The 72089-nt window shown below is 37.1% G+C and overlaps 3 protein-coding genes across 5 annotated transcripts in view; 1 reads left to right on the forward strand and 2 right to left on the reverse strand.

Annotated features, from left to right (window-relative positions):
* Window positions 1-4313: 4313 nt before the first annotated feature.
* Window positions 4314-43394, forward strand: LOC149837879 (ubiquitin-conjugating enzyme E2 variant 1D-like). Its single transcript, XM_090006248.1, has 4 exons — window positions 4314-4595; window positions 30121-30260; window positions 31104-31229; window positions 43054-43394. The coding sequence occupies exons 1-4, from the start codon at window positions 4562-4564 to the stop codon at window positions 43192-43194; spliced, it is 441 nt and encodes a 146-aa protein (XP_089862374.1). The 5' UTR covers window positions 4314-4561; the 3' UTR covers window positions 43195-43394.
* A 4208-nt stretch (window positions 43395-47602) lies between these two features.
* Window positions 47603-48622, reverse strand: LOC149837880 (putative CCR4-associated factor 1 homolog 9). Its single transcript, XM_090006247.1, has one exon. The coding sequence runs from the start codon at window positions 48450-48452 to the stop codon at window positions 47655-47657; it is 798 nt and encodes a 265-aa protein (XP_089862373.1). The 5' UTR covers window positions 48453-48622; the 3' UTR covers window positions 47603-47654.
* A 13491-nt stretch (window positions 48623-62113) lies between these two features.
* Window positions 62114-72089, reverse strand: part of LOC149837881 (mitochondrial-processing peptidase subunit alpha-like) — an 18430-nt gene continuing 8454 nt past the window's right edge. For all 3 annotated transcript variants that reach the window (XM_090007523.1, XM_090007522.1, XM_090007521.1), the window contains exons 8-13: window positions 71444-71541; window positions 65789-65861; window positions 65620-65690; window positions 65492-65541; window positions 63499-63611; window positions 62114-62347 (exon numbers count right to left, since the gene is read on the reverse strand). In XM_090007523.1, the coding sequence (XP_089863649.1) occupies window positions 62301-62347; window positions 63499-63611; window positions 65492-65541; window positions 65620-65690; window positions 65789-65861; window positions 71444-71541 (452 nt within the window). In that variant the 3' untranslated portion in view covers window positions 62114-62300. The remainder of the gene's footprint in view (window positions 62348-63498; window positions 63612-65491; window positions 65542-65619; window positions 65691-65788; window positions 65862-71443; window positions 71542-72089) is intronic.

Below are 72089 nucleotides of genomic sequence, written 5' to 3' on the forward strand. Positions count from 1 at the left end.
TGAAGTACTTTATCACAGTAATCCTATCATAGTTTGCCCTCATACAAAATGCATGTAATCTGATTCACCTGCCATTATTCACAAGAGCATCCCCTCTTCCCAAGATGTGAACACCTCAAATTTTTCAAAATATTGTAAATATTCCATTTTTGCCCCTGACCCCATCTTCTGAGAAAATCAAAGCAATTTCAGAATCAAATTTCAGTTATTCTTCACATTTCCTAAATTAAATCCCATATCCAACTCGATTTCAGATCTGGACCCAATGTTTAAAATCCAAATCTGAGCTTCGTTACCCAATTTTAAATCAAATTCTCAAAATTATCAAAATAACTTTTTGAAAAGCTCAGACAGCTCGTCCGGTATCCGTTTGAGTCCATCGTGTTGTATTCCTCGATTCGAGGTTTAAAGCTCGAATGTTTTCTCAAAACCTGGATCCCAAACCCATTTTTTTGAAGAAATTTTCCCAAAATAGCCTTGAAAACCTTCTTTTGTAAATATTTCTCAAAAATAAAAAAAAATAGTTTAAATCCTTGTTTTTCGTAAATTTTAGGGTTTTATTCCAAAAATAATCAAAAAAATATAGAAAATGAAGAAAAGAAAAGAAAATAAAATAAAAATAAATAAGTTGTTGAGAACTTTCTTTTTGAAAACATTTTCTAAAAAACCTTTTTTTGAAGAACTTTTAAAAAGGGGGAGCTCTTTTGAAAATCTTTAAAAAAAATGAAGTAAAGGCTTTTAACGAAAACCTGAGGGTTTCGAGAACCCTCTCGAACCCTCTCTGGCCCAAAACCCTCTCGAAAATCCCCTCTCTCGCCCAAACCCTCTCTCACCGAAACCCTCAGCCGCAGGAGCTTCCACCAAACCCTCCATCGCCCGACCATCGCCTTTCTTTTGCCTACCCTCTCCCTCTTTTTTTCTGCATATCTGATTTTATAAGGCATCAAAACTATAAATTCCTTAAAGTTATTGTTTTTGGAGACTACTATAGATCTCCAATTAAGGAGATGAATGCTATAGTAGTGTACTTTAACCCTTTCACAAGCATCATTAAATGTCTATACCAATAGCACAACATATCATACATCTAATGAAAATAGCATGTGACAAAGAAGTCGTCCATATATTCTTCATATATTCAATTAACAAAACTACCTACAACTACCACTTTAAAAACCAATTACCTAAAACAACCTTAGCCCCTATAGAATGCTTGTGTATAGTCAACACCAACACTATCATATTAATTGAATGTTTGTGAACAGTCAACCTTAACCCATTACTCTAAAAACAAAACTACCAAATATTAAATAAAAGATAAGAAAACAAACATAAATAATCTACGAAGATAACAAATATATACAAAAACTGTAAATATTAAATAAAGCACAGACAAATATATATATAAATTGTCTACAATAATAACTAGACACAAATACTACAAGGTCATATTATATATATATCTACAAAAAATAACTTATAAATGCAATATATATATATATATATAACTCACTTTTTGACCTAACCGAAAGACAAAAAAGTTGACTAAAAGGATACCACAACCTTGCCAAAATGTTGTAAGATGATTTTACAAGAATCACCAAAAACGAGAGAGAAAAAAGGGTTAAGGTTTTAGAGAAAAAAGGGTTAGGGTTCTAATAAGAAACAAACAAAAAAAATGAAAATGTGGATCACAATGACTTTATATATGATTCAACAAGCATACGAAGGGACAACATTCACAATAAGTATTTGTGAATGTCAACACACATTTGCAAAAGTACTTAAGGAGTATTTAGTTAAAGGAGGTTCGCAGGTTTTCTTTGTGAAGGTCCTATTGCATTTGTAAAGCTCTAATTAAAGTGCAAATGTTTGGGACATGCATAATAGGAATTTGTAAATGTCAGCCAACATTTGCGGATGTACATGAGTATTTAGTTAAAGAAGGTTCACAAGTTTCTTTGTAAAGGTCATACTTTATTTGTGCAGCTCGAATTAGAGTATGAACATCAGGGACATTCGCAACAGATGACTACGAATGTCAACACATATTTGCAGAATAACTTGAGGAGTATTTATTTAAGGGAAGTTTACAGGGTATCTTCGCGAAGGTCATACTATATTTGCGAAGCTCCACAAACGACTCCTTTTTATTGAAGGGTGCGAACTTTCTATAGTGTACCTATATATCGCACAAACCTCAACAAGTTTGCATGTGCGAAGGGCAAAAATATCCTACAAAAGTCAAGAATCAAAGATTTTGGATATGCTAAGGATTTTTTCAAATTGTCGGTCATAACCAGAATCGGGCCATTTTTCAAGGATAGTACAATCATTTTTTTGTATGTTTTATATTTAGATTTTGAAATACTTTAGAATAGTGAATAAATTTTTAAATTTAAATCTTTATAGTAAAGTTTGTTAGTATATAATCCTCTTACATAATAGTTGTTTAATTTTTTTACTGGGGATAATCAAGTCTATATAACCCATACATGAATTGAAAATTGAAATCTATTCAAACCTCACCCAAACCTGTTAACTGATATAGGTCTACATCTTTCAGTCATACTCGGACCCAACATCAAAATGGGTGGAGTTTGGGCCTAATTTTTAAACCTGATAAAAAAATGGCCCTACTTAAGAATCGATCTGGTTTTTACACAAACTCCTTTACTTACCACAATTTCTAGCTATATCCAACTCACACTCAAACTAAAATCATATTCAATTGAGTTTGAATCTAGCTTTCACACTCTATTTTTTTCTATTTAAAACCTGAAAAAAATGTAAACGACACAATGACCTAGTCATGCTGACTCAGCCTATCATACCTATGGCAGTCGTGCCAACATCATAAAACTTCAAGGCTAGAACACTCACTCCTAAGGCTTATGCTGGGTGTTCGCTTGTGCGGAGGGAAGACACCTATGAAAAAAACCATTATGTATAATTCTGAAGAAAGACTGCTGGCGGCTGTGGAGCCTTGACCGCCTGTCCAGAGGCCAAGGCCTCATCCCACTACACCAGGGTTTTCACACTTGATTCAAAATAAGGGTTAGTGGGACTTGACTCGAATCCTACCCTAGCTACGCCCCAGGATGCTAGGCTTTGTAGGCAACTTTAATGATGAAGCCATAATATGGTCAAATAGGTTCCACTCATCCCTTATGCCATCCCTATCTTCGTACCCCTCTTGTGTATTTCATTGATGCAAGTAATTTTGATTAGATCTAGATCCATCATCCATAGATGTGATCTACATTTAGGGATGGCAGTGGATCCGGGCGGATACGGGGGACAAGGTCTCCACCCCCGCCCCATCGCAAAATTTTGCCCTCTTCATCGCCGCCTCCATCTCTGTTTCATATCTTCCATCCTCAGTCTAAATGGGGTGAGGAGGGTCGGGGCACTGTTTCCTCCCTGTCCACTGCTATCCCTAAAGAAGGAGGTCAAACCATTTTAGGGTATTTTAATCATTTGATTAACGAGGATTGAGGATGGGGCAGGGTGGAAGAATGCATAAGCCCATCCCTGCCTCTATCACCATTTCATGTCCTCTATCCTCTGTCTAAACCGGGTGAGGAGGGGAGGGGCCCCGTTTCCCCCCGGTCCATTGCCATCCCTAAAGAACGAGGTCGGACCATCGAAGGGTATTTTAATTATTTGATTAATGAGGATCGGGGATGGGGCGGGGCAGAAGAACGTGTAAGTCCATCACCGCCTCCGTCCCTGCACGGATTTTTATTTTAACCTTCATCTCTGCCTTCATCCCCGTTTCATGTCCTCCATCTCCGGTTCAAACGGGGAGGGGGCCGTTTCCCCCGGTCCACTGCCATCTCTATATACATTATTCATTTAGTGAAGATGGGCATTTAAATAGCTGAAATCAAACAGGATCCTTTGACTATTCAAAAATCAATGGTTAATAAAATAGAAAATTTTGTGACTTGAAAAATCATATTTTCATAAAAAATGCCATCTAAGGGTTGATTTTTATTAAATCAACCATGCTGAATCGGTCTAAGGATCATATTTTTTGTTTAGACAGAGAAAGCTGGGGTTACAGTACAACCATATACCATTGGGATTCGAACTTTGCAACTTCCAACAAGGTCACTAACTGCTCCTGCCAGACAAGCGGAGCCCCCCCCCCCCCCCCCCCGGTTGGTGGTTTAAAAGATCATACTGATCAAAACAACCTGTATCATAATCTTTAAAAGGGTAAAAAGATGGGGGATGACAGAGACGATTAGTGGAACCAAAGTCTAATATGGTTGGCTGCCTCAGAATATATGCAAATCTTTTTATTCTGTCTCACCAAGGAAAAGCAACCAAAAATGTGAGATGCGCTTGTAGTCCACTTTATTCCTGCGAAATCTCAACCCTTGATGCATTGAGTCCTCTCTCTCTCTCGTTCTCATTTTTGTGAGAGTGGTCGTCACCCACAGCGGTCGATTCCCCTCTTTAACTAGATTCCGGTATCCCCATCATCTCTTACACCCCATTGGAGTTCCACCAGATCTTTATTTTCAGGGGAGGAGACGAAAGAGTACCACCCATGACGATCGGTTCTGGAGGATCAGGCGTTGTGGGTATGTGTTTTAGTCATGATTTTGTGAGGAAACTTTGGATTTCGTGAGATGGGTGTCCTTTTTCTCTGATCCTCCATGAATGGGTTTGTGGTTTTATGGATGAGTTGCTTGGAATAGTTGCATATTTGTTGAATTTCAAGGTTTTTCTTGAGTTGGTTGAGTGTTTGGTCCTGTATCTGTATTTTTTTTCATGGGTCTCTGACGTTGTAAAATTAATGGTGGATTGGCTTGATATCTATCTGTAGTTTTTTAGTTCCTGTGGTTTGCTAAAATTGTGAACTTGTTTCTGTTCTCTGGTTCTTCCTTTACAACTCATTTAATCTTACCGAGTAGAGTGAAAACTGCAGAGAAATTAGAGGGCAAAAATCGTGTTTGAGCTTTTGTAACATGAACTGACATCGTTCGCATAGTATAGTGTTACTGATAAGAACTTGTAACCGGGTAGAACTATACCAATTTTTGTTTTGCCCACTAGGGCTCCGGTCATCTGGTAGGAGCGACTTGTGAATGTTACCAAGTTGACGGGACGTCACAAGTTCGAAACCCACTGGTGGCGTCCCTTGTAGCAAGGTCGAAGCTGGGTGCAGTCCCCGTGGCCACGGGGGACCTCAAGGGTTTTACCAACTGGAGGCCAGCCAATGTGCGTTAGCTGTTGAGGGTTTTTTTTCCCTTGGATTAACAAAAAAAACCATTTTTTTGTTTCAGGTAGAAAAGTTTAGCTAAATGCTGAAAGCAATCAATATGCTGGTGTCCACTTTTTTTCTTTTTTACTAAACCAAGGGAAAAAAACCCTCATCACCTACTGCACATTGGCAGGCCTCCCGTTGGTAAAACCCTTGAGGTGTCCCCTTCCAATCGAAGAGTACACCCAGCTTCGACCTTGTGGCAAGGGATGCCTCCCTTGAGTTTCAAACTGTGGTCGTCCGATGTCAGGTGACAAACCATGGTCTCCCCTAGCCAGGAAGGCGGAGCCCATGTGGGCGATGTGCCTTATTTTTATTCTTTTCTTTTTCGTAGTATTTCTTTACATTATACAATGGGTCTTCTGTAAATTTAATCCTAGAGTATGTAGTGTGTACTAATTCGAAAGCTATGCCACATAGACACGGCTGTTTGGCAGCCATGTCAACACAGCTCGACACGGGTGCTGGTACCGGACACAACACGTGTACATGCTAGTTCGGGTCAGGTCGGGTCCAACCTTGACCCAACCCAACATTTTTTTTTTGGTTTCTAGAGCAAAAGTAGAAGAAAAAAAGAAAAACGGGAAAGAAGAAGAAGAAAGCTAAGAAAAAAAAAGGAGAGAGAGAGAGAGAGAGAGAGAGCACTGGTCTCCTTGTAATGAAACAACAAGTGCACTATAACAATGCGGCTACAAATGTGCACACACAAATACAATGCCACTTATGGGCCAAATACACCAAAGCCACAAAAGGCCAAATACGTAAACCTCTCCAAAGAGAGGAAGAACACCAAGTATAAAAAATAGATATTATTTCAAATATGCTTAAGAAAGCATAGTGCAAAGGAGAGGCTAACAACCCCTTTTATACACACAAGAGGATTCATTGGTGAGCTCCCAATATAGATGTTTGGAGCTCCCCAACGGTCACATTTGTGATCGTTGGAGAGCCCCAACAGCTCTATGGTCATATTGACCATAGAGTCCTAACTATTTGGGGAATTTATAAATATAAATAAAAAATAAACCCCAAAACTGACGATCCCTATTACATGTTCAAAATGAACAAAATACCCCTGGTCAAATACCCAAATTACAAAACCTGATATATATATATATATACACACACACAATACATTTTAACATCCCCCTCAAACTTACGGTGTGATCATCGAAAGTTTGTCAAGAAGAAAATGAAATCGAGGTGACGGAAGTGCTTTGGTGAAAAAGTCTGCTAGTTGATACTCAGAAGTGACATGGTAGGGTGATGGTCAACCTCAGGAATTCTTCACTCATATAGTGGCAATCTATTTCTATATGTTTGGTTCTTTTATGAAATGTATGGCTGTTAGCTAGTATATTGCACTCTTATTATCACAACACAGTTTGGAGGGTGTATGAAGATGAACGCTTATGTCATTAAGTAATCTTCGTAACCAAACGATCTCTGATGTTGTAATGGTCATTACACGATACTCAACCAGTGGATGATAATGATACTTTCTGTTGTTAGAATCACCTCAAAAAACACAAAAGCCAACAGTTGAGCGTCGATCATATGGATCTCCTCTTTAATCTGAGTCAGAATAAGCAATCAACTCAAGAGAGGAAGAGAAAGATAACAAAAGACCTCTAGAAGTAGTGGTTTGTAAATATCTAACAATTCTCATTACAACACTCATGTGAACTGTAATGGGAAAATGTTAGAATTGGTTAGCAATATGAACTGCATTTGCAATATCACGCCTAGTAATAGTTAAATAAGTCAAGGTATCAATCATTTGGCGATACAGAGTTGGATCATCCAAAGATGTCCCATCATCAATCTTCATCTTGGCATTAATAACTTTAGGTGTGTCCACCATTTTTTTTCCAGTAATGTCTGACATGTCAATGATATCATTAACAAACTTGGTTTAAGAAAGCAAATATCCCCTAAGAGAGTAGACAACCTCAATTCCTAGAAAAAATCTGAGAAATCCAAGATCAGTTATTTTAAAATATTTTTTAAGAATGCATTTAATATACTTTACTCCCTGTTTGTCTTCACCAGTAATGATTATATCATCAACATAAAGAATAAGAATAACAATCCCTACATCAGATTTCTTAGTAAACATGACAATATCAGTGTAACAAGATTTAAAACCAAGCTTACACATAACATAACTGAAATGGTCATACCAGGCTTTGGGTGTTTGTTTCAAACCATAAACAACCTTTCTCAATCGAAGCACCTTAACAGAAGGGACTTCATATCTAGGAGGTGAACCCATATAAACTTCTTTTAAATTCTCATTTAAAAATGCATTTTTTACATCTATTTGGTAGATAGGCCAACTTTTGACAACAACAACAATAAAAGTCCTCACTGAAGTCATCCTAACTACTTGTGCAAATGTCTCATCATATTCTATATCGTATTCTTGTGCATACCCTTTAGCAACTAACCTGATATTGTTTCTTTGTAGGATCTCATCACTCTTAGTTTTGACTTTAAACACTCATCTACAACCTATAGTTTTCTTACATTTAAGCAAGTCAAATATTTCCTAAGTCATGGATTTTCGAGTGCCCCTAATTCTTCATTTATAACTTTTATCCATTCGGGATATTTTTTTGTTTGTTTATATGTGGCAGGTTCAAAATATGATAGAATTTTAGCTAGACAAACCCTATATTGTGGTGAAAAGGATTCATATGAAACAAATCTATCAGGAGGTCTAGAAGTCCTATTTGATCTTCTGACTATTGATTTTCTAAGGTGGAGTATCTTTTTAAAGCATTTGGTTGACTATCATTTTCATGTATTCTATATTGAATTACCCTAGGTCCTTCAGTTTCAACATTTTCACCATCCTGATTTAATTGAGGCTCTTCATCTCTATCATTGTCAAACAGAGAAACATCCCCACTTCGAGGTAATAATTCAAGCAAAAAAGAATATTCAAAGTCTTTCTTAGTCACACTTTGAAAGAAACTTTTGTTTTCCAGAAAGTAAACATTCCTGGACATATATAGTTTCTTCTTTTCGAAATCAAAATATCTAAACCCTTTTGAGTCTTCCCATATCCAAAGAAAGCACACAATATGACTTTAAGAGAGTTGACCATTTTTGTTAGTGAAAACAAAGTGCTTACATACAAAAGGTCTTAGTCTAAGATAAGTAGGAGAGATTTTAAAAAGTTTTTCATAAAGAGAAATGTTTTGAAGCTTAGATGACAGAAGTCTGTTGATAAGATATACAATCGCCAAACAGGCTTCGACCAAAAAATGTTTTGGAACATCTTTTGAAATTAAAAGAGTTCTAGTAGTTTCAATTATGTGCCTATGTTTTCTCTTAGCTAATCCATTTGTTGAGGAGTATAAGCACATGATCTTTGGTGAATAATTCTATTATTTTTAAAATAAGTTTTGAAAACATTTGACATAAATTTTCCCTCAGAGTCGGAGCGGAAGATAGAAATTTTGGTCCTAAATTGATTTTTGATAAGGTTATGATATTTTTTAAAGTTATCAAAAACCTCATTTTTGTGCCTAAGTATTTTCATGAGAATCTTGTATAATCATCAACAAATATCACATAATAAGAGAAATTACCTTTAGATAAAATGGGAGAAGGTCCCCATACATCAGTGCACTAATTCAAATGGTTTAGAAGAGAAAAAGGTTCTTTTCGAAAATGAAAGTGCTTTCATTTTGCCAAAAACACAATCCTGACAATAAAAATTTTTATTACAAAATTTGTTCAAATGGGGGTACATGAGATAATTTTGATAAACTAGGATGTCCCAATCTTTGATGCCATAAAGTTAAGTTTACTTTTTTGAAAACAACAACAAAAAAAAACAAAAATTGCTTTTTGAAAGAAGACGATCCATGTAGTAAGGGTCTCATTCTCTATGTCCTTCCTCAATATGCTTCCCAGACTGGAGATCATGCACAAAACACTCTTTGGACGAGAAGGATACACTACACCCATAGTCGATAATTTGTAAAATAGAAAAAATATTTAAATTTAGTTTTGAGACAAGTCTAACTTTTGGAATAAAGAATTTTGAAGTACTTTGAAAATTTTCAGTGCCTTTTATGCTAAGAGAGGATCTATTGACGATAAAAACATTACTTTGTGTTGAATTAATGTAGCACTCAGAAAGTAAGTCATATAAAATGAGGCTCTAGAATCCAAAAGCCAAGAAACCTTACCGGGAGGTGAGGATGTAGATACTGCGACACCGGAAAGAGAGGAAGAAGAGTTCTTGATTAGTGGATGAAGGGCCTCCATGATTTGAGAGAACATGGTTCCTATAGATTTTGAATCTTCATTGGTCTCACTTCTTTCTTCATGAGACACTCCCATGAATGCTACCTTTTTGTCTTCTGTTCCTTTAAATTTGGGTTAATATGGCCCGGTTCTTCATAATTGTGACAAGTCAATATAGTTTTTTTCTTGTTGTCATCATAACTAGGCTTTTTATAGTAAGGTTTTAAAAAATGTGGTGGTTTATAAACATTTGTATTGGCACCCGGTCTTAAGACGGCCAATACATTATCCTTTGTCTCCTTAGAATCGAACATAGATCTTAATCTTGTCTCCTCCGTACATACTTGAGCCAAGACTTCATGTAAGGGAAGAGGTTTTTCCCTATGAATAATATTCACCCGAACTTGTTCAAATTCGGGTCTGAAGACCTTTAAAGAATTGAAACAATTGTTCCTTATGTTTGTATTTCTTCCATTCTTGAGCATCATTAGGAGTTTTGGCTAATTGATTCCAAATCGTCTTGAGGGTACAATAGTATTCCCTCACGGTTTTGTCTCCTTGTTTGCAATTATGTATTTTATCCTTCAGATCCTACTTATGAGCCACATCTTTTTGGGTATATGTTTGTTTAACATATTCCCAAGCCTCATCGGCTCTTTCAAATTCAAGTATGTCGTAACATGGTTCCTCAAGCATACTACTCTTGAAGAGAGAGAGTACTTTGGCATGACCTACTTCCCACTCTTTATAGCCTTTTCTCTATCAATTCCCTTAAGATTCTCTTTCTTGGATTCACCATTTTCTCCAATAACTATTTTTGTGAGAATTGTTTGTGGTTCTAATGCGGAACCACTAACAAATTGCTATATATCTTTTCTCATAAGAATTCTCTTAACCGCTGCCATCCACATATTGTAGTTTTTCCCATCAAATTTGATAGGAACAACTGTTACAACTTCTCTATCGGCCATAGTAGAGAAGAAGAAGAGAAAAAGTGGTAAGAGAGAGAGAGAGAGAGAGAGAGAGAGAGAGAGAGAGAGAGAGAGAGAGAAAAGAAGTGATGCTCCAAGTTGTACATATGTCGTAGGCTTCTTTGCACGTTTCGAGCTTCAAACACCTCCTTTCAACACCTTTTTTTTTAGTCCACACGCCTTCAACAACTTCTAGCCCTAATACCATGTAATGAAACAAGTGCATTATAACAATGCCTCAAAGAGTCTACAAATGTGCACACACAAATACAAATGCCACTTATGGGCCCACAAAAAGCCAAATACATAAACCTCTCAAAAGAGAGGAAGAACACCAAGTATAAAAAATAGATATTATTTCAAATATGCTTAAGAAAACATAGTGCAAAGGAGAGGCTAACAGCCCCTTCTATATGTTAAATTATATGTAAAATATAGTTAGAATAGGATTAGTCTAGTTAGAATTAGTTTAGTTAGGTTTTTTACTTTTTCTTCTTTTTTCCTTTTCTTTTTGGACTGTATTTGGGCTTTTTGACTAAGTCAAACATTGACTAGTCAAAAAGCAAAAGAGTCGTTGGACTCCCAACAACTCCTTCTCCTCTCATCCAATGTGTATAAATTGTTAAAATGCATGTATCTATATATATATGTATGTATTTATTCAAATACACCATAATACCTGATAGGGGTATTATGGTCATTTCACAAGTACCCAATAGGGGTACTTGTTTTTCTTCTTTTTTATTTTTCTGTATTTATTTTATTTTTTATTTTTTTATTTTTTAAGCAACTTAAAAGGGGTCCACCATGGAATTGTTGGGGGCTCCCAACGACTCGATGGGAGTCCCCTTTTGGCGCACCTTTTGAAGCCCTTGTGGCCTCCCTTCCTCTCTTCTTCTTGTACAAATAAGGGTGAACCCCTTTGCAATATATATTCTTGAGAGCTCTCTCTCTCTCTCTTCAATAAAGAGTTTTTTATATTTTGTGTTGTGTATGTATTGCTCCTTTGCAATATGTATTCAAATACACCATAATACCCGATAGGGGTACTTGTATAAATAGGGGTGAACCCATCTCAGAATACATGGAATGTTGGTTTAGTAAGCAACGAAGTAGTGATGGGAGTGTAGTGAAGCTTGGTGAGCAAGAAATACCGGTGGATGATTGTTTCAAATATTTGGGATCTATCGTTCAAAAGTATGGAGAAATTGATGGAGATGTAAATCATAGGATAAAGGTTGGGTGGATGAAATGGAAGAGTGCAACTGGAGTGTTGTGCGATCGTAGAATGCCATTGCGGTTGAAGGGAAAGTTTTATAGGACGACTATGCTTTACTATATGGTACAGAATGTTGGGCTGCCAAGAGATAGCATATTCAAAAAATGAGTGTAGCTGAGATGCGTATGCTGAGATGGATGTGTGGAAATACAATAAAAGATAAGATTCGGAACGAGGAGATACGTAAGAAGGTAGGCGTTGCACCCATTGAAAATAAGATGAGAGAGAATCGTTTACGGTGGTTTGGACATATTCGGCGAAGGCTTAATGATGCTCCAGTTAGAAGGATGGAGAAATGGGAAAATATATTAGTTAAAAGAGGTCGGGGTAGGCCTAGGAAGACATGGATGGAGGTGATAGGAAAAGATATGAATGCTTTGAACCTCACCGAGGACATGGCATTAGATAGAAATGATTAGAGGAGAAGGATTCATGTGGAAGACCCAGAATGATTTTCTTTTTTGGTTCATATCGCCGAGCTCAATTGTTTTGGGATGAAGGCGTTGTTGTTGTTGTATGTATCAAGGTTTTAAAACCCGTGACTCGGAACTCGACTCGTTCTTTATTGACTCGTGACTCGGCGGGTCAACTCGGTGACTCAGACCGGGTTTTGTTAACTTTTGATTTTAAAAGAAAAACAATATATAATTTGTCTGAAACCATGTTTTTGAGTAAACATAGTCTCCAAATGTCTGTAAGAATATAAAAACAACTGCAAAGAGCTATAGAGGTTTGCTTGAATAATTGAATTTGATATCTATACAAGCACTTTGACTAATTCATGACTTGAATTAGAGGATTTGGTCACCATGAGTTCAGTCTGCTACTACCTAAGGTTCCTAAAATGGCCAATCATATATGCTAGCTTGTTTTAAAAGTTTTAATTCCCTCTCTAACAAATCCATAAATGTAAAACAGGGATATATGTGCATATTGAAAGTTTCCAGAATGCCCAATATCAACATAAATAAGCAATTTTCTCTCATGTATAAAACTATGCAGGAAATATATTAATGGCACAACTATAAAATGATTACTAATATTTGAATATGTGCAATGCTTGTTCACATAACAAATGGATGATGAAACCTAAATGTGACTTCCCATAGGCACAGTTGACCCGCCATATATAGTGAGAATCATTTCTTTAAAATATTTTGCTAGAATAAGTTGATAACACAGGGTGAACAGTAGTTCGAACAACATGGCGATTTTATTCTATGGATTTAAATGCTTTTTTATCTTTAAATGCATTTTATTTTTTTTTATACAAAATCTGGGGGTAACCCTTGTTAAAATATATGTACTTATATATTTCGAAACTGTAATTTGAAACTCAAAAAACAAATTTCAAACATCCCAAAACTCGCCCGAGTCAGGTCGAGTCAGGCCGAGTCAAGCCCGAGTTTTGGCAAACCGAGTTTGCCTTGCCGGGTTGACTCGCTGGAGGGGCGAGCCGAGCCGAGTCAACGAGTTGACTCGGCGAGTTTTAAAACACTGGTATGTATTGTCCCTTTGTGGACTTGGCTATTGTTTGTTCATTGTAGGACATTGTAAGTGCTTATAGCACTCTTTGTATTTTCGCATATCTCATTACATGGTATCAGAGCCATCCGATTCTTTCAAGGTGAAATCTTGTCTCTCTCTCTCTCCACTTCTTTTACAATATTCTCTTATTGAAGCAATGGAGACCAAGAGCGACCTATCATTCAAGCTCAATGGAAAAAATTACATGATGTGGGCATCTGTAATGGAAAATAATCTCAAAGGAAAGAAGCTTTGGGGTTATGTAATGGGGATCGTTCCGAAACCTCAACTTAAGCTCACAAAGATGGAATGATGTTAAGAAAAAGCTCTTGAGGGAGATGCTCGCCTCAAAGCAATAGAAGACCATCAACGTCAAGTGGAAGATTGGGAAAACAACCATGCAAAAATCCTAGCATGGTTTATGAATAATGTTGAACTTAAGGTATGTGCAAATATTGCAAAATTTCGCCGAGCCAATGAAGCTTGGTTTTTTATAAACGGTATGTATACCCAAAAAGATCTTGCAAGAGCCTATTTCTTGCAAGAGAAAGTTAGAATTACAAAACAAGGGGATATGAGCATCCAAGATTACTATAGTGCTCTAAACCCTTTGTGGGATGAATTTGCTCTTTTAGAGCCTAAATGGGTGGCTATGGAGGATGTTCAGCTTAGACAAAACCAAATGAAACAAGATAGATTGTTTCAATTTTTATTTGGGCTTCATCCTGAATTTGAACAAGTGAAATCCTCACTCCTTCATAGATCTGCTCTTCCTCTATTAGAGGATGCCATTGCCGAAATTACTCAAGAAGAGACTCGGCATGACATGAGTAAAAGCGTGGATTATGTTCTTGCCGTATCTAAACCCAGCAATCATGTTAAAACCTACAAGCTACCTCATTTTGGGTAACAAGGGAATAGTGGAAGGAAGATGATTATATGTCATCATTGTTATGAGCCGTGACATATCAAACCCGCATGCCCAAAATCAAATGAAACCTTCAAGCCTAAGGTAGCTTTCGTTGAGGAATCCTCCACTAAAGAAGATGAAGGCAAAAACGGGGATCTCAAAGACACTCTTGGTCAAATATCCTTGGCTCTCCAACAAATCCTAAAGGCTAGTTCCTCCACCTCCGGTGCTGCCATTGCCTCTTCATCTCCTCCCGGTACATATTCTTGGATTTTAGATTCCAGAGCATCTTTTCAAATGACTCCCCGTGAAAATGCTTTAAACAACGTATGCACCAATTCAAAAACATCTTGTGTTTCTACGGCCGATGGAACCTTTCTCAAAATAAATGGCATTGGAACTCTAGATCCTAAAAATCTTCAAAACTTTTTTGTTCCAAAAGTAAAAATAGTTCCTAAACTAAATCTCAACTTTTTTTCCGTTTCCCAAATTGCCGACCATGGATGTGAAATATCTTTCTCATCTTAAGGGTGCTTTGTGCAGGATCTCCAGTCCGAGAAGCGGATTGGACAAGGCCATAGAAAGAGAGATCTTTACTACATGAATCACTTGATACTCCCTTAAAAAATTTTTTGTACTTATGTCCAAGATAAAAATATTGAAACTTGTCATAAAAGACTTGGACATCCAAGTTATTCTAAAATGTATATTTTTTCTTTTGGAAACAAGTTTTATAAAGAAAAAGTTATCAATTGCAAAGATTGTATTTTTGGAAAGATGAAGTCTACTCCATTTCCTACAAGAACCTTTATTTCAACTAGACATTTTGAATTTGTGCATTACGATGTATGGGGACCATCACCGGTTCTATCTAAAGGTTACCATTCATATTATGTAACCTTTATTGATGATTATACTAGATATGCATGGATTTATTTTCTTAACCTTGAATCAGAAGTTTTTACCTTTTTTAAAGAATTTTGTGCAAAAATTAAAAATCAATTTCAAAGTCACATATCCATTCTTAGATCCGACTTCGGAGGAGAATACTTATCAAATGAATTTCAAACATATTTAAAATAATATGACATTTGTCATCAAAGATCATGCCTAAGAACTCCACAACAAAACGGTCTAACGGAAAGAAAACATAGACATATCCTAGAAACCATAAGATCATTACTTATCTCTAAAAATATTCTTAAAATTTTTTGGGCCGAAGCCGTGTTAACCTCCACCTACTTAATCAATCGAATGCCGTCCTCAAAATTAAATAATATCTCTCCTTATGAAAAACTTTTTAAAATCTTACCCGATTACAATTGTCTTCGTATTTTTGGATGTAAATGCTTTGTTCTTTTACATAAAAGAGATAAACTATCACCAAAAACAATTGAATGTGTATTTTTGGGATATGGTGAAAATCAAAAGGGCTATAGATGTTTTGATTATAAAAATAATAAGTTCTATGTCTCAAAAGATGTGACATTCTTAGAAAATAAGAACGGATTTGAAATCTTAGACAAACAAAATGAAATTGAATATATGTTTTTAAATGATCTTTTAGAAGATACAAATGATGAATCTTCAAGTCATTCGGAAATAATAAAAAACACACATAATAGTGAAGACACACATAATATTCAAATATCACCAATTTATGGTGACAATCTACATGTTTATACCCAGCGTGAGCAAGAAAAACCTATTAGTGCTTTAGAAAAATTCTTGCGGCTTAATGAACCTCTAGAAGAAACTTCCCTTAGGTGCTCCTCTAGAGAATCAATTCCACCTAATAGGTTTGTTTCATATAAATCTCTCTCACCAAATTATAGAGTTTGTCTAATAGCCTTACATTCATATTATGAGCCTTCTCATTATAATTAAGCAAAAAATATATTACATTGGATTGAAGCAATGAGGGTAGAATTAGATGCCTTAAAGAAGGCTAAAACTTGAGAATTGGTTCAACTTCCTCCAAATAAGAAAGCTATTGGTTGCCGTTGGGTTTACAAAGTAAAGACAAAAAGTGATTGTTCCTTAGAACGATATAAAGCAAGATTAGTAGCTAAGGGGTGCTCACAAGAATATGACATTGATTATGAGGAGACCTTTGCTCCTGTTGCTCGAATGACTAGTGTTTGAACTTTAATTGTTGTGGCATCATCTAAGAAATGACCTATATTTCAACTAGATGTTAAAAATGCCTTTCTTAATGGTCAACTAAATAAAAAAGTATATATGGACCCTCCACCAGGAATTAAGCTTGAAAAAGGTTAAACTCTTAAATTATTAAAAGCTTTATATGGTCTCAAACAAGCCCCTAAGGCTTGGTATGATAGATTTAGTGCTATCATGATTAAGTTAGGATTTCGTTCTTGTTATACTGACACTGCTCTCTTTGTTAAAAGTGCAGGTAATAGTATTGTTATTCTTTTACTTTATGTTGATGATATGATCATCAAAGGCAATGATGAAAGTGGTATTATTGATGTTAAAAATATGTTAAAAGATAACTTTGATATGTCTGATTTGGTTTCTCAGATATTTTCTTGGCATTGAAGTTGAATACTCTCCTCGAGGGTATATATTATCACAGATGAAGCTTGCTACAGATATATGTTTCAAATCTGGAATTTCTGATGAAAAAAAGGTGGAGACTCCAAAGGTTATCAACGCTAAACTACGGTTGGAGGATGGGGTTCTTCTGAATGATCCTACACCCTACAGACAATTCATTGGATCTCTCACCTATCTGACCATCACCAGGCTAGACGTCGCTCACGTTGTTTACTCTGCCAGCCAATTCCAGCATGCTCCTACAACTGTGCATATGAGTGCTGTGCTTCGGATTATTCGTTATATAAAAAACACTATAACTAAAGGGCTATTTCTATCCTCACTCTTTTCATTAAATTTGATTGCCTATACTGATGCTGACTGGGGAGGAAACCCAAATGATAGAATCTCAATGACTGGTTTCTGTATCTTTTTAGGAGTTTCGCTAATTGCTTGGAGATGCAAGAAACAACAGAAAGTCTCTTTATCATCTACCGAGGCTGAATACAGGGCTATGACAACTACTACAATGGAACTTGTGTGGTTTCGAAGTCTTCTTCAAGATATGAGAGTTGAAATTTCCGGTGCTTCGAAGCTTTGCTATGACAACAAAAGTGCCATCTACATTGTCAGCAATCACACCTTCTATTAGCGGACCAAACATATAGAGGTGGACTGTCACTATGTTCGTGATGAGTATCTTCGTGGGACAGTTACACTGCCATATGTCACATCCGAATATCAGCTTGCAGACTTTTTTACTAAAGCACTTCCTGCTCCTCGCTTCTTGTTTCTCCTTGGCAAACTTTCGGTTATCTCCCTGTAAAGTTTGAGGGAGTGTTAAAATATATATATATATATATATATATATATATATATATATATATTCAAATACACCACAATACCTGATAGGGGTATTATGGTCATTTCACAATTACCCGATAGGGGTACTTGTTTTTCTTCTTTTTTATTTTTCTGTATTTATTTTATTTTTTAAGCCACATAAAAGGGGCCCACCATAGAATCGTTAGGGCCCACCCTTGTGGCCTCCCTTCCTCTCTTCTTCTTCTTGTATAAATAGGGGTGAACCCCTTTGTAATATGTATTCTTGAGAGCTCTCTCTCTCTTTTCAATAAAAAGTTTTTATATTTTGTGTTGTGTATGTATTGTCCCTTTGTGGACTTGGCTATTGTTTGTTCATTGTAGGACATTGTAAATGCTTATAGTACTCTTTGTATTTCTGCATATCTCATTACATAAATAAGGGGCAAAAGTCCCAAATAAAGTAAGAGATTTCAAGGGTGTTTTACCCTCTTAATACTTATATTTTTCTTCGCTTTTTGCATACCCTTTTTCGGGTATTGTTGTATGAACTCTTGTGGTTCTTGTGAGTGTGGATCTTTGATATTTTGGTTGAAGCTATTTGAAGCTTCGTTCAGTGTTATTAAATGGCCCATCTTTTTACATGGTATCAAAGCCCATTTGTGATCAAGCAACTCTTATCGGTGCATCGAGAAGCGTGCCATTCAAAGGTTGAAAAGAAAAGTGATATTCTTTTGTGTATGTGAAGTTGTGTTCTTGCAAAAGCTTGGAGGAGCTCTCGTACTCACTATTCGTGGTGGTCTTCTTCTCTCTTCTCTTTACTGTTTCAAACCTTGTAAAATAGATGATAATGATGATGTCACCATTAAACCTATTAAACTTAACAACATAAACTATGTTACATGAAATTCAATTATGAAGCACCTTATATGGAGAAAGGGGTTGTGGAGATTAGTAGACAGGACTGATTTGGAACCTAAGCTAATCCTTACAAAAGTTGAAGGAGAGAAGGAAATACCTCTTACGGAGGTTGAAAAAACCAAAGTCATTACCACTTATGAGAAAAAGTGGAAAGAATGGAGAATGAGACACGCCAAGATTATGTCTTGGCTTATAAGTAGCGTTGACATCAAGAAATGTTTAAATCTTGCAAAGTTTGAACATGTCAATGATGCTTGGGACTATCTTAAAAGAATGTATTCTCTTAAAGATATTGCTCATATATGCAATTTACAAAATTAAGTTCGAAATATGGTTCAAGGGGACAAAACTATTAGAGAATACTACAATAGTTTATCCGAATTATGGGAAGAGTTAGCTCTTCTTAAACCAAAGTGGAATTGTCCACAAGACATAGAACTCCGCCAAAATCAAATTAATGCGGAGCACTTTTTTCAATTTATTAATGGACTAAGATCGGAATTTGAATCCACCAAGTTCATTCTTTTTCATCGAGGGAAGGTTCCCTCAATAGAAGACACAATAGAGGAGTTGAGCATGGAGGAGAATAGGCTCAAGAATAGAATCATCAAGAGTGATGATGACTCGGTCTTAGCCGTATCTAGACCGAAAAATCATGTTCGTACATACAAACCTCCAAATTATGGGAGGACAAATGATGAGAGAAATGGAAATGAGTTTGAAAAAAAGAAAGTAATTTGTTACTATTGTCGAAAACTGGGACATGTAAAAACCTATTGTCCAAAATTAAAGAAACCATATGAAAAGAAGGTTGCCTCTATTGGACCTTCTCAAGAATCAAATGAACAATCCATCAGAAGCATGTCCTTAACTCAATTGGTGGAAGCTCTGCAACCTCTGCTCAAATAAGCACTTTCATCCATTGGAGCCGCCGTATCTTCCGTGGGCATCTCCAATCTTGGTAAATTCCTTTGGCTCCTTGATTCAGGTGCTTCATTTCACATGACACCAAACATCGATATGTTATCTAAATGTTATAGCTCAAATGGATCAAATGTTTTTACTGTTGATGAGACATCTCTTGAAATCGAGGGAGTAGAAAATTTTGAAAAGGTTTTTAAAACTCAAAAGGATTTTATATTCCACAAGTTAGATATATCCCTAAGCTCAACCTAAATCTTTTATCTCTCTCACAATTGTCTGACCATGGATGTAATATTTTCTTCTCCTCTCGTGGATGTCGAGTGTAGGATCACCAGTCAGGGAAGCTGATTGGGGAAGGCTATAGAGAAGGAGGCTTGTACTACATGAATTTTTTGAAAATACCTAAGAAGACATTGTGTTGTAATGTTCAAAAGGTTGACTTAGATATATGGCACAAGCGACTTGGACATCTTAGTGTATCCAAGCTCCAGTTTTTTTCAAAGATGATTTTTTTTGTAATTTTGAAACCATTATATGTGAAAAATGTATTCTTGAAAAAATGAAAAGATTACCTTTTCATTTTTGAACTTGTCTCTTCGCGACCATTTGAGTTAATACATTCGGATGTATGAGGACCTACACCTGTTATATCAAAAGGAGGTTTTATATATTATGTAATCTTCGTAGATGATTTTACAAGACATACTTGGATTTATTTTCTTAAACATAAATTCGAAGTTTTCTTACATTTTTAAATATTTCATAATATGGTTAAAAATCAATTTAAAAATGATATCTCAATTTTTTGCACTGATTCAGGGGGAGAGTTTTTATCAAAAGAATTTAAAGATTATTTGAACATACACGATATTATACATCAAAACAATGACAACAGAACTTAAAGCCCTAGAAAAAGCAAACACTTGACTATTCAAAATATTTCACCAGGCAAAAAACCTATAGGGTGTCGATGGGTATACAAAGTCAAAACAAAGAGTGATGGTACTCTTGAGCGGTTTAAAGCATGATTAGTTGCCAAAGGCTATTCCCAAGAATATGGAATAGACCATGACTGTCAGTTGAGGAAGCGGGAGCGGGAAGCGATATGGGAAGCAGAAGTGTGAAGCGCGACACTTTCAAAATTTTAGGAAGCGGGAAGCATGGGACGACTTAGGAGCGAATCAAGAATCATCTCGGAAGCGACCTGGAAGCGAGGGGGAAGTGAAAAAAGAGAAAAAAAAATCAAAATCAAAATAAAAATAAAAATAAAAATAAAAATAAAAATATTGGTCTCAAATTAAATATTAATGCACAAGTTGATATTTTAACCAAAATATTTGTACAAAGGATTTAAAATTTAGCGAGCTGGTTATGGTGAGCAAATATCAAAAGAATAACGGCAATGTGTACTCTCAATACACCAATCCACTGGCCATATTCACCTTTCTGATACTTCCTCCAACCAACTTGCCTAAACATAAATTACAACATTTGGACCCATTTTTTCTTTTCCAAATAACTGAGCATGTGAGTAAGTCCTTATCAAATCATTTACTGATGTTTGTTATTAATGAACTCTAGGTGAATTGACCCTCCATCTTCTCTGCCCCACAAAATATTGATTAGTTCCAATTTCTTTTTCTATGCTAACCATATTATAGAAATCAGTAAACTTCTATCATCTCAATCTATCAAGGATCTCCCCATTGGAAAGTAAATGTCATATCTAAGTAATTGCAGCTGGAAACATTGCTTTGGTGGTATTCTTCCACAATAATAGGCAAGCTAGTCATACTTTTTATAAATTGGTTCTAGGTGTATCACAAAATCTTCTTTCATCCTTTGTGCCAATGAATTATTCATCCACCCAATAATCAAAGACTAAGAGAGGTAATGGGTTAGGAAATGAGACAAAAGCCACTGACTAAAAAAAGTGACATTATGGAAATTAAGATGTACAACCCCATATTGAAATCAATATGTCTGAATCTAGAACTCAAAGAAAAATATATGAAACTTGCGCTCAGATGATTGGAATGGTTAGCATTCCTTTGAGTAATCATGTGAAAACAAGAAGATAATCATGTGAAAACTTGTAAACAAAAGAAAAAAGCGCGGGGAAGCGCGCTTCCCAAAAAAGGGAAGTGCGCTTTCCAAAAAAGGAAGTGTGCTTCCCCCCACGTTTCAGAAGCATGACATTTTGCGCTTTGGGAAAGCGTGCTTCCCCACTTACCTAGGCGTTTTCGGTAACTCTGGAATAGACTATGAAGAGACTTTTGCCCCAGTTGTTAGAATGACTACAGTAAGGATCCTAATAGCCCTTGCCTCCGTAAAGAAATAGCATATATATCAAATGGATGTCAAAAATGCATTTCTAAATGAAAGTTTAGCCGAAGAAGTATACATGGACCCACCACCTGACACCAGCATCCCTGAAGGAAAAACCTTTCGCTTAAATAAGGCTTTGTATGGACTTAAGCAAGCCTCAAAGGCTTGGTATGATAAGTTTAGTAAAGTTATGCTTGATTTTGGTTTTCAATCTTGTCTTACTAACATCGCTTTGTTTTGTTAAGAATTATGATGCAGGTATCATTATTCTTCTCCTCTATGTAGACGACATGATCATCACTGGAAGTGATAAAAGGGAGTTGACAATATTAAAAAGTTTTTCAAAACACACTTTGAAATGAGTGACTTGCGTTTTCTAAAAAAAATTCTTGGAATAAAAGTTGTTTATTCTCCTAGAGGCTATTTACTAACTCAATCTAAATTTGCTTTAGATATTGTTGACAGGTCTGGTATCTCAGATGAACGCCAGGTTGACACTCTCGAAGTTGTAAATGTAAAAATGAAGATTGATGATGGAGAACCGCTTGAAAATTCAATACCTTACGGACAACTTGTCGGAGCACTATCTTATCTCTCGATTACAAGACCTGACATCGTGCATGCCGTTCACACAACAAGGCAATTTCAGCATACTCCTACCACTGTCCATATGGGAGCAATTCTATGCATTATTAGATATATTAAAACTTTTATTTTTTGAGGACTTTTCTTGTCTGCTTCTTCCTCCTTAGATTTAACTGCTTATACTGATGCAGATTGGGGAGGTGATCCCAATGATCGATACTCAACTACTAGCGTTTGTGTATTTTTAGGTGAATCATTGATTTTGTGGAGATGCAAGAAGCAACAAAAGGTCTCTCTGTCATCAACTGAAGCTGAGTACAGAGCTATGACGACAACCACTATGGAAGTAGTCTGGCTCAGGCGACAACTTCATGACATAGGTGTTGAGAGTACAGGAGCATCACGATTATGCTGTGACAACAAAAGTTCAATTTACATTGCCAGCAACCGGACATTCCATGAATGAACTAAGCATATTAAGATGGATTGTCACTACGTATGAGAGGAATTTCTGCACGACACCATTGATCTTCCCTATGTTTTCTCAAAATATCAATTGGTAGATTTCTTTACCAAACCTCTCGCTGCTCCTCGGTTTTACTTTCTCTTAGACAAACTTTCGGTTATCCAACCGTAAGTTTGAGAGAGTGTTAAATTATATGTAAAATATAGTTAGAATAAGATTAGTCTAGTTAGACCTAGTTTAGTTAGGTTTTTTACTTTTTTTTCTTTTTTTCTTTTCTTTTTGGACTGTATTTGGGCTTTTTGACTAAGTCAAACATTGACTAGTCTAAAAGCAAGAGAGTCGTTGGACTCCCAACGGCTCTATTTAAAGTCATTGGGAGCCCAACGACTCCCTCTCCTCTCTCATTCAATGTGTATAAATAAGGGGCAAAAGCCCCCTCATAAAGTAAGAGATTTCAAGGGTGTTTTACCCTCTTAATACATATATTTTTCTTCTCTTTTGGCATACCCTTTTTCGGGTATTGTTGTATGAACTCTTGTGGTTCTTGTGAGTGTGGATCTCTGGTATTTTGGTTGAAGCTATTTGAAGCTTCGTTCGGTGTTGATTAAAGAGTTCATCTTCTTACACTATACACACAAGATGATTCATTGGGGAGCTCCCAATATAGACGTTGGGAGCTCCCCAATGTGACTGTTGGAGAGCCCCAACAGCTCTATGGTCATATTGACCATAGAGACCTAACTATTTGGGGAATTTATAAATATAAACAAAAAAAATAAACCCCAAAACTGTCGATCCCTATTACATATACAAAATGACCGAAATACCCCTTGTCAAATACCCAAATTACAAGACTTAATATATACACACACACATACAATACATTTTAACACCCCTCTTCTTCTTCTTGTTCTTCCTATCTGCTCGCCCGGCTCTTCTTCTTCTTTTTCTCGTTCTCTCTCTTGATTCGCCTCTCTCGCTCTCTCCCCTCTCTCAATTTCCCCCTCTCAATGACTGGAGAGAGAGAGAGAGAGCAAAAGGGGAAAGGTCCCTTCCCCTTTTTATAAGATTGTCTTATATATGGATCCTAATATAGTTGATCCATTAGGATCCATATATAATCCAAACCCAAACCCAAACTCTCTCTCTCTCTCTCTCTCTCTCTCTCTCTCTCTCTATATATATATATATATATATATATATATATATATATATATACAGTCAAAAGCCCTGACTAGGCACCGACTAGTCGGTCTAGGTGTAAGTAAAATGCCTAGGGTTTGCAATTCCTAGGTTGGTACCTTAAAAGGTACCAATTTTGCCGATTAGGCACTGACTAAGGCGCCTAGTCGGGGACTAAGCTGTTAAATTGTAGTTCCAAATCATTGTAATGCTCATCATATATATATATATATATATATATAAAGAGAGAGATACATATACATATATATTTCATATATATGTACATGTATCTATCTAATTATATATATAAAAATATTTATCAGTCATAGGGGTATTTTAGTCTTTTTCTCCTTTTACGCATATTCATCTTTTTGAATATGATTGTACATTTTTTACTTTTCTTTTTTCTTTTTATTTTCTTTTAATTGTGGTACTTTGTGTACCTTGGGGGGCTCACATATAGTCGTTGGGCCCCTCCAACGACTACATGTGGAGCCCCTCCAAGGCCCACAAAATCCTCTTTTGTTGCTCTATAAATAGAGCCCTTCTCTTTGTATTTGGATAAGGCTTTGGGTCAAAGTCCAAGTGATTAATAAAGTTTTCCTATTCTTTTTATGCCTTTGTGCATTTGTGAGATTTAGTGGGTTGTGCTTTTGTGCACAAGTGTTCTAAGAGTTCTTATTGTGCATGAGTGCACGTCATTATCATCAAGAATATTAAGGTCTTGATCATAGTATCTTGTTGAAGATATTTTTACATAAGCTGCCCCCGCCTAGACAAGAGGGCAGTTTAGTTATTTATTATTGTTATATCTATTTTGTTATTTTTTTGTATATATAATTATATATATGTGTGTGTGTGATTTGTTCTGTGAAATGATGAAAACATGCTTTTATATATATATATATATATATATATATATATATATGTGTGTGTGTGTGTGTGTGTGTGTTTTACTTTGCTTTTGAGATTTTTTTTGTGAAACATTGAAAGCATGCACAATTAATTTTAATTGATTATATATATATATATATATATATATATATATATATATACACACACGTGTGTGTGTGTGTTACTTTGTTTTTGATGATTTTTTTATAAAAGCCTAAATGCATATTTTGTTGATTATATTGAATATGTTATGAATAATTGAAAATATATATATCCACTAGAATTTGAGAACTGAAATATGAGAACTAGAAATATGGGCATCTCCAACAACTTTTTTTGCAAATCCAACCATGTGGATGTACTTGGCTTGATGAAGTTGTTACGAATCAACCATTGGATCGTGTATTTTCGATGAAAAAATGTGATTTTTCAATGCTTGAATATTTATGAAGATTATGAGCCATTGATTTTAAAGCCTTAAAAAATCTCGTTTATGCTTCAAAATCAGATGATTCAAGAGCCGGTTCTTATAAAACCAAGCATGTAGATCACATTCGAACGATTAGATTCAAGAGAAAATAACAAAAAATCTATGAAAATTGCGGTTCGCACATTAGTTCTCATATTCTAGTGATTATATATATATGTATATATATATATATATATATTCTGGTTATGTATATTAATATATTTTGTGAAAGCATGTGTAATTTTGTACTTGTGTGATGAAAACATCTTATTAGAAAAAGAATTAAACATATTTTTATGTATATTTTGTATACTTTTTTATATTGTAATTGGGGTACCAACTAGTCTGCCTAGTCCTCAACTGGTCTTTTTAGGTGTCGCTTTTGACTATATATATATATATATATATATATATATATATATATATATATATAGATAGATAGATAGATAGATAGATAGGTGCTAAATGAAATATGCTAAATGATACATGCTAAATGGATTTTTCTGCTCTTCCGGTGTTTTTTTCGCAGTTCCGATCCCATAAATGTGTTGGGCATGGTCGATTTATGAGGAATCCACACGTGGATCATGTGTTTTCTATGAAAAAAAGATATTTGGAGCCTTGAAAATTTATAAAGATTTTTTGAACCTTATAGAAACCCACCCATGTGTCGGAATCGAACACTTGAAGATCTGATCCCTATAAAATCAAGTACATAGATCACGTCTGTACGGTCAGAATTAAAAAATAAGATGAAAAAACCCTGAAAAAACCATTTACCACGTATCATTTAGCATATTTCATAAGTATATATATATAGCTGTGTCCCCGTACCCGCATTTTTTTTAAATTGTTGTGTCATATCCTTCGTACCCGCACCTGTACCCGCACCCGTACCCATACTTATGTGACATCATGTGACAGTTTGAAAGAAAATTTTCTTGTTTCTTGGAACTGATGATAGGCATATGGAAGTCACATGAATGATAAAAGCATAATCCCAGAAAAAGTAGCTTTCTTGTGGAATCTGGATAAGTTTACTCCAAAGGTGCATTGAGTGAGATGCAGAAATCCACGTATCCTAGAACATCAAATAAGGATATGCATGTTGTATGAATGATAAAAATGGGATCTTGAAAAGGACTGAACCTTTTGTATGGAATCTGGATAAGTGGAACCATAGAAAGGGGCAGTGAGTGAGATGAGGACCATGTGCATCCAGTGAGAAGTGAAAAATGGAATCTACATATTGTTGGCATGTCATTATCATCATTTATTATTGACCTGGGATTAAGATCATGCATATAATAATTGTATGGAAACAGTGTCCATAATCAACTGTCTTTTGACCTATTTTTTTTTTGGTTATTTATGGTGCATGTTCTAAGTCATAAAATGGCACTAGTTGCAAGATGTGCTTGTTTCTTTGCTTAAGTGTTTTCTCCAAATTTTTTGTCAACACTTGCAGTTTTCTTGCTTCTTACTGAAGTTTGCTCTGTGTAGCATGTGTGTGCAAAAAACGTTCTGACTTAAGATCATTCATGATATAAGAAGATATTGACATCACTATTGCTACTTAACTATAATTTATTCAAACCAGGACAAATGTAATGGCTGGATTGGTAGAGGCACACTATCTTGTCCTAGGGGTATCAGGTTCGAGTCGAACGGGGCTATCTATCCCTTGGCTTTCATACCAGATAAACAAAATAATACTTCGGCTAAACATAAATATTCTAGAATAATTTTTGGACTTTGTGCCATGCCTTCTACTTTTATCTTGGAGTTTCTAAGTTTATAAAAAATTAATCAAGTTGATATATTTATGACTGATTTGTTAAAAGTGAAGAAGTTACTCTCTTTTTCTCACTTAGTTAATTCTAGGTTGTGCTCCTATTTTGCTATGTGAGCCTTTTAGCTAACATGTATAAGCGTGAGCATGTGGAGAATATCTACATTTACTGACTAAATGTCTATAACACTGGGTGAATCATTAGTTTTTTCCTATGTTAATGTAATGATACTGACTTTATTCAACATGATATCTTATCCATCCACCTTTAGGTTGCATGTATGAAAAAGGTTCAATTTTTCCCCATATTTTGGCTGCACAAAGTCTGGCTTGAATGGGCAATTGGACTTTCTGAAGTACAAGCTGGAGGAAAGGCTGTTATTTTTATATTTTTCACGTTGGCACTATGTCCGTCCTTGATAAGGGTGTTTTAGCCTATATAAGCCTACTTTGTGCTATCATTGGTTTGTTCAACATCCTTTGGGATGAGAGTTTCCTCTGTGAAATGGATGCTTAGTTTCAAAAACCCAGCAGCAGTATCTATAGAGGGGAAACTTGGTTGTTGGGATTATCACAGATTTGTAGATATGGATGATATGATTGTCAGAGTTTGTATCTGCAGGGTTTTCTTTTTTCATATGCTTATACTAGCAACATGTTTTACTTTTTTCTCATATCTGCAGTTCATCATTTTCATGGCAAATTTATAGTTGCAGTATGTTCCTTCAACCTCTTTTATTCTGATTGGAAAGTCTGCACATGGACCTTCTGTTGACTGTATGTTGCATTGATAATGGGCCCACCATTTTTTAATTTTTTAATTTTTAAAATACTCCCTTAAACTTTAACCTCGGTGAATCAGATATGTCCATAATTGTACTTGTATATCAAAATAACCACTTTATGCTTACCAAACAACTCTAGCTCAACTTGCTTCCAAGTTCTGTCCTTTTTACTCATCCCCATCCTAACTTCTTCCTCATCTTAAATGATAAACCTGTCAGCATATATAAACCTTGCCTGCTAGATGGTTTTTGACATTCAATAGTAATGAACATTTAGTAAGTCCTAAGGGTAGGAAAATAAATTAAATTGAGGATAAGGGGAAATTTGTATCTGCATTTTTTGTGGGGGGTAACAAGGTAATTTTAACTTCATAATTGAAGTCAGCCCAAGATCAACCTAGCACTGGTAGAGAAATGGGGGGTACTTGGTGAGTATTTGAAAATTTGCAAATCTTATTCCAATATGGGCTTCTATGATTTTTATATGCTTGAGTTTCCTTGTTAGCACAGCATGGAATCTGCTAAGAGATCACAAATATGAGATATACGTGAAATTTCACAGAAAGCCAAAGGAACAGATGGGATTTAAATAAGAAAAGGAAAAATTCTTTGAATTCAAACTGTCAAGGTTTACACATAAAAAAAAACAGAATGGATTAGATTATGCACAAAGCATATTTGCTATGTTAGAATATCTGAAATCATGATTTGGTTGACTATCTTAAATCAGTGGATGCTCCTCCACTTAATGTGAACCAGTATTACTGCATCCAGGATATATATAACTGATGTAAGCCTTCTCGTTTCACCCAAGAATTGATGCATGCATGATCTTCGGTCATAGAAATGGAAACTTGGCTCTTGCTTAGAACGCCAATAGAGAAGGAAATGTGAGAAATTGGTAGGTCATATTAACCTTTATACCAGAATAATCTTCTCTTGGTTTCAAAACCTTTAAAATGACGATCTTTTATTGGGTTCGAAGTTCCTCAATCTCACTCTCTATTTCTCTCTCTTGGCTTATACCTCTCTTTCCTTTATGCTGTAGAAATGGAAACTTAGCTCTTGCTTAGCACACCAGTAGAGAAGAAAATGGTAGGAATTGGTAAGTCATATTAACCTTTATACCAGAATAATCTTTTGGTTTCAAATCCTTTAAACCAACAAGACTTACTGGGTTCAAACTTCTCAATCTCACTCTCTATTTCTCTCTCTTGGCTTACATTTTCTGTTTCCCTTATACTGATCCATCTAGTCCTTGTGCATGTCCCTTTCAAAGTGGATAGATATAGAGAAAAGGAAAGACTCCATTTCCAAAGCCTAACCTTGCATGGGCTTCTCTCTTCCTTATAGTAAACCAGTTCCCATCCCATGCCTGCCCCTTTTAAGGTGGATCATATAGTGTCATCGAAGTTTTTCTAGCTTACTGTTAATATCTTCTCAGCCAGATTATAAATTCCTGTGAATTAGCAACATGATTTTGTGGTTTTGCAGATGCTTTATGAATGGGACCATGAAAATGCGTCTTTTCATTATTTATGCTCGTTAGTGCTGGGAAACGAGACAAGCAGCTCGCCATTCTGTTGAGCTCGGTGAGCTGATCTACAAGCCAGCTTGTTTTTGTAAATGAGCTGAGCACGAACATGGAAAGCTCAGCTTGTATAGGCTCGTTTTACATATTATATATGTTTTATATAGGTATTATACATATATTATTATGTATTATACATATATTTTATATATTATCAAGCTTTAAAAAACATTTGATTTTTTTTTAAATGAGCCAGTTCATGCTCGACTCGGCTTGTGACGAACTCATGAGCCGAGCTCAAGCTGGGGTATACCCTTAACGAGCCAAGCCCCCTGCTCTAATGCTCATCAACTATTTCCCCAGAGGTTACTGAATGTAGCTACTTAACTCCAATTCAGTTTATTATAGTCTAATAAATCACGTTTCACAATAGCTAATAGCATTGCTTCCATTTTGCAATATCATTGCGTTTTGGAGTCTGAACCTGCTTAATCTTTTTTCTTGTTTTTTTGTTGAGGAACTCTTCCTTTTTTTTTCAATTGATGTTATCATGATCAACTGATGTAATTTGTTTTATAAGAAAAAAAAATCGGAGTAACTTCCTTCCTGATTTGTCCTCATATCTATTCTGCAGTACCTCGAAATTTCAGATTGTTGGAAGAGTTAGAACGTGGAGAAAAGGGTATTGGAGATGGGACAGTTAGCTATGGAATGGATGATGGAGATGACATTTACATGAGATCCTGGACGGGTACCATAATTGGTCCTCACAATGTAAGGGAATTTTTCATTACCTAAATAAATAAATTGATCTTATAATATTTCTTAAATGCTTCGTGAGATTTTGTGCTTCCTGCCTTGTCCCCATTAGTTTCTTTGACTGTTGAATTTAAATTTGCTGAAAATCAATAATAAAGCTTCTATTTCTTTTTTCAGTTTATCCTTATTTCATGTCATTGCTTTTTTATCCTGGAGCATTTATTTACGGGGAAGAATCTTGATTCCCATTCTGATTTCTCAGTTTTTGAGTTATGACAGTCACTTGGTGCATCAGATATTGCTCTAGTTTGGTTCTTACGGTTAAATAAGTTCAATGGGAAATAGAGAATAAACGAACTGTTGGTTATCAAGCATGTGGCAAATGATTTGTGATTGCTGGAGCTACATGATCCAGATAGATTTATCCCTTTTATTTTTTGGGTGGCAGTTGTTAATGGTGCTACCAAAATCATGTTTTTATTGCTTGCAGGTTCCCTATTGTTCTGTCAAAAGATTGATGTAGGTACTTACAGTAGCTAAGTGACTAGTTTTCTGGACCAATTTTTTTTTCTTACAGATGTAGAATGACAATCCATGCACAAAAGAGTATATGGATGCTGTACAAGCAGAATTGCTGCTGGCCTTATGAGTTGATTGGAATCATTTAATTATTCTGTGTATTCCCTTTACATTGTCTTCCATCTTTCTTGCGTGTGACATTGTTTTCACCACAGCAGTCCTTGGATGTAAATTGTTTTAATTAGTAGAGTTGCTGGTCTGGATTAATGTTTCTTCTCTGAGCATTAGTCTTGTTGTTTGAAAGATTCTTTGCCAACTTACTTTTTTCTCTCTGTGCAGTCTGTGCATGAGGGCCGCATCTATCAATTGAAGCTATTCTGTGATAAGGATTATCCAGAAAAACCCCCAACTGTCCGGTTCCATTCACGGGTTAATATGACATGTGTGAATCATGAAACTGGAGTGGTGAGGAGACTTTTCTTTGCTCTTTTATTGGCATGTGTACAAGCAAAATCAATTACACTAGCAATTAAAAGGACACCATTTTCTTTTCCTTTTTGGTTTTAGTGAAAAACTGGTATATCACTCAATAGCTGTGCCTTTTCTTTTCATTGGTGTGCTTTCTAGCACATTAGGGTAGGTTGTTGTATTTCCTTGATCCACTTTGTGATTTCCTTGTCAGGGAGATGGTTAGGTTCTTTGGCTGCAGGGATCTTTTCTGTAAATCAAGTAATGCTACAACCCCATGACTTCGTGGTCTCTTCCATCTTGAATATGACCAACTTTTTTATCTGTCTGTCCACTGTTCAACTCTAGACCTTGGCCAAGTCGGGCTTGACTTGATTGGCCCAATCTGGCTCTTTGCCAGCCACCATTAAGTCATGCTACAACCCCATGACTTATGGTCTCTTCCATCTTGAATATGACAACTTTTTTTTTTCTCTCTGGTCATTGTTAAACTTGTAATGAAATGGATTGAATCCAATAAACATGCAGGAACACACTTTCAATAAGTAGAATACTTGATTGAATCATGAAACCACCCACACAAGGGTCTAACAAATTTGTTATTGCATAGAGACACTAAAAAATGAGTTAGAGATACAAGGCCACAAGAGGCCAATTTATAATACACAAGGAGCCAAGAGGGTGCAGCTCCATATGGCTGTTGGGGCTGCACCCAACGGTAAGAGCTCCAACAGCTATATGGAGTTGTCCCATCAGTCTTAAATAAAGATAAAAAATAAAAAGTGAAGAACAAAAGAAAACAAAAAATATCAACCCCTAATGGACTGATGCCTATTACAGTGAAAAGACTGAAATACCCTTGATGGGTATTTTGGTTTACTAAGATATATATATATATATATATATATATATATATATATATATATATATATATATATATATAACACCCTTCTTCAAACTCATGGTGGGACAATCGAGAGTTTGCCAAGTAGAAAATGAAATCAAGGTGACGGAAGCGCTTTAGTGAAGTCCGCAAGTTGGTACTCTGAGGGAACGTAAGGCAATGTGATGGTCTTCTTCAAAAATTCTTCATGAATATGATGTCAATCTATTTCAATATGTTTTGTCCTCTCATGAAATGTATGATTGCTTGCAATGTAGACCGCGCTCTTGTTGTCACAACATAGTCTGGAGGGTTCTGCAATGTGAATTCCCAGGTCCTCTAGTAGTTGCTGCAACTATACTAACTCAGATGTGGTGGTTTTCATGGCACAATACTCGGCTTCAGTGGAGGAAAGTGACACTTTCTACTGCTTCTTACAACGCCATGAAATTAGAGAATCACTTACAAACACACATAAACCAGTGGTTGAGCGTCTATCATTTACATCCCCTCCTCAATCAGAATCGAAATATACAATGACCACTAATGAAGAAGAGGATGATAAAAATAATCCATGATTAATGGATTTCTTAATATATCTAACAATTCTCGTTACAACACTCATATGCACTGTAGTGAGAGCATGCTGAAATTGACTAACAAAATGAATAGCATGAGATATATCAGGACGAGTAATAGAAATATGAGACAAAGTTCCAATCATTTGTCTGTAGAGAGCTGGATCTTGTAGAGGTTTGCCATCATCTTTCTTCATTTTGACATTTATAACCTCCAGCGTATCAACTCGTTTTTCATCCGAGAGTCCTGATCGTTCAATGATCTCTACAACATACTTAGTCTGTGATAAAAAATAACTATGAGGTGAGTAAGCAACTTCTATTCTAAGAAAATAATGCAAAAAACCAAGGTCTGTAATATCAAAAGTTGGTTTTAAGCACATCTTTGATATGATTAACTTCCTGCGTATCACCTCCTGTGATTATCATGTCATCTACGTAAAGTAGTAAGATCACCATCCCTGCATTGGAAGACTTAACAACCAATGCAATGTCGATAAAATAAGATTTAAAATGAAGTTGTGTTATCATTTTACTGAACCAATCATACCAAGCTTTGATCGCTTGTTTTAGGCTATACAAGGCTTTGCGTAACCGAAAAGTTTTCTCATGTGCTAAGTTCAAGCCTGGTGGAGGGTCCATGTAAACCTCCTCGTCTAGATTACCATTCAAAAACACATTCTTCACATCCATTTGAAATATAAGTCATTTTTTAATCGAGGCTATAGCAATAAGAGTTCTAACAGTTGTCATCCGAGCAACTGGAAAAACGTCTCATCGTAGTCAATTCCATATTTTTTATTGTATCCTTTAGCTACTAACATAGCTTTGTATCGTTCTAATGTTCCATCGTATTTGGTTTTTATCTTGTACACCCATCTACATCCTATAGTTTTCTTCCTTTAGGTAATGTTTGGATTTTCCAAGTTTTTGTTTTTTTCAAGGCTTCTAATTCCTCATTCATGGCCTTAATCCATTCTAGATGATGTTTAGCCTCATGATAAAATTGTGGTTTGGAGTATGAGGGTATGGCCATTAGTCAGGATTTATACCTTGGTTCAAAAGAATCATAGGATATAAATCTACTAGGGGCTTTTGAAATTCTTATGAATTTTCTAAGACTAGAAGAATCTATTTCTTGATTTTGAGAATATCTTTCTAAAGCACATGGTGGATGATCTTCTACACGACGAGTATAGGTATGTATATCATTATGAGATGGGTCTATATCATTAAGACCTTCATTCACACTCTCATTTTCATTATGCGTATCTTCATTTCTACTCTCATGTATATCATGAATATTTTCACACCGTTCATGTTCATTGACAAGATAAAAAAGGAACGATTAGTCATAACTTTCTTAGATTTTTTCCTTGTAAAAACCAATTTCATTTTCAAGAAAAGCGACATTTCGAGAAACATACAATTTGTTTCTTTCAATGTTATAACATCTATATCCCTTTTGGTTTTCGCCATAGCTTAAAAAAAACACAAGAGATTGTTTTTGGAGAAAATTTGTCATTCTTTTTGGTACGGACAAAGCATTTGCATCCAAAGACCCTTAACATTTTATAATCGAGAGATGTTTTAAAAAGTTTTTAAATAGGAGAGATATTTTCAATGTTTTTGGAAGGCTATCTATTTATCAAATAGACTACCGTAAGGGTGACTTCGGCCCAAAAAACTTTTGGAATATTTTTAGACACAAGAAGTGTTCTAGTAGTTTTAATAATGTGTCTGTGTTTCCTCTCGGCTAGTCCATTTTGTTAAGGAGTGTATGGACATGATTTTTGGTGAACAATCCCATTTAGGCCTAGATAATTTTTAAATTCTTTTGGCACAAATTCTTCCCCGTTATCGATTCTAAAGATTTGAATATTAGTTTTAAATTGATTATTAATATAACAATGAAATATTTTAAAACACTCAAATACTTTCGATTTTTGTTTTAGAAAAAATATCCAAGAATGTTTACTATAGTCATCTACAAACACAACATAATAGGATACCCCTCATTTGGATACGATTAGAGCCGGTCTCCATACATCCGAATGTACTAACTCAAATGGGTTATTAGTTATAAAATGTCTTGGTCCAAAGGGCAAAGACTTTATTTTGCAAAGAATGCAACCTTCACACACAAAATCTCTTTCTTTATAATTTAAAAGAAATGAAAACAAGTGTAATTTGGTTACATTAGGATGTCTTAGTCTTTTATGCCAAATTTCTATAATTTTCTTTTTCACAAAATTACAAAACGGTTGTTTTAGTAACTCAAGATTGTCTATGACATAAAAATCTCCTCTTCTATGGCTTCGCCCAATCGACTTTTCAGACTGGAGATCCTCTTGTATTAGACAATCATTGGATGAAAACAATACTATAAAAGATTTAAATTTAATTTTGGTACTACTCTAATATTGGTATGTAAAATATTGGATGTTTTTGAAAAATCCCAAAACTTTTGATTTTCAAAGATGTTCCATCGGCAGTTGAAACATAAGAATCATTTAGGTTAAACTTATATTCAGACAATATGGACTCATTTGGTGTCATATAAAAAGACGCATCGGAGTCAAGGATCCAAGAGGTCTTACCATGGTCACCACTTATAGATATGGTCGCTCCCGAGAAAGAAGAAGCTTGAGCTTTAAGCATGGGTTGTAGCGCATCTATTAGTTGAGCCAAAGAGAGCGAGCCAATGCATTTGGAGTCGTCTATATCACTCCTTTCAACCGAAGCAACTCTTTTGTCTTATTTATGATCATCCTTCTTTCTTTTGGAACAAAAAAGCTTGATATGTCCCGGTTCATAACAATGATAACAAATTATCTTTTCACATTTTTTGTATTCATGATCACCCCTCTTGTTATTCCTTTCATAGTTGTTGGGGTTTCTTCCATTCTCATTTTTTACAAAATGAGGAGGTTTGTAGCTTCTAGTATGATTACCGGGCTTTGACATGGCAAGCACGGATTTTTCATCTTTTAAAACGGAAGACTTCTTTAATCTATTCTCCTCCATAGTCAATTCTTCAAGAGTTTTTACTATGGAAGGAATACCTCCTCTACGAAGCGGAACCGACTTGGTTCCTTCAAATTCGGGTCTAAGCCCATTAATAAATTGGTAGAAATGCTTCATTTTAATTTGATTTTTACGGAGTTCTACGTCTTGTGAGCAATGTCATTTTGGCTCAAGAAAAACTAATTCTTCCCAAAGAAAAGAAAGTGCATTGTAGTATTCCCTAATGCTCATCTATCCTTGAGTCATAGTTATCACCTTGTTTTGAACATTACATATGTGTGCAATATCTTTAAGACTACATGTCTTTAAGATATTTTCACGCATTACTAGTGAAATCAAATTTCGCCAAGCTAGAACATTTATGGATGCCCACACTATTGATGAGTCATCCAATTATTTTAGAATGACCCATCCTCCACTCTTTTCATCTTTTTTCATAGTCGAAAATGACTTTACTCATTTCTTCTCCTTAAAGAGCAACTTCCTTCCCATTCTCAATTTTTGTAAGAATGAGCTTAAGCTCTTTTTCGGTATCGTCCACCAAACCCCATAGTCCTTTTTCTCATATTTTGTGTTTTACTATGGATGCCCACATCACATAGTTTGTATTATTTAGGCGTACGAGAATGGAGACTATTACTTTCCTCTCATTTTTCATTTCTTTACAATGCGAAGAGAAAAGGTAGAGAAAGAGAGAGTAAAGAGAAGAAGAGAAAGGAAAAAAAATGTAATACAAGACTTGCTTGAGAGATGACACACTTCTCGATGCAACGATCTACGATTTGTTATATCCGCTAAGCTCACGATCCTCCTCTTGATCGATCTTTTCTCTAAAAATTGTTTTTGAACCACCAAAGCTCTGATACTATGTAATGAAATGGCTTGAATCCAATAAACATGCAAAAACACACTTTCAATCAAGTAGAATACTTGATTGAATCATCAAACCACTCACACAAGTGTCTAACAAATTTGTTATTGCATAGAGACACTAAAAAATGAGTTAGAGATACAAGGCCACAAGAGGCTAATTTATAATACACAAGGAGCCAATGACCGTTGGGACAGCTCCAACAGCTATATGGAGTTGTCGCATCAGTCTTAAATAAAGACAAAAAATAAAAAGTGAAAAGAACAAAATAAAAATACAAAAGAAAACAAAAAAATATCAGCCCTTAATGGGCTGACGCCTATTATAGTGAAAAGACCAAAATACCCTTGATGGGTATTTCAGTTTACTAATATATATATATATATATATATTAACAAAACTATAGGCCGCGACCAAGTCAGGCTTGACTTGATTTGGCCCAATCTGGCTCTTTGCAGGCCACGATTAAGATGCCTGGCCCATGTGATAATGTTATAATTATGTAATAGCGATTCATATATACATCTTCATTGTATCTCTTGAAAATACTAGAGCAGCCCATGTTATTGACCATCTTTCAATTTCTCATTTTGAATTTTCGAGAAAGTGAACTTTTAAATCATTTTTTTTTCGTAACAGAGCTAGGGGAATTAAGGTCCCCTCCTTTTACAACAGTTATTCAACCACCTATATACCAGTGGGTTTTGAACTTGCAACGTCCCATGACATGCCAAACCGCTGCTACCGTACGAGCGGAGCCCCCATTGGTAAAATCCTTTTCACATACCTCCCTTTTGTCCATGCATTTCCACAATCTGTGGACCATGTTCATGTGATGTTTTGCTATAGATATTCTCAAGCCAGTAGCTTGTTAAAATGTAAAACTGTACACATATGTATATATAATAATATTATATTATTATATATATATATATATATAAATACATTTTTCATTTCTTTCTTTTCTGTAATTTTTTTCTTTTATTTTTTGTCTTTATGTCATCTAGTTCAGTTTGAACTAGAATGACTGTTGCTAGTCAAGTCCTATCCGGACTTGACTAGCAATAGAGCTGTTGGACTGTGTCCAACAACTCTATTGAGTCTTCTTTCAGCTGTGTATATAAAGGGGTGCAGCCCCTCTTGTATTTCATTTCCAATGCTTCTTAAGCAATTGGTTTTTCATATCAATAAAGAATACATTTTTATTTTTATTTTGTTTCCAGTTATACCCTTTTTAAGGGTTATGCTTTAGTGTCATTCTTGACACTTTCCCTTGTTAATCTAAGCTCGTGTTTCGAAGATCCCCATTTCATTTCATGGTATCAGAGCCGCGGAAGTACTAAATCTTGAGGAAAAGATGCCTCGGTTTCCGCGCCCATTTGCAAAAGTGTTCGCCACTAAGTGTTTTATCACTTCATTAGAGAAGATTTCACATCTTGTTGTATTGTTTTTTTCCTTCTTTCTTTTTCATTTTCCTTCTTATTTCTCTTCTATGCCTATTCTTTCTCTCATTGTAATCGATGGATGACAATGATAAAGTCACCATCATGCCTATGAAACTAAGCGATACGAACTATGTAACATGGGCTTCAATCATGAAACACCATATATGGGGAAAAGGCTTATGGGGGATTGTGGATGGTTCCGATTCAGAACCTAAGCTATCTCTTACTAAAAAGGAGGGAGATAAAGAGGTCCCTCTATCGGAAGAAGAGAAAATCAAGGCTGTTGCCTCATACGAGAAGAAATGGAAAGAATGGAGAATATCTCATGCGAAGATAATGTCATGGCTTATCAATAGCGTTGACATTAAAAAATGCTCAAGTCTTGCCAAATTTGATCATGCCGATAAGGCATGGGAATACCTTAAGAATATGTATTCCCTTAAAGATATTGCACACGTGTGCAACCTCCAAGAAAAAGTTCGAATGATGACACAAGGAGACAAAACTATTCGTGAATATTACAATGGGTTGTCCGAACTTTGGGAAGAACTTTCCCTTTTAGAACCAAAGTGGCATTGTGCCGAAGACATCGAGCTTCGTCAGAAACAACTCGATGCTGAACATTTTTACCAGTTTATCACTGGATTAAGGCCGGAATTTGAAACCACTAAATCGGCTACTTCACCGGGGAAAAATTTCTTTTATTGTTGAAACTATTGAAGAGTTAACAATGGAAGAAAATCGTCTCCTGAAAGGTTCTTTAAAAATTGATGATGATTCCGTTTTAGCCGTGTCTAGACCAGGGAATCATGTTCGATCATATAGGCCTCCTCACTTTAACCGACAAAATGGTGACTATGATAAGAAGAAAGTTATTTGTCATCACTGTCATGAACCAGGACACTACAGGCCACAATGTCCCAAACTTAAGGAGCTGAGAGAAAAAAGAGCTGCAATTGCTGGATCGGAGCCTAAAGATCAGGATGCACCAGTTTCCCTGGCCCAACTAATGGAGATTCTTCAGCCTCTTATCAAAGGTGCCTCTTCCTCATCTGAAGCTTCATCCGGCGCAGCAGCCTCATCTTTTTCTGATCTAGGTAAAATTTCTTGGCTTCTTGACTCTGGTGCATCTTTTCGTATGACCCCAAATAATCAAAGTCTATCCAAATGTGTTAAAAATAAAACAAGTGTGTCAAAGGTCTTTACTGCTGATGGGACTTCTCTTGAAATAGAAGGAATAGGAAATTTTGAAAAAATTTATAAAACAAAAAAAAAAATTATTCCAGAAATTAGACATGTTCCCAAATTAAATTTAAATCTTTTATCTGTATTTTAAATTTCTGATTATGAGTGTAATATTTCTTTTTCTTCTCATGGTTGTTGGGTACAGGATCGCCAGTCAGGCAAGCTGATTGGGGAAGGCCATAGAGAAGGAGGACTCTATTACATGAATTTTTTGGAAATGCCGAAAAAAGCTTTTTGTTATAATATTCAAAAAATAGAGTTGGAACTGTGGCATAAGAGACTTGGTCACCCACGTATAGCCAAAATCCAACATTTTCCAAATCTAGGGAAATTTTGTAACTCTGAATCATTTGATTGTAAAGATTGTATTCTCGGCAAAATGAAAAGATTACCATTTCAGAACAGAACCTTTTTCTCTTCAAGATCACTTGAATTAATACACTCGGATGTTTGGGGTCCTGCACCAGTAATTTCTAAAGGAGGATTTGTTTACTATGTTATTTTTGTCGATGATTTCTCCCGACATACGTGGATGTACTTTCTCAAACATAAGTCTGAAGTATTTTCATACTTTCAAACTTTCCATAATATGGTTAAAAACAAGTTTCAAAATGATATTACTATTTTTCGCACAGATTCAGGGGCAAAGTTTTTATCCACAGATTTTCAAAATTATCTTAAATTGCATGGCATCACACATCAAAGATCTTGTCCTTATACACCTCAACAAAATGGACTGGCAGAACGAAAACATCGCCATATTATAGAAACCACTAGGACTTTATTAATAGCAAATCAAGTCCCGAAAGACTTTTGGGCAGAAGCTGCCTTAACTGCCACCTATCTCATTAATAGGATGCCATCTTCTTCGTTACAAAATATCACTCCCATTGAAAAACTTATGAACATTTCTCCAGACTACTCTAGATTAAGAATATTTGGGTGCAAATGTTTCATATTTACTGACAAAAATGATAAACTTTCCCCTCGTGCGATTCCCTGTGCCTTTTTAGGATATGCTGAAAATCAGAAAGGTTATAGATGTTTTGACTTCAAAAATAATAAACTATATGTGTCTAGAAATGTTTCCTTTTTTGAAAAGGAGAGCTTCTTTGATTTTAGAAAATTAAAAGACGTCACTGAGTACTCCTTTTTGCTAGATCTAATATCAACATCTGATGAATATGACCTTGATTGTAACTTTGATGATAATCAAAGAATTATTGATCTTAATGTTGAAAATGAAGAAGTTCATAGAGACACTAGTATTCAATATTCCAGGCGACAAGAGTCTAATCCTCCATGTGCACTTGAAAAATATTCTAACATTCCAACTAGACAATCATCCCGAATCTCGAGGCCTCCAGGAAAGTTTGTATCATACGAGTCTTTCTCACCCACATATAGGGCAGTTATTGCATTAATTCACTCATATGAAGAACCATCCACATATTTTCAAGCAAAAAATGATATCAAATGGATAGAAGCCATGAAAGCTGAATTAGATGCACTTGAAAAGGATTCTACATGGAATATTCAAGATCTTCCTTCAGGGAAGAAAACTATAGGATGTCGATGGGTTTATAAAATTAAAACCAAGAGTGATGATACTCTTGAAAGATATAAAGCCCGTTTAGTAGCCAAAGGTTATGCCCAAGAATATGGGATTGATTATGAAGAAACCTTTGCTCCGGTGGCTCGTATGACTACTGTCCGAACCTTAATTGCCTTAGCTTCTATCAAAAAATGGTCTATTTTTCAAATGGATGTCAAAAATATTTTTTTAAATGGAAAGCTAGTTGAAGAAGTATATATGGAACCCCCTCCTGGTCTAAGTATTCCTAAGGGTAAAGTCCTTCGCTTAGAAAAAACTCTTTATGGACTTAAACAAGCACCAAAAGCTTGGTATGATAGGTTTAGTCGTGTTATGATTGATATTGGTTTTCAATTCTGTTTAACTGACACTGCTTTGTTTATTAAGAATTTTGATGCAGGGATCATTGTGCTTCTTCTCTATGTGGATGATATGATCATCATCGGAAGCGATAAACAGGGAGTTGAAACAATCAAAACACTTCTTAAATCTCATTTTGAAATGACTGATTTGGGCTTGTTGAGATATTTTTTAGGCATTGAAGTTGCTTATTCTCCTAGAGGATATTTATTATCTCAGACTAAATTTGCTTTTGATATTGTTTTCAGGTCTGGTATTACTGATGATAAGAAAGTTGACACTCCAGAAGTTGTTAATGTTAAAATGAAGATTGATGATGGAGAACTTCTTGCAGACCCTACTTCTTACAGACAGCTTGTCGGGGCACTTTCCTATCTATCCATTACCAGACCAAATATAGCGCATGTTATTCATACAGCAAGTCAATTTCAACATGCTCCTACTTCTGTTCATATGGGAGCAGTCATGCGTATTATCAGATACATCAAGTCCTCTCTTTCACGAGGACTTTTCTTATCTTCCTCCTCTTCTCTTGATTTAATTGCATATACTGATGCTGATTGGGGAGGTGATCCCAATAACAGACACTCAACCACTGGCTTTTGTGTCTTTTTAGGGGAATCATTGATCTCGTGGAAGTGTAAAAAGCAACATAAGGTATATCTCTCATCCACCGAAGCTGAATACAGAGCCATGGCAACCACGACCATGGAAGTAGTTTGGCTCCGACGACTGCTTGCTGACATGGGAGCTGAAGCAACAAAGGCTTCATAAATGTGTTGTGACAACAAAAGTGCGATCTACATTGCCAGTAACAGAACATTCCACGAACGCACCAAACACATCGAAATGGATTGTCACTACGTCAGAGAGGAATATCTACACGGGATAATTGATCTGCCATATGTCACTTCAGAATATCAGTTAGCAGACTTCTTTACAAAGCCTCTCGTTGCTCCCCGATTTCACTTTCTCTTAGACAAACTTTCGCTCATTGTACCGCAAGTTTGAGGGGGAGTGTTAAAATGTAAAACTGTACACATATGTATATATAATAATATTATATTATTATTATATATATATATATAAATACATTTTTCATTTCTTTCTTTTCTGTAATTTTTTTTTCTTTATTTTTATTTTTTGTCTTTATGTCATCTAGTTCAGTTTGAACTAGAATGACTGTTGCTAGTCAAGTCCTGTCCAGACTTGACTAGCAATAGAGCTGTTGGACTGACACATTCCAACAGCTCTATTGAGTCTTCTTTCAGCTGTGTATATAAAGGGGTGCAGCCCCTCTTGTATTTCATTTCCAATGCTTCTTAAGCAATTGGTTTTTCATATCAATAAAGAATACATTTTTATTTTTATTTTGTTTCCAGTTATACCCTTTTTAAGGGTTATGCTTTAGTGTCATTCTTGACACTTGCCCTTGTTAATCTAAGCTCGTGTTTCGAAGATCCCCATTTCATTTCATAGCTTCCATTGACCTTGTAATTTTAAGATGAGGTTGGCTTTCTGGATGGAGAACTTCTAGGCAGCTCTTGCAACCAGTTTTGAATAAGGTTAGGAGACAACTGGCCTTTTGAGGAGTTTCCCTTGATCTATTTTCAAGCCTGTAGCTTCTTGGATCTTGTAATTTTAGGATGATGTCCATGCCTTCATGAACAATGTAGTGCATTAACGTTGCAATGTATTCCAATTGATAGTTTTGAAGATCGTTAGGATTACACGATCAATGCCTATGCCTGCCCTCTAAATATGTCATGCCAAACAATGTTTAAGACTAAATTCATAAATTTGAGTTCGTGGATGCAGGTGGGACCAAAGAAGTTTGGTATGCTGGCAAACTGGCAGCGCGAGTACACGATGGAGGACATACTGATCCAGCTAAAAAAAGAGATGGCCGCTCCGCACAACCGGAAATTGGTTCAGCCCCCAGAAGGAACCTTCTTTTAGCAACAGCTACTACTGTATCTAAATGCAATGCTATTATTCTATCTGAGCGTCCACGTTCAAGAACACTTAAAATAACTCTTCATAGTGTTCCTTCTTGAACTTCATTGTTAAGCCTATGCTTCTTGTTGAAGAATTGCTTCTCTTGGTTTTATATTTTTAAAATGAACAAAACATAATCTTAAGTTTCTCTGTTTGTCATGCCACTGTAAATGATTGTGTTTATTGTTTTTGCCTCCGGATTTAGCAAGGGTAAATCTTTGCTAAACTTTTGATGCTGCTAAGCAACCTATGGCTATGGAAGCCTAGGAACTATTTATGTTGTTTTCAAGTACGCCAGTTTACTCCCATATCATGTGCTGATGTGCCCTATATACTGCTATTAATAGAAATTACACACAGAACTTGTCCATGTGACAGGTTTATTCATTGAAATTAACGATATTTGATTTATTCTGTGACAATGTGATATCAAAGATGAAGTAGTTTGGCTTTAATATGACCGTGTCATGGTGGGTTTATTTTTTTTAAATTAGTAGGGGAAAAAACTCTTCTTTTTTTTGAAGGCAAGCTGGGGTTAGGCAGACCCCTACCAGAACAGCAGCCGGCCCCATGTGGCAGAGGGATTCTATCCTGGGCCTTCAGCTTGACACAGGACCACCTTGCTCAATGAGTTCACTGGCATAAAAAACCTGCGACCCTTTACACCAGCTAGCACTCCCAGCTTCGACCTTTTGGCATGGAAGGTACACTCATGGGTTTCAAACTCATGACATCTTGTCAACTTGGTGACATCCACAAGTTAGCTCTTACTAAATGAAACTCTCAGTGTGCACCAAATACCATGGTGGTGGTTTTTTTTTTAAAGGCAAGCTGGGGTTAGTCAGACCCCTATACAACGATACCATTGGGATTTGAACTTTGCAACGTCCCAACACAAGGTGACGTGCACTAGCTGCTTCTACCAGACAAGCAGAGCTGAAGTTGGTGCCATGGCGGTGGTTTTAGGAAGTGACATTGATGGATCTGCTCATTGCGTGGACTTTTAAAAAGAAACATTGCAGGATGGCCAATACCATTTTTTTTTTCAAAACCACTATTATGGTTTCAGACATTCTGGACATGGACCACGGCTCTGTTTTAGTTTTTGGGGAATAAAACTCCTCAAAACCCAAAAGGTGTTAGCATAGTTGGAACGGACCTTGGCTGTCATACTGGCAGCTGGGGTTCGATTCCCACGGGCACTACCTCCTTGCGCAAGCCAAAGCAAGCATAGGCCCTGGGGATGAGGCTACTCAGCGCTGGCGTTTTACAGCTGCCGGTATGGCAACTTTGTCTCCATGCCAGGCTGTGGGTTTCCACAGGTTAAATATGGAAAAAGAACTCTGAAGGATACCCCCCTCCCTGTTCACCTAGAAAGTTTCCTTTGTCCTTTCAGTCTTATGACAAGGGAGGATACCCAATGCCAAATTGAAGAGAGAAATCATTAGTTCACGCAATTCACATTATGGAAGTTCCTGTGTTCCCACAATAACACTGGTTTGTGGAAATTTTGCATCAGTTGGTCGTTTAGAATGGCACCTAACTTGGAAGCCTAAAAAACTCCAATTGGACTGACAGATTGCATCCACACGTTAGGTCAACGCCTTATTTTCTCTCTCCAGCATGATGCCATCTTTCAAATAAAAAAAGAGAAGCCCTTTTAGCATCTCCCTAGGCTTACCTTTGAGGATATTACAATTAGGATTGTTTTGTGGAAGATTGTATCATCTGACATCGTAAACAATCAATTTTACTTTGTTTAATACACATAACAGCTTAGAGATGGCATTGGATTATAGTGTAGCTTTGAAAGTTGAAACTGCCTGAAGATCTTCTGAATTGTGCCAGAATGGAAGTTCAACATATAGCTCAAGTTTGTAGAAGAGCTATATGCATCTTTGGTTAATGGCTATTGATGAACTCTGTCGTAATCTTTCAAAAATTTTGGCAATGGCTAGAAGGAGGTGAAATTGAGAAGCTCTACTATATATGACGGATTAGATAGAAGAATTAAAGCATTTGCATTTTATTATATAATTTATGAGCATGTGATTATTCAAATTCCACCAACAGTATCATGATAACAAAGTTACCTCACATACAGTAGCTTAAATACTCGTGAAAAGCAGGTCATAGTACTAGAGGAACACAGTATCAAACTTTATCATGCTAAGCAGTTGCTGACTCACATGGTTATGACTGTAGATACACGGATACAGGCCATTTTTAAGAAGTTTTTCAATGGGAATAGCGTATATGAGACAAGGGAGGGTTGTGAAAATTCAGTATCTGTGAGTGACAAACCAACCATCAACTCCAGCAGCTTGTGGATGTCATTTGTGTTAATAGAAGGATCACAGTGTAAATCCAATGTACTCAAAATAATTGACAATGTTACTAAAACTTTCATATTCGGCGAAGGCCTAATGATGCTCCAGTTAGAAGGTTGGAGAAATGGGAAAATATATTAGTTAAAAGAGGTCGGGGTAGGCCTAGGAAGACTTGGATGGAGATGATAAGAAAGGATATGAATGCTTTGAACCTCACCGAGGACATGGCGTTGGATAGAAATGATTGGAGGAAAAGGATTCATGTGGAAGACCCAAAATGAATTTCTTTTTTGGTTCATATCGCTGACCCCAATTGTTTTGGGATGAAGGCGTAGTTGTTGTTGTTGTTGTTACTAAAACTTTCATGGCATTGAACTTTAGGCCATGTTTGGGAACCATAGTTGATTCACGGAATCCCAGTCTTCTCCATGGATTGGAATCGCTGTTTTGGGAGGGGAGACAGATATGGGAGTGATGATGGGAGGGGCGATGGTTTTACAAATGCACGGATTTCAAGGTCCTCTGAGGATGTTGTTGCCAAATCTGGCAATTCCAGCACTACTGTTCATCGCCGCTCCCACCAGCAGCTCCCAAACAGAGCCTGAATCTAGTTCAAAAACTGGGTTTACATATTGAACTGTTGCAAAGGGAAGGGACGGGGCTGTCTGTAACCAAAAGGCCATTAGGAAGAGATCGAGGTCACAATCTTGAAAGTTTTAGGTGATTGCTGAAAAGAATTTAGCACGGGCCAAACTCTGTTGCACATAATTTTTAGAGGAATTGAAAAATCCCCCGAAGTTGTTTGTGATTGCAGAATCATGACTTTAACTTCACCATGTATGGGAAGTCAGTCAAGAGTGCATGGAAATGCAATGGGCATGTGAGTGTTGTTTGAGTCTGTAGAAGTATGACGGTTTTGAACATGACCTTCTCTAGATTAAGTATTTGTTACAAGTTGATAAGCCTACGATTTGAGAATATCTTTTAAATCAGTACAAGGACCATGGACCATCCACAAGCGATTGCTCATGCGCCCCCACAGAGTTCAACAGCTCTACAATGTATAGCATTGCCATCACTGGAACTATCACGTCATTGGACTTCCAACTTCACCCAGGCAAATGACTCGATTGAGTCAGGAGGAATGAATGATTCAATTATCCACAAACTCCATTAGAACCAATTCAAAAAGGGTTACATGTTGAACAAGAAAAACTGCAGATAAGTTGATGAGACTGTCGTTCTATGATCATGGTATATAGCACTAAAACTCAAATAGGAATTAGGCAAGGGTATAAATAAGGGCATCATTCTTACTGAACGAAGGATTAGTGATCTCTAACATGGCCTAGACAATGTGCTTGAACTTGACAAGATCACGAGACAGTCATCCACAATTCTAGATCTGTGTGATAATAGTGTGCAAGCACAAATAGGACTAATTAGTCTGACATCTACAACAGTTAATCACATCGAATACAAATATCATGCCAACAGAACTGCAAACTTTGGTGTTTAGGCAATTAGCCCAAGTACTTGACATCACTGTCGATTTTCACTACCTGGGTATTGAAAAATGAATCCTGTTCATATAATCAACCGTTAAAAAAGTGGAATTACGAGCCTACAATGCCCGCAAAAGGATTATGCAATTGAACTCTAACTTCACTTGAGCAATAAATCAAACAGTTGGCACTCAACGAATTTCCTCAATTCTCACATCATGGGATTGTAAAAACAGACCGTGTTTTATGCAATGGTTTGCAGGTATTCAAAGAACTCAATCATTCTATACTCTAAGACACCATTTCTATCGTGATAGGTCATTCCTCCCTCTTATCTTTTGGCAACCAAATTCACCAAAACCCAATCTAATTCCAACAATAAACACGGTTGATGCAGCAGAAGGATCGTAGTATCAAATTGCTCAATCCATCCATCAATAACGCTAAGAAGAAGAAGGATAAGATGGCAAAAAAAGAAAAAAGAAAAGAAAAGAAAGGATGATGCACAAAAAGATGAAGATGAAGAAGAAAGAATTGCTCAAGAAATGGTCTCATTTTTTTTCTTATTATTATTATTGATACGATTTCAATAGCAGATACCCTCTAGTCCATAGAGCACGCCGGCATACTTCTCCGTCGCGCCGAGGAAGATGCCGTCCTTCATGCGGAGGAAGGCCTCCCAGGTGAGTAGGCTGTCGGAGCCGGCCTGGTGGCACTTGCCGACCCTCCGCTCGACGTTAAGCGACTCCGCAAGCCGGTCTAGCCCGCCGTGGAGGCTGGCGGTGTAGCGCATCAGGTGCTTGAGGTCGTAGACGTTGCAGAAGTAAACGCGCATGAGGCGGAGGAAATCGGCGCGGCTATCCGGTAGCGCCTGCCAGGTGAGTATCTTCAGCAGGTAGCCGAAGTCGTAGGCGCTGTGGAAGGTCACCCAGGACACGGCCTCGTTGCAGACGAGCCCCGACGACATCAGCAGCTCCGCGAATCGGGTGGAGTGGATGCCGTCGGTGCGGTTGCGGGCGAAGTCGATGCCGCTGCGCTCGAGCACCGAGACAGAGTCCGGGGCGCAGATGTCGCGCCCCGGGTCGAAGTCGCTAAAGTTGAACTGCCAGATGAAGGAGGCGGAGGGGTCGCCGAGGTCCGGGAGGAGGCCGCCCTCGTCGGAGAGGGTCAGGCCCACCTGGATCAGGTGGAGGATGTCCACGTTCGCCTTCAGGGTGGAGTACATGTAGTCGGAGTGGTGGCGGAACGGTACGGACGGGCGGAGGACGACGCCGGGGAACTCGGTATCCATCGCCACGAAGGGGAAGCGGTCCACCGCCTCGCAGATCAGCTCGAACTCCGACTCGAGGTTGTGAGCCCACACCTCGCGAACCTTCACCGGCATCGTCGTTGTCGTCTTCTGTGCTCCTCCTCCCCCCGGAGAGCGGTTTCCAGGGCGGTTTCTCGGTGCAGCCGGTTTGGTTTGAGGCGGTTTCTTTGCTTTTTTGTATTTCTTTTCCTTTCCTTTTTCTTTTTTTGTTTCTTCTTTTTTCTCCTTCTGAAGCTGTTTCTGTGGGAAACGGTGGGTGGTTGGGTGGTTTCTTGCCTTTTATAGAAAGAGGAAAAGTGGGTTAGGGTTTCTCGGAAGGAGGAAAAAGTGGGTGCGGATCGGGTTCGAGCCGTGGGGTCGGCTTCGGCTTAGCCACGGGTTTTGGGGGAGTACCAATTTACCCTTCTGATCTTTTTCTTACCGTTAAAGATGGACAACTCTGGTGGGTCTTTTTGGGGTTTTGTTCATAGATTAGGGGTACGAATGTCAATGGGGTTTAAAAATATTAAAATCCCGTGCCGTCGTGGTTAGCGGGTCTTGATGCTTGGTGTGGGTCTTGGGTCAACGAGTGTTTTAGATTTTGGACTTGGGTTTGTGCGACCCGTGATCCGGTATAATAAAAAAATGGTTTTGGTTGGCTGCATGATTAATTGATTACAGTGTTTATCCAATTGACTGCACCGCCATAGATCATAAGACACGTCTGACATATCCGGACATTGGACATTACAGGTCTTTTGAACTTGATTCCTTTTTAAGCATTACAGGTCAGGTCTTTTCTGAACTTGAAGGGGATTGAAAAGTAAAACACCTTTTCTAAAAAAATAACTTCACCAATCCATCGAATTTATTTATTTTTTATCTAAAAAATAATTGTATATTTTAAAAAATATTTTTATCAATTTAATATGATTGAATACACAACTAGTTCAATGCTAAATTATATATATATATATATATACCAGGTATACCAAACCCCAAAAGTGATATTTTAGCCGTTTAAAACAATGAATGAAATATGGTATTTTTATGATAATTTCAAAACTTCATCGATGTTTGTCACACTTGGTGAAATGGCAGTAAGGCTGCTAAACACGTCAAAGAAACTGAGCTTTCAGATGTTCAAGTTCATACTGGTGGCGAGGCCGAGCTCAAGCTCATGAGTCCATGACAAGCCCAAGCTAAGCGAGCCGGTAATACCAATAATACCGTCTGGCCCATGGTATGCTACAATACAGCATTTTACAGCTACCAAAAATGACGCTTATTAACACGTCTCCTTTTCCATCAGCACCAAATAACCTAACAATTTGTCTTTTCTTTTATGTAGTTTGGCTTAACGCTAACCACAATCACAAATATTACGATGTTTATATCACAATTATTTCGCCATTATTCATAAAATGTGAAATCCTGACAAATGTACAAATATTGCACTATACTCAGATTATCATAATTCTATAACGACATTGTCGTAAATTCGTAATACTAAGATTTTTTTTTTAATTCTGCCCACAAGGGATCCGCTCATCTGGTGAGGGCGACTTGTGGATGTCAACAAGTTCAAAACCCGCGGGTGGCATCCCTTACTAAAAGGTCGAAGCTGGGTGTACTCTCCAGTGGGTGGGTGGGTGGGTGGGTGGCTTTGCATGTCATAGCCTCTTCCATGGAAAGGGAATCGGAACCCCCTTCCCCACCCATGAAAACTGTTTCCGCAAAAAAGGGGAGCCCAGTGTGCATTTTGGCATGCCCATTGAGGAGATTTCACGGCACCATGTTTGTTTTGAAATTTTAAGCACCACGAAAATGCATCAAGGGTGTGCATTTTTCACGGTGCCCAAAATTTTGAAACAAACATAGTACCATAGAATGTCCCAAAATGCATGTTGGACCCTCTTTTCCGCGGAAATGGTTCTCCTGAGGGGGGTCTGATTCTCTTTCCATGACAGTGGATCCATGACATGCAAATGCCCCTAAGGGTTTTACCAACAAGAGGTCAGCCAAGGTGTAACACTCATAATTTACCCCCCCCCCCCCCCCCTCACACACACACAACCTCGAGTCTTTTTATTTAAACACCCCCGCAGGGGGTTCTCGTTAAGAAAGAAAATGCAGAACCGCCACCCCCCTTGCACCCTTGCCCCCTCTCCCTCGACTTTCTCTGCGCAATCCCCTCACCCTGACTCCCCCCTCCATCGGGACCCTTCGTCGTCCTCCTCTCCCAGGTACCCTCTCCTTCTTCTCCCCGAGCAGCACCGACAGGAGGGCGTCAGCCCTCGTGCTTCCCTCTTCTCCCTCAGCGGCGTCGCCAGGAGGGTGCCGACCCTCCTGCCTCCTTCTTTCTCTCTCTGTTTGCACAGGCAGGAGGGGTGGCCCTCCTGCCCCCTCTCCTTTCCTCGAGCCCCTTCAGCTACAAACTAAAAGGACCTACCGAGCTGGGCTAGGTCTAAATCGAGCCCAGCCCAGTTTGCCCAGAGGAAGGAATGTACCGAGCTAGACTCAGACTGAACCCGGCCCAACCCGACTCTCTACACTAAGGACTGAGCCTAGGCTTGGTCTCGTCCCCACCCCCTCCCCTTCTTTTTGTTTTCCTCAACCGACCAAAACTGAACCCGGCTCAATGGTGGCCTGCCCAGCCATACTGGGCAGACTCGACCTGGTTGAGCTTGGTCTTTATCGAGCCCAACTCAGTCACCGTCTCTGACCAGTCAGATTCAACCAAGCCGAGCTCGGCTAACACCGGGTCCCAACTCGGCTCACCCGAATCCTGGACCCAATACAGCCGATCAACTCGAATAGGGGTCGAGTTCGACCACTGCGACACAAACAAGGCATGCTGGTATAGTTTTGAAAAGAATTTCCTCATTCTTATTTTTGTAGTATGACAAATACTTTTAGCGCACTCTATCAGTGCAATGGACTTGACAACCCTCGATAACCTACGCTCAAAATCATCAACGAATCCAACAATCTTAGAGGTAGAGGAAAGCTGCATATAAGGACAATGACAAAACACTTCTAACACACACACACACATATATGCTTTTAACTCAATAACGCAGTTTTATGTATCCATGTCCATTTAAATTTATGTCATTTACTTTACCGCCGCGCTATTACGTGCACATGCTTCTGCTTATGCAATTTTTTAGCTCAATGTGTGGTTTCGTACATCGAATCTTGCTTATGTCATTTACATTGCCGTCACGCTATTTCATGCATAGGCTTCTGCTTACGCAGTTTATTTAGCCGATGTACGATTTTGTACATTGTGCACTGCTTACACAATTTATTTAGTTAAGGTATGGTTTCGTACATCGTACATTGCTTATGCAATTTATTTAGTCGAAGTACGATTTCGTATCTCATGCACTGCTTATGCAATTTATTTAGCTAAGATACGGTTTCGTACCTCGTACACTGCTTACATAATTTATTTAGTCAAGGTACAGTTCTGTACCTCATGCACTGCTTACACAATTTATTTAACCGATGTACAGTTTTGTACCTCGTGCACTGCTTACGCAATTTATTTAGCTTGATGTATAGTTTCGCACATCGAGTCTTGCTTTATGTCATTTGCATTGTCGTCGCGCTATAATGTGCATAGGTATATATATATATATATATATATATATATATATATATATATGTATATATATATATTGCCGATGCACTGTAATGTGCACAAGCTTATGCTTTGTAATATATGTATTATATATACATATATATATATATACCTTTATAAGGTACGCAGTGTTGCGTACTCTTTCTATCCTGCACTATGCTTGCTTTTAAAGATGCAAATTTGTGCATATACCCTAAATCTTTAAAGGAAAGAGATTTCTTGTGAGATTCCAGTATTTGAAATGTGTGTGGTTTTGAAAAGCAAAAAACACCTAACGGTTGTTTATTCGCAACCAAACTTTTTCCTCGAACCTGCGTGGCAGGAAGAGGTACATACGAACTTTGTTCAATATCTGAATGACTCAAATACCTCCGGCCAAGAGTATAGAGAGTTGAGACTTTCTAACCAAAGTTGGGGGTTTCTTCTGAGAAACCAATACTCTTTTTATCGTAACGGTACCATCAGACATGCATGACATGTGGGTACTATGATAAATGGATGAGAGAATCATGGTGACCTCGTAACGTGCAATTGCATAATGTTAAAAACAAAAATCACATAAATAGTAATGATCACCTTCATAGGCAAGATGCTTGAGTTGGTTTGAAAGACCAGAGCATGTCAAATTAAACTAAAATGGTTATATTATTTTTTTTACAACACAATAGAGTTAGAGTTTCTTTCTAAGAAATCGATACCTCTCTCATCGTAGCAGTACTGTTAGACATGTGTGACATGATTGAATGAGAGGTTTATGATAACCTCGTGGTGTGCAAATACACAATGATAAAAAAAAAAAATTACATAAATGGTGATCATTGCCTTCACATCTTCTTAGACAACTTATTGAGAGAAATAGAGAGAGGAACAAAGATTTGCATATGGTTTTTATTGATTTGGAAAAGGCTTACGATAGAGTACCTAGGGACGTTCTCTGGTGGATAATGATGAAGAAAGGTGTTTCTCTCAAGTACATTAGTATAATTAAAGATATGTATGAAGGAGTAGTAACCAATGTCCGTACTTGTGGAGGGGTGACAACCAATTTTCCTATAACGGTTGGGTTACATCAAGGATCTGCTTTAAGCCCTTTCCTATTTGCTATAGTGATGGATGAGCTTACGAGATCAATTCAAGAAAATGTGTTGTGGTGTATGTTGTTTGCTGATGATATTGTTTTGATTGATGAGTCTAGAGCTGGGGTTAATGCTAAGTTAGAATTATGGAGACAGACATTGGAAGCAAGAGGTTTTAAGTTGAGTAAGAGTAAGACAAAATACATGGAATGTCGATTTAGTAAGCAACGAAGTAGTGATGGGAGTGTAGTGAAGCTTGGTGAGCAAGAAATACCGGTGGATGATTCTTTCAAATATTTGGGATCTATCATTCAAAAGTATGGAGAAATTGATGGAGATGTAAATCATAGGATAAAGGTTGGGTGGATGAAATGGAAGAGTGCAACTGGAGTGTTGTGCGATCGTAGAATGCCGTTGCGGTTGAAGGGAAAGTTTTATAGGACGACTATTAGGCCCGCTTTACTATATAGTACGGAATGTTGGGCTGCCAAGAGACATCATATTCAAAAAATGAGTGTAGCTGAGATGCGTATGCTGAGATGGATGTGTGAAAATACAATAAAAGATAAGATTCAGAACGAGGAGATACGTAAGAAGGTAGGCGTTGCACCCATTGAAAATAAGATGAGAGAGAATCGTTTACAGTGGTTTGGACATATTCGACGAAGGCCTAATGATGCTCCAGTTAGAAGGATGGAGAAATAAGAAAATATATTAGTTAAAAGAGGTCAGGGTAGGCCTAGGAAGACATGGATGGAGGTGATAGGAAAGGATATGAATGCTTTGAACCTCACCGAGGACATGGCATTGGATAGAAATGAATGGAGGAGAAGGATTCATGTGGTAGACCCAGAATGATTTTCTTTGTTGGTTCATATCGCTCACCCCAATTGTTTTGGGATGAAGGCGTAGTTGTTGTTGTTGGTGGTGGTGATCATTGCCTTCACAGGTAAAATGCTTGATTTGGTTTGAAATATCAGAACATGCAGAATGGGTCATCAGTTAAAATAGAACCTGACGTACCCATTCGTGTCTTGGTTTCGTCAAGAGAAAGGATAGGATGGTACAAAAACTCTGATGGACAAGTTGTTAACAACTACACTCCTCGAGCAAATGGCTCGGTGTCCTTAGTCATCGAATAAGAGACGGAGCTACCAAAAATTATCCTACGTGGTAGTTTTTATGAACTTCTGTAGAAGTTGGATGCATCCCTTACCACGAATGCTTCTGAAGAATTTTCTCTCGATCACTGGCCATCGCCTTCAGAATTGACTCAGCTAGTTGACCAAGGTATTAAAATATATAGCATAACAAATCCTCGGGCAATCTTAGTTGCTTTTACGTTCTCTCATGTGCATACCCTCAAGACAACTAATATCGAAACAATGTTATCATGCTATTCTGAACTGCATATCACAAATGAAACTACGCAAGTGTTAATCTTATTCTGAATTGTTATATTTATACACCAACCAGATTTTCATCAATATGACCCTGTTTCATGAGTACAAGTGATACAAGTGATAGCACGATGGCACGATGATATCAAAATGAGACTCTTTCTCTGACATTTCGTTTATGAGGATATTTTTCTTGTAATTTGGTGTAACGGTTTTCTTTAAAAATTCACTTTTCGTATAAACTCTAAAACCTTATTTTTTAATATATTTAGTTTCAATGAATGTATAGAGTTACAAATTCGTTGTGTAAAGAAAATGTTCGCAAGTAATGCGCCCAAGGTCCGTTAACTTGTTATTTCAAAACAACAATTTTTGTTGAATTACTATTTACTGAATTACTATTTAAAACTCTAATAAAGGAATAATTACAAGGCTTTCAAAATTTTCTTAAAAAATTAAAAGTTCAAGATTTTGGGGGCATCAAACAACGGTTGGGGATTAGGGTTTTCCGTCGGATTATAAAAAAAAATTTAATTCTATGACAACATTAATGTGAATCAATGAAGTTGATTTTGGCAATATGTGGATTTAAATCCAATCCATTTAGTTTTTGAAGAGAAGAATCAATTTTCAAAACGATTCAAAAAATTCGTCCGAATCAAGTCAAATCGTTTCATATTGGTCTATTTTAAATCCTGATATTAAAAAACAAAAAAAAAATCCAAAAAATGGTCTAAAAACAGCAAAAACAAGTAAATAAATAAAGTACATGATCACTTATTGGGTCCAATCAAATTTTAAAATATGCATTTAATGCCAAAATAAAGGAATAACCAATAAATATAAAAAAAATCAAAAAAATAGGTAAAAACTGATTATGGGTCTGGGCAACTACCAATAAAGGTTTGGCTCGAAGAAGCAAGTGGCTAGACGGCTTCACAGCCCAACCTCGACCAATCTGGCGCAGTGAAAGGACCCACACGGACTAGACAGCAACGTGCAAACCGTGTTTCTACTTTCTAGTCATTCATGTAAGAGAGAGAGTTTCATTGAACACGGACTCTGACCATTGTTTGCACCTTTTGTACATGCATACAAGCCACACGAAAAATTACCAGATTGTACTCCCTTTTCCAGTCAAAGACTGAAACCCCAAAGGCCCACAATAGAGACTAGACGGAGTCAAACCACTTTTTGACCTTAAAGGTTTAATCTAGTCCGTTGTTTTTTCCAATGGACGCCTGGGATGCAAGAGGCATCTTGGTGTGGCCAAATGGTTAGAAAGGTGGATGGTCTACATGGTCAAAGTGGGTTCAACATGTCGCAGTCAGGTGCATCTCCGTTGGTCAACCATCGAACTCATGCTGGAGTGGAGATTCATTCCTTAGCAGTATCAGAAATGCAAGTGTTACCATCGGGGCTCCGCTTGTCTGGTAGGAACAACTAAGATTCAAAACCCAATAGTATCGTTAGTATAACTGGTAGGGTTCTGCTGCCTAACCCCAGCTTGACTTTAAAAAAAAGTGTTACCAAGGAAGAGGTAGGGTCAATCTTGTCATAAGCTTATTTTTTCTATAGGCTAGTGCAACACGTCCGTCCTTCCTTACCACCGCAAGCCTTTCAATCACTCACTTACAACTAATTTATCATGAGCATAGAATACTTTGCAAACCCGTGATGCGTCAAACTACTCAATCTAGTCAGCTTAACATTTAAAGGCAACACACCAACACTTTTTCATGTGCTGAATCATTTTGATTGGCCCTACGCACCACCTCGTGCACAACTACCTAGCGAAAGCTGATCAAGCGTATTTTCAAATGTGAATTTCATCTAGTCCAATCTAGTCCATGTTACTTAGTGCATAGTTATCTCATACCAACTATCACTTCCAAAAGGGACACAAACTTGCCTTAGCCTTGCATGCCATGAAGAGTATTGTGACTTCATACGCACGCTATAGCAAAACCTCACCACTGAAAGAACAAGATCTTGTAGCCCCCAATTCGAAGATTAGTTGATGATTGAACACCATAGCGAAGAGCACTACCAAGACTCATTCGTCGGTGCCTAGGCATTCTCTCGCCTAGCCCCGAGTCACCATACTCGGTTGGAATCACCTAATGTGATCCTTGAAGAAATTAGCCCTAACTCACACACACACCCGTGCGTCCAACCATTATACATGAGACACTCCTGCAAGCCAAGAAGTCCTTAATCAAATCTCCAAAGGCAACATCCTCTGATTTGTTGGCACTGCTTAACCAAACAACGCTCTACGTCTGCGCCGTCATACAACAATGCACTAACGATAATATCGTTGTCTATCGCGTGTCATGCTACCATCGCATGTCACCGATCAAGCCAACACACACCGCGCATTCCTACACTCGATGTATTTTCCACTCAATAGAGTTCCGCACTGCAACTATCTCATTCCGAAACATCGATCTGAGACATTTTTTCTCACCCAAACCATTGTCGTCCTCGACAATGCCAATGCAGGTAAGAACACAGTCTTGACTTGTCAGTTTTCCTTTGTACTTATCTTTGGTTTACTTATTTTCTTCAGTGTACTCAACTTATTCTAGTTTTTATTCACCATCGCTGCAACATTTAACACGCCAAGTCTCATTCCTTAACGTGCCTTCAATAACTTAGATAGTGGTATTCTGCTTCACCAACATCTAGCATTCTTTGCTTGAGAGACCCTAGTGCAGTCCCATACACAAGCAAGTCATCCTCGCCCACACGGCAAACTTGTCGTCTTTATGCTCATGGCTGGGATGCCTTTCGATCACAGCAAGTGAAATTCCAAGCTCTTCGTGGTTCTCGCAGAGAAAGATGACCACCAATGTGTGTTGTAAGAATATCAACTTCCTTAAGTACTAACTTAAGGTTTTTCAACGATCCAAACTAGTCTTCAAGTGAAGGACGCCTACTTGTGTATCCCCCGAAAGCGGTCCTTCAAAGTGTTTTCTTGGGCACTTGTCCTCACAAGGGCACCTTGGCCCAACGTTGTAACTCTCATTTAGAGCCAGCACGTTGTAACTCTCTCTCATAGTCAACAAAACATTCCCGCAGAAATTAAACCGATGAGCCACAAACAACAACTTTTTTTGTGCACACACAATCAATAGAGAAACTGCCAATTCAAGGGACCAAAACAATGAGCATTCTGCTAAAGATGGTCACTCCGCTAACACAATCTTGAGAGAATATAGAAGTTTAGTTGAATTTCTCATACCCAAAAGTGCAAATCCATCCAATTGAATCCAACATGCATTCTCTGCATACACAAGACAAATGTCACGCTCCACCTACAAGTTTAACACACAACTGGTAGAAATTTTTAGCTTATATGCATTCTCTTAGCCAACTGAACAACAACCTTCTACTTCTGCTTACCATGGTCAAGATGTCTCATATCATCCTGCTAACATCTTACTTCTGTGCTCGATCAATAATACTTCAGTTGCGGAAATTTGCATAACCAAGATAAATCATCTTTGTCCTCTGCAGTGTCGCATACAATGAACAACAATGTATCTTTCTACTTTAATGTCAATTTATCATGGGCCTATTTCTTCCATAGGCCAGTGCAATGCGACAGTCCTTCCTTACCACCGTAAGTCTTTCGATCGCTCACTTGCAACTAATTTGTCACGGGCATAGAATGCTTTGCAAACCCGCGATATGTCAAACTGCCCAATCTGGTCAACCTAACGACCAAAGGCCGCCCACCAACACTTTTTTATGTGTTGAATCATTTTCATTGGCCCTACGCACCACCTCGTGGGCAACTGCCCAGCGAAAGCAGATCAAGCATATTTTCAAATGCAAATTTAATTTAATTCATGCCGCTTAATACATAACCGTCTCATATCAACTATCACTTTTGAAAGGAGCATAAACATGCCTTAGCCTTGCATGCCATGGAGTGTAATGCAACTCCATGCATACGCCACAACAAAATCTCACTACTGAAGGAACGAGACCTTATGACCCCATGTCCGAAGACCAGTTGATGATTAAACATCATAACGAAGAACACCACCCAGACTCATTCGCCAGCGTCTAGGCATTCTCTCGCCTAGCCCTAAGTCATCATACTCGGTTGGAATCACCTAATGTGATCCGTAAAAAAATTAGCCCTAACCCACGCGCACTCTCATACATCAAACAAGGTCCTTAATCAAATCTTCAAAGACAACATCCTCTAATCCGCTGGCACTACTTAACCAAACAATGCTTCATGTGCCGCCACACAACGATGCACTAACGATGATACTGTTGTCTATCGCATGCCATGCCACCACCGCACGTCACCGATCAAGCCAATGCACATCGCGTGTTCCTGCACTCGATGCATTTATCAACTGCAATTGTCCCATTCAGAAACATTGATCCGAGACAAGTCTAACCCTAGCTTGTCTTTCAAAAATAAAATAAAATAAATGCAAGTATTGTTGGCACCAACAAAGTTTAACGATTTCCTGGATTCTTTTTTCTTCAAAAAAAAAAACTTTCAAGATTTTTAAACTTGCTACCGATGATTGATGATAATGATGTTTCAAGGGGCTGCCAAAAAACAGAATTTTTTGGATATTTTGGCCTCCTGATGATTAGTAAGAAATCTCAAAATTCAGAAGAATTGAGCTAGGTGGCCATCGAAGAACACCACGAACACCACCCGCATTTCACAAGTTGGAATGATACCACAAAATCTTCTCATCATGACTTTTGGCGAGAGAAATATTAAGACGATTGCTTTTAGAAAAATCTCAGAAAAAGATCAACAAACAGAAAGCAATATTATATACAAAACAAAGGAAACATAAACAATATAAAAAAATGTGTTTTATGATGTTAATATTGTAATATATTCAAAATAAACCATCTTCAGGCTAATGTTGTCAAAATCCGTTTTTTAACCAAATCCATTTTCCAAAATAAAACCTGAATGAGTCTGAATCAAATTGAATAAAATTGATTTGGTTTTAGTCAACCCTTTAAAAGCAACTTAAAGAAAGAAAAAAAACATAAAATTTTGAAAAACATATATATATATATATAAGGAAGACCGTCCAACCAAAGGAGGATCCAAAATCTATAACCAATGACAATAAGACGCCACCCCTTTTCCAACATTTGAGCATTTCATCAATTGGACCTTACATATTTATTACTTATAATTTATTTAGTAAAAATTATGTTTTACAAGAAGACTTAATACATCCAGACATGTTTTTTTAAAAGTGAAAAATTGACTACTCCCAATGCATTTAAAACTTTACAATACAAAGTATTGTGTTGATTTTTAATGCTTTAACAAATACATTTAAATATTGAAAATTCATAATCTAAGACATATAACTTATTAAATTAATGATAAAAATTCAATATGTAAAGTCTGATCGATGAAAAACTCTCTTTAGAAAGGAAATCCGTTGTAGATTTTGGACCTTTATTTTGGTTGGACAGTCCTTGGAACTTCCTTTGGTTGGACGGTCCTCTCTCTCTCTCTCTCTCTCTCTCTCATATATATAACTTTACAATGCAAAGTATTGTGAGCTGTTGGTTTTTAGTCTTTTAAAAATAACATCTAAACAATGAAAATTCAAAACATGTTGCTCACTAAATGAATAATAAAAAACCAATAAGAAAAGTCCGATGAAAAACTAGGTCTTAGAGAATGAATGGCATTGATTATCACCAGTTGTAGATCTTGGACCTTTGGTTGGATACATATACAAGAAAAATGATTGCGGACGAACACTTTTTGAGCTTATATTTTTTCGATAAAAGAATATTTCTAAAAATTGTAGACCACTGATTTTTAAATCTTATAAAACCATGTGTCAAAATCGATTTAAGAATCAATTCCTATATAAAATCAATCATGTAGATCACATTTGTACGGTCAGATTTAAAAATAAAAATAAAAATAAAAAAAATCCTTGATAAGCTAGAAAAGTGTTAGGCAGCTATCTATCTATCTATCTATCTATCTATCTATCTATCTATCTATCTATCTATCTATATATATATAGAGAGAGAGAGAGAAAGTACCCCATTTTTCATTATGCCCCATGGTTTTGAAGTGTTTTATGATAGATCTGAACCGTTAGATGTGTTTAGCAGACTAGATTTAGTGAGAATTAACCCTTGGATCATGTTTTTTCGAAAAAAACAAGATTTTATGAGCCGGCAAAACTGATACCTTCATAGCCATTGATTTTGGATCACCGAAAAACCTGTACACATGTCAGATTCCTGTGATCCAAAATCCTATTCCCACTAAACAAAACCTATATATCACATCTATGGTGTTAGATGTGAGAAAAAATGTCAAAAACAATGATTTGGGAGGTGGGGCAGAACAGGAAGGTGGGCAGAAGGAACACAATATATATATATATATATATATATATATATATATAGAGAGAGAGAGAGAGAGAGGTGGGGGGAGTAAGTGGCTACAACAGTTAGGTGTTTACCGTGAGCAAATCCCTTTGGGTTGTTTTTCGCAAATCTAAGCCGGCAGATGCATTCAGCATGATCAATTTGCTAGAGACACTTGGATCATGTTTTGTCCATGAAAAACTTGATTTTATTTCAGCTTGAATATTTATCAAAATTGTAGACCATTGACTTTCAAACTTTATAAAAACCTAGACAATCCAAAAGTCATCCTATAAAATGAAGCATGTAGAACACATCTATAGGGCCAAGTTTTAGAAAAACATAAAAAAATGGCAGTAAGTACAAATTGGAGTAGGCAACTACCCTGTGTGTGTGTGTGTGTCCATTCAGCCTTTCCTAAGGGGTCTGAATTGGCCTCTTCATTGAAGAAAAATGGCAGATCCGATTTAAATGTCTATTCAGGCCAAATTATTCTATTTTGACAACATTTAGTTTGAAAATATCATGGTATTTTCTAAAATCCATCAGCTTCTGAAAATAGCAAAATAAAACCACAATACTTTTAAAACACGGTCAATATTTGTCACATAGAGGTGGATTAGGTAAATGGCATGGAGGAGCAACACGTCTCAATCAAAAGGTCCTTGAGCAAGAACGGGATCCTTCCCTAACCAATCATGGATAAATATCAAACAGAACAGAAAGAAAGACAGGAAAAGGAGTGGCAAGCTTCCTTGCAACACCATCTTTCTAGACCTTCACGTTTGGTACCCTATTCTCTAGCCACAATTTTCTCCTTCAATTTCCAAAAGTCACTCTCGTATATATAACAAAAATGATTGGTGCCAAATCTGTCAGCATGATAATCACGTGAGTAACCTAGGAGAGTTCATAGTCGTTCCTCCACCAACCTTGGAATTAAAGTTTTGTTAATCAGATTGGGATAAAAAAATTCAACCCCAAAATGGTGAAATAGAACTTCTTTATGCTTTACACCAAAATGGGATAAGTTCTTAAACTGGCAAACACACTCTAATTGACCAAGTTCTTGTTTTAGTCGTATGTTGGTTATCCAGTCAACATCAAGCTAGAAAAAGAAAGGTGCATGATGCCATGATGCGCACAAAGCAGAGGAACATGTGCAAGCACACAGCTACAAGGGCATCGCCAACAATAGTAATGGAATTTTATATGCAATGAAAGAGATGCTTGAAAGAGATGCATGAAAGGATGAATTAAAACTGAAGAGCTAGTGACATGATGATGCGTGCATCCTCAGAATTGGGATAGTGTCATTGAACAAGATACAGGAAATCCATCTTCTTTAGAATCACAACAATAGTTAATCTTTAGAGAAAACCAGCTAGCAATTTACAACAACGAAAATTCAATTTTACCGAAATTGTCGTCCAACTGACTCGTAGCTTGGGACACTATCAACTGCAAGGGGGGAAAACAAAAGAAATTATCAAAAGTAATTAGTGATATGTATGGTACGTAATGAATGGTTCAATGGGTGGTGTATCACAATCTAAAAGGACTATCAATAGCCCAATAATTTAATCTCCTTCTATTTTGCTTCTCATGGGAAAACAAAAAACAGAAATAAAAAAAGGGAGTGATTTTTGCATAGAGATGTTTGAAAAGGAAAAGAGAAAAAATTTCTAATAAACATGTATCATCTATGTCACATGGGTGCGGGTGCGGGGGTGCGGCACTTTAAAAAAACTTGGGTGTGGGGGTGCGGCAAAAATATAAAAAATTATATATATAAAGTTCAAAAGTTGGACATAAATGACCCTGGGTGCGTTGACTGCACCCAGGGTCAGGTTGACCGCATTAGGTGCAGGTGCGGGTGCGACGCGGGTGCGGCACCTAGTTGGAGAGTCCCTGTGACAGTGTATCATAGACAGGAATATTTAACAAACAAATCTCTAAGGTCAGTATTTAGAAAGAGAGGGTTAAGAGTAAATAAAGGGGCGTGAGGATAAAGTGGTGGAACCAGGATGCAGCATGCAGGAGAGAGAGAGAGAGACCCGGATCACTTTTGATTTTTATTCCTTCTTTTCTTTTCTAGACAAGAGAAACCCCCCCAATCATCAAGCGCACATTGACAGACCTCAAGACTAGGGGTGGGCATAGGGCCAGGCGGCCCGCCCGACCCAGCCCGCCACGGGCCGGGCTTGGGTCTATAAGTTAGGTTCAAGCTCGGCTCAAACCGAGCCGGCCCAATTAGGCCCATGGGTCTAACGGGCAGGCCGCGGGCTGGGGTTTTCCCAACGGGCCGGGCCCAAACCAGTTGTCCTGGCCCATCAATTGAAAGCCGGGCTTTGACTGGGGCCCGGCCTGTTGCCCACCCCTACCTCGAGTTGTTAAAACCCTTGAGATCTCCTCTGCCCACTTTTTTTAGTCCAAAAACAGAACTGGTATTGAAAGCTTAAAAGGGTCATAATTCTTTGTTTTGAGTGGTTTTTGCCACTAAAAATGCCACGAATGTAGATTTCTGTTTCCAAGTCAATAAGAATACAAAGTAACATTAAAAGCAGAAATTTATGAAAGAAGTTCACAGAAATAGATGTAATAGAAGATACCATCTCCCCATGAAGCCATTGTAAGTGGAGAAGCAATGATCTTTTGAGCAACCATCACAAGGCCATCAAGAGTCAATTCATCTATAGCCTTCAGAAAATGCTCAACTGGTTTCCTGTAGACAAGCATTATTTCTAATTATTCTACAAGTAACAATTCATGTTCAGATGATAGCACGGATAAGCAGAGGTCGCATTAAGCCTACCATACACAAAACATTCAGATAGGTGTTTCATAAGGGATTAAATGCATATGAAAGATACAATGAGATAAAATGACATATCTAGGTTGCCTAAAGATGCAAATCAAAAGTCAAATTAGTTGAGCCAAAATCAATTGGTTCCAACCTCCTGGTTTCACCGAAGCTTGACCCTGGTCATGGACAGATCACCCAGTTCGGGGACACTGATATTCATGACCTATCAATTCATTAATTGGGATCTTTGGTAGGGTAAAATAATCTAACATAAACGTTATAGATAGATTAGATTGTGTTCTAGCTCACAGAAAGCGTGTTCATCATTGTCACAAGAAATCAAGAAGGAACTAAAAGATTGTAAGCTAAGGGAACACTGTAGGCAGCTAAAGAATAACAGATACAATAGCACCATTCTTCCAACGATGCAGACCTACCCAGAGATCAATCCACATCTGTGCATCCGATGACTAAGATTGTCAGGAAAAAGGGAAAAGAGAAAAAATCTTATGAGATAGAAGTTAAGGTAACGATGATGTAATGAAATCAAGAAGCCTCCACACACCTCATACAAGAGGCACAAAGCAAATCCTCAAAGAGGCATAAACACAAAAGCCACTTAAGGGTTAATCAAGAACACTCAAACATTAAAAAAAATATGTTCTTTATTGATGAACCAATGCACACAAAATGCATAGAATACAAGGGACTCAAGGTCCCATATTTATATACAAAAGAGGGAATGCGGAGCTCCCAATATAGCTGAAGGGCCCTCCCCAACGGCTAGCCATTGGGAGCTCCCAACAGCCATATTGAGGTTATATTGTCAAGGATAAAAATGCCCTTGACAATATAACAAAGGTCAAAAAATAAAGAAAAATAAAAACAAAAAAAACAGTTCATCCCCTAATGGGTCAAAAGACCAAAATACCCCTGGAGGGGTAAAGAATATTAGTCACAAAAATATACCTATATATATATTTGGACATATATATATAAATAAAGAGCACCCATATTCTAACAGAGATGTTATCCAATATGAGTTAAATTCATATCATACAAATTACAGATCATGAAGACAATTTTGGTTATGCTGCAAAGTGTTCATGCAAAACAAGATCTGAGACTTGATTTCAATGTAACAGAAAAATCCAGGTTTTCCACCAGACTGCCATCCAAGAAACCATGGCCATTTCTCAGAAAAGCTTTGCATCACCGTTAACAAGTTTTATTCTTAAAATACCATGTAGGGGAGGTCATTCTGGCTTTTGGTAGATGCTACTAAGGTTTCAGTCAATCAAAAAACATGAGACCACTCAAAGAGATTCCTTTGCACCACTCAAAGAGATTCCTTTGCATTTCATACTCCTGCAAATTGAATATTTATCGTGTGTGGCAACAAAGGTCTGCAAAGATACAAAAATAACCCAGATACTCAAGGATCCTGTAAGTCCATCAAAAAGCTCATTCTCAAACTTGAGCACAAGAAAGATCACAGATATAAATCATGTGCTAGCTTCCCAATCATAAAGACCATAGTAAACTAATCCACTACTAGTGTGCTACCATCCAGATTGTGACATTGTCATCGTAAGAAAAGGCTTCCTGGTTCAGAGTACATTTAAAAGCCAGAAAGACTTGGATAAAGAGAAGGAAAGAAGAGGTGTTAAAAGAGACTAGAAATATGAAAGGTAACAATTTTCAGTGATAAAAAAAGAGCTTAAGCATAAGAAAAGCCAACACATCATAATTAAACAAAATAATTGAAACATCCATAGAGAAAGAGATGGACAAAATACCGGCTTCCATACGTCAGAATTTGCCTCCCAATATCTTCACAAATGATCATCTGCACAAGGAAATGGATAATTAGAAAGACCAATAAAATCAAAACTTGAACATGTGCAAAACTATGATACTGCCGTACCCTGGATTCTAGGTTCATCAGAATAGCTGATCTGGTAGCATTCTTGGCTCGTCGTAGTTCCACCTCAGTAACTGCAAAACCAGAGTAAGATATAAATAATTGAAAGTATATGAAACAAAGCATGGAGAAATCTCCAATAGAGATCAATCTTTGAACTAAGGCAACAAACCTTGTCCAGGGGTAGCAACAGCCAATAATTCTTCTGTTGCAATGTCAACTGCATCTGCCACAAAATCTGATCCCTGCAAGAATTGCATTTAAGCACTAGATTCAAGTCTATGCTGAAGAGCTAAATCCACATTGGTCACAAGGAAAAAGAGAAAACAGGAGAGCAGGAGGGTGAAGAACATAAAGGAATGAGTTTATCAAAGAATATCCCACCACAAGTAATAATGAGTAAATTCACTAACATGACAAGAACAAAGGGCAGAGCAAAACATGATAGCAGGAGGTTGGAAAAAGGCGAAGGAATAATTTTATCAAAGGGCATTCTACAAGAAACAGTGAGCACATTTAACTAGGATGACAAAAGCCAAGGGCAGAACCTGAAGCCTTTAATATATAATACATTGAGAAGGTGCCTATTCATTGATAAAGTTTGTGAAAACTCACAATGTAAATTCCCAGAGGAAACCACATCCAGGGGTGGGTATATATATATATATATATATATATATATATTTTTGTGTGTGTGTACAATTATATATATGTATATTCTAATCATGTATATTAATATATTTTGTGAAAGCATGTGTAATTTTGTATTTGTGTAATGAAAACATCTTATTAGTAAAACAACTAAACATATTTTTATATATATTTTGTGTACTTTTTTATACTTTAATTGGGGCACCGACTAGTCCCACCTAGTTTTTGACTAGTTTTTTTAGGGGTCTACCGACTAGGCACCGCCTAACGCTTTTGACTATATAGATTAGGTAACTTAATTAACAAGTTAATTAGTTTTGACTTTTGACTTTATTTAGAGAATTTCTAGGAAACCCAAGGTGGAACCTTCCTAGTGGAAGATCCTAGAAGGCCTAAGTAGTAGTTGTTTTCAAGTAGAAAACTTGAACCCAAGGGTGTGGCGTCACCTAAGAAGCCTCTAGAGTTAGGACTTCTAATAGGAATAGGCCAACCTCCTTTATTTAAGAGGAAATTTAGCTTTTTAATTCCCCCATTTATGTTTTTCAAGGGAGAGAGAGAAAAGAGAGATGAACACGTTGGGAGAGAGGAAGAGAGCTTGGGAGAAAGACCGACCAGCCCTAGTTGAGCTCTTGGTGGCCTAGGTAAGATATTTTCTCCATATTGTTTTTAGTGACCGACGGTCATAAGATCCAATTATACTCGTGTTTTTATTCGTTTTGTGTGTTGGGTCTGATACAAGGTATGTACCTTGGCCTTGGATAGCAACCACTTGCTTTAGGGAAGGGATTTTTTATCTCTTTCGCGTTCTGACAGTGTTTTGGGAGTGCTACATTGTGATTTGATCTTTGTTCGAGTGTGTGGTGTTTATATCGTTCGTAACTGCATCAAGGTAAAGATTTTACGTTTTTCAATATATATGGGATTTAGTATAGGTCAATCAAGCATAGGATCGTGTTTTTATGGTTCGATCTAAGTTGGATTAATTTTTAAACCCATGATTGACTTTCGTATAAAACATTTTAATATGTAGGGGGGATAGATCTTGTTTTTCGTTGAAAAATGATTGGATTAGGGTTTTAAATTCATGTTATATGTTGGATTTGGTGATTCCAGCATGACCAAATGTGTGCAAGGATGAATCTGATGTGTTCTTTATGGATCAAAATCGTTGGATGTGTTTTCTTTATGTTTTTTATGAAAAAATATGAAGTTCTTGTTTGCTTCTTGAAAATTGCATGTTTTGTGTATTTTGATTCGACTAGTCATGATAAAAATTTTGATTCTCTCAAACCGTGAATCCAAAAATCTTGTAAAAATTATGGGGATGTTCCATACATATGAAAGCAATCCCAGCAAAAATCTCATACTCAGATGAGTCGTGGTTTAGGAGATATGCAAACTGCAAGTCGATACAAGAATCTTGTCCTAACAGGGAGCATGTGGAAACTGCATATTTTTGTAAAAATCATAATTTCCAAAATATTCATGATTTACAATTGAGATTTGTATGTGTGTTAGTCTAGATATGGAAGAAAACACTATAAAAATATTGGAGGTTGATTCCTCATGGTTTGAAAATGAAAAATCAAAGTTGCTCCAGAAACTTTGATTTTCTAAAGCATGTTCTGTCAAATAACAGAAACAACAGATATTACATGATTTTTAGCTCTCTGCTGGAATCAAACTTAAGTTTGGGTTTTTGGGAACTTAATTAGACATATCAAGCCACCTACAATAAAAATCCCAACATTTAATTTGTTTTGTATGATTTATGATTGATTTTTCATTGAAAAGCCAGAATTGGACAAGATTGTTCTGCGAACAGAAACAGTTTGCGCTTAGAGAATTTTTAATTTCTAATCTGAAATGAGTTAAGGTCTGGGTTTTTTGCCTTTATGCATGTAACATGTGTAAATCCTCTATTAAAATCCCAAAGCCTAAATCGTTCTTGATGATTTATGGCATAATTTACAATGATAGGTAAATTCTGTCCTAACAACCCCAAAATTGGGAATTGTATTTTATTGCATGTCATGGTCCAATAAATGAATCAGATAAACATGGATTGGTTCTAGAGGTGAACCAAATGGACACATGATCTGTTGATGTAGAGTACGTGAGTCTATTGAGGTTATGGACTTGTATCATTATTGGTGAATATATTTTTAATGCTATGTTTATAAATTTTTGTCATAATGTTATAATATGAAGCATGATATGTTAATGTACAGCATGATGTTATGATATGTGGCATGTTGGTAAGCCACATGAGCTTATTGAAGTTATGGGCTAGTGCATTATTTATGTGAAAATTGTGTAAATGCATCGTTTAAATTGTTGTTATGATGCATATGATTAATTACACTCGTTGGCACACGATGAGTAGATTTTTGTGTCCGAGTGAGGAGGTAGCCCAATCAGATGATGTACAAATTGTTCTTGTAGAAAGAATGTATGAAAATTTAAGAGGTAAAAGATACCTAACCAATGTACAAATTTTTCGCATTGGTTGTTCTCTGATGATGGTGGAATCCTTAGATAGTTGTCGTGGGGAACAACGTGGTGTTGAAACTCTGTGGTATTGTTTTTCCCAAGAACCTGATATGGAGATTTGTGTTCCCAACCACAGTAGTAAGGACGTTTTCACCATTTTGCCCAGGGATGGTGATGATGGCTTCAACTATTAACGTATCGGTATACCTAAAAAAAGGTGGCGGCCTAGGTGAGGATGCCCTTTTTCGTCCTGGCATTGGATGAGGATGCCTAATGTTTCGACTTAGGGTGAGGATGCCTGACATCAGTCGAGGGACATGTGCAGGACCCGGTTAATAAAATACAATTGTGTGTGATTAAAATACAATTGGAACTGCCTTGTGCTTCGGGTTTTTACTATGAACAGTACCCACAACTGGGTCGGGAGACAGACTTAAATTGGTTTGCAAGAAATATGCCCATGCATTCAAAAGCAAGTGTCAATAAGGAGATAAAAGCCACTTCATGCCCATTAATTCATGTATCCATTAGTTCATGTATCATATCTGCATTGGTTCATGTATCATATGAGACTGTAATCATATTAGAATTGTTTTATGTGCCTTTATATTTTATAAGGTTGATGTTTATTGGATTTATGTTTTATTTCTTATTGTTAGATAATGTGAAGTTTCGTACAAGAACTGTGGTTCTCACTTGGTGTTTAATATTTTCAGATGATGAGGCTAAGACTTAGCTGAGCACAGTGATGGCAGGACATGTACGTTGGAGAGGGCGAATTTATAAATTATGTATGGTTTCTTGTTTCTAAATGCTATGGGATCTTAATGAAAACTTGTGGAATAAATCTGAAGTTTATTAAGTTTTAATTATAGTTTGAACTATTTCGTTTCAAAAATGGTTTGAAATGGATAGTTGGCTTGTGGAACGTGGGTTTTGAATCTTTGATGTGCCCCAAATCCGTAGGATGTATTTTTTCTTTTATAAAAAGATGTATTTTCATTTTTTACAAAGGGTTTTTGTCCTTGGTTGTCTCCTTCACAGACTTAGTTCTAATAGGCTAATATATGTTCGTGTATGCGCTCAAGCAAGGCCCCTAGTGCTTAGCCTAGTTGGAGCAATACCATTGATAAGGCCTTGCGTTATTCACCTTTAAAAAAAAATCTTGAGGATTTTCAAGGGGTGAATTTGGGTTGTTACATCTACTCTGTTATGAGACCAGATGGACACCGGTGGAAAAAACTTATTGCCACGTGGTGAAAGTTCTATAAGATCACACTTCTCCATGAAGATCTCCAATCTCCTAATATTGGCACCTGTAATGACCACTACACAAAACTATAGCAGTCTATTACTTCACATATAGTGTCACACATCCTTATTATGATCCAATCAATTAGTTGACTATTGACAACTGTTTAGAAAAATATACAACAAACAGAATGGCAACTTTCATAGTTTTTTTTCTTCCATGAGGAACGGGAAAACCACCCTCTGAATCAGAGACCTAGTCGCACTGGCTAAGCCTGCCATACTTATGGTCATTTTCCCAATGCTATAAACCCGTGGTGCAACCCTTAACCCTAGGGAGATGCCTGCTTCGGCACAAGCAAAGGATGCAATTCATTTGCCCCTTCTTATATGCAAGGGATTGTGAGAATGGAACCCTAAAGACCCACCTAGTAGCCAAGGCCCCCTCCCACTACCGAAAACCCCTTGGGGCTTTTATTTGTCATAGTTACCGAAAGCTTCTTAGATAGGTGGGGAAGCTTGCTTCCAGAGAGCTCGCTTCGGAAGCCTGATACTCCTCGCTTTCGAAACTTGATAAGAAATTCGATTTTTCCATGCTTCACCTATGCTTTTTATTCTTCTCCTATGTTCTCTCACTCTATTTTTCATGTTTTTATATGTTTTTTCTCACGCTTCTCACTCACTTCCATGTGTTTTCTCTAAATTGGCAGTCATCATTTTTAGATTTTGTTAAAAATTAAATTTTTACACTAAAAATCATGAAATTTAAGAATAGTCAGTGTTATTTTAGTTTTTATTTGATTTTCATTTTGATTCCCATTCAATTCTTATATTACTTTTTTTTATTCATCGCTTCTCGCTTCCTATACATTTTAAAATGCATCGCTTCTCGCTTTCGCTTCCCGTATTGTTTCCCGCTTCTACTTCCTAGTCTGGCAACCTTGGTTAGAACAGACATGATCAGTCTACCCTGCATCAAGTAAGATTGTGCCATAGCTCATTTACCCACTTAGTCATATCCTTAGGCAGATGCGCAAAATTGATACTATTTTAAGTTTAATATTCTTCAACTATCAACATTTAATGCTCATAATTATTACAAATAACAGCTATTTTACTTTTTGTTCATTAAAATATAAGTACTTCCTATTCACTCAACATTCCAAATTTGTTCTTAAAAGAAGCAGCTGCATGAATCAAATGGTCTAAACATAGTCACATCAATAATAAAAAATAGGTGAAGATGATTATACAATTTTGATAAGCAGAAAGGCTGGTTCTACACAAAGGCAACCTTCTTGCAAGGTAGAAAAACTAGACCTAAGCAATACAACACAAATGGTACCAACCTGGTCCTGTGGAGAACCTAAAATAGGATTACATAAGCTATATATTTTTAAAGCCATCATCACCAACCTGCTCCAAAGCTTACCGTAGTTATATGGATTCCAAAAATGCCAGTCTGATTGTATACACTACTGAAAGCAGAAAATGCATGGATCTGCTGATATCTATTCAAGACACGTAGATCTGAACCATCAACAATGATACAATTAAAAAGAGAAACAATACAACTACATAATTAAGTGAATGATTTATCCAAGTGGTTATATTACTGAAGAGTCTATACAAAGGCACTCAAAAGCAAACAGCCTTCTAAGCAATGCTAATGTCCACGTAACACACACGCACACAGACACACACAGTGTTAACAAGTGTGCCTTACAGTGGATGAAAATAAATTTTATTATCTGTAACCAAGTTCAAAGTTCCAAGGCGGTGTTGCCTTGGATAGCAACATCAAGGTAGTTAGTATCAAATGAAATTATCTAAAACTACAATATATAATAGCAGCCGTAAATAAAGCATTATCATTAAGAGGTTGATTAGATCTGACCAAATTTAATCTCTTTATATGAGGATGTAGACTAATCTGGACCTCATGATTCAACACACCACACATATATCATGCATATGTTAAGTTGTTTGCCCAATCTTAGTTGTCATAGGCACTGGGCGGAGCCTAGGCGGTGAGCACCTAAAAAGGCCTAGGTGGCCTAAGCGGTACCCAAAAAAAT

This window comes from Nuphar pumila, chromosome 5, assembly GCF_984573655.1.
Source record: "Nuphar pumila chromosome 5, dmNupPumi1.hap1.1, whole genome shotgun sequence".
NCBI classification, from domain to species: Eukaryota; Viridiplantae; Streptophyta; class Magnoliopsida; order Nymphaeales; family Nymphaeaceae; genus Nuphar; species Nuphar pumila.

Coding starts and splice junctions, on each gene's coding strand:
- LOC149837879 (XM_090006248.1), top strand. CDS start 4,562: ATGACGATCGGTTCTGGAGGATCAGGCGTTGTGG. Junction 4,596..30,120: donor TGGAGGATCAGGCGTTGTGG/GTATGTGTTTTA, acceptor TCTATTCTGCAG/TACCTCGAAATTTCAGATTG. Junction 31,230..43,053: donor TGAATCATGAAACTGGAGTG/GTGAGGAGACTT, acceptor TCGTGGATGCAG/GTGGGACCAAAGAAGTTTGG.
- LOC149837880 (XM_090006247.1), bottom strand. CDS start 48,452: ATGCCGGTGAAGGTTCGCGAGGTGTGGGCTCACAACCTCGAGTCGGAG.